General features: G+C 33.0%; 1 protein-coding gene across 1 annotated transcript; it reads right to left on the bottom strand.

The window, feature by feature from the left end:
* Window positions 1-32,741: 32,741 nt before the first annotated feature.
* Window positions 32,742-70,366, bottom strand: LOC132743721 (wings apart-like protein homolog). The gene is made up of 19 exons (XM_060732274.1): window positions 70,208-70,366; window positions 63,927-65,402; window positions 63,342-63,466; window positions 62,980-63,117; window positions 62,497-62,541; window positions 61,889-62,110; window positions 58,916-59,052; window positions 57,814-57,925; window positions 56,628-56,882; window positions 50,391-50,502; window positions 49,331-49,434; window positions 48,876-48,952; window positions 47,001-47,152; window positions 46,256-46,371; window positions 44,192-44,326; window positions 43,472-43,691; window positions 42,482-42,570; window positions 39,514-39,609; window positions 32,742-38,618 (listed from the first exon to the last, which is right to left on the bottom strand). Exons 2-19 carry the CDS (start codon window positions 65,383-65,385, stop codon window positions 38,553-38,555), a joined length of 3,660 nt encoding a protein of 1,219 aa, XP_060588257.1. The 5' UTR covers window positions 65,386-65,402; window positions 70,208-70,366; the 3' UTR covers window positions 32,742-38,552.
* Window positions 70,367-72,089: the final 1,723 nt, after the last annotated feature.

Genomic DNA, 72,089 nt, shown 5'->3' with positions numbered 1-72,089 from the left:
TACTTCAAATTTATAGCATATTGTTTTTTATATTTGAGCATAAAAAAACAATACCTCCACCGGATAAATTTCAGGACACTTGAAGCCGTCTTGGTTAAATTTATTGCAATAATACGTTGTTGTTTTTTTTAATGACAGACGTATTAAAACTTTATAAAGCATTAAATCTGCGTACAGTGTAAAAATATACTTAAATACTCATGAAAAGGAAATGATTTACTGAATAAATTGCATATAATGGGTTGCATACGAAATTCTATTTCATTTTTAGGGCGGTTTATGTCTAGTTCACATTAATTTCTCCAATTAAATGATGAAACAAATCAGTTTCATTTAAAATCTCTAAAATATCGCCGACTTTTTTTTATACAAGTATTCCATACTGGCGTCAGATGAGAAACTATTTAAGAAATTTGGTCGTGACAAAATTTCAAAATAGTTGTATTTTATTTATCTAAATTGATGTTAAGCGGATAACATCTTATCTTAAGATAAAGAATAGACTGTGCTACAGTTAAATATTGCATTGTTGTCTTTCCTTTTCCACGTGGTTTATGAATTAAGCGTGAACACGAAAACAAACGTGGGGATGACGGGAGTATTGAAGAGGAAAAAGAATATATAATTAAAACAATGCGTGATGTAGGCTTTACAACTGAGTTGAATTTTGTAAACAAAATAAAAAGAAAGAAAGAATTGACGCAGAGAAGAAAAAGCTCATTTAAGCAGACGACAGATCTGAGATAAAGGCGATACATCATCACTTGTTTATCATTTATATGCCATAATAAGTCATCAATCAAAGGCGCTGACACAATAAGAATTCGCCCGTTTATGCAATCAATTTCGAAGATAATGAAGAGAATTTGCAAGATCAAAATTCAAATCAATCATTTTCAGACATAATATTATACATAGACTAAACTCTTTGCCCTTCTGTCAATTCATAGACAGTGGTTTTTCACTAACTTAAAAGCATTTTGAAGCGTAATTACTCTAACATTCATCTTAAAGTTAAATTGATAGTGATTAATGAGCTAGTGACGTTCCGTCGTCGTCTTATCGATTCGTTATCTCCCTTTCATCTGGTACTCTTCAAAATTGAAAACCAGTATAGGACTAGATACGGTTGAGTCAAGTGTAGTATTTCAAAAATGATTTTATTCCGTGTGTGTCATCTTGTCAAGATCTATAGACAATAAATGACATTTAAATGCATGAACATCGTTCTTCATACCTTGTTTATTAAACAATGAATAATTTCATTTTGATTAACGACTAAATTAAATGACAAAAGTTATTGTTTGAACAGTTTCATCTAAAATGCTGGTAGATCTAAACATGTCAACCTTGGTGAAGGTATGTGCTAATAAATTGTTCTGTTTGAAAACTGATTAGATTTAATGCCACTACAAACAAAGTAAATGTATATAACATTTGTTAATTCAAAATAACACAATTGATAAAATATGTGTACAAAATCATGCCTTTGAACTTCTGAATTATGACGATGATGTTTAATGATGACGGAGAGTAGACTGTTATGATGATGATGATGATGTTGTTGATGATGAAGATGATGATGAAATAATGGAGTTAGTAATGATAATAAGGATGTTCCCTAACGCTAGTGTTAATGCTCATTTAGAAGAGCCCAATAATATTGTTATCGATTATGTTGAAGAGTAGAAGAAAATTGTGAATGTAGTAATGATGATGATGATGAAGTAAATAGTGATAATTAGGATGACGATAATATTGTTGCTATTGTTGATAATGATGGTGATGGTTGTGATAATGATGGTGATGAAAATGACGATGATGGCGATGAATAGGATAATGATAATTTTGTAACTGTTTTTGACGATGATAATGATGCTGAAAATTGTGATGATGGTGATGATGAAAATGTTGATGATAATAATGGTGATGGTGATAAGTAGGACGATACAAATTTTGTTGCTGAAGCTTCCGCTGATGATGTTGCTGCAGCTACTTAAAATAATGATGATGATGACAATGGTGAAAATGATGATGATGTTGATGACGATGGTGCTGAAGAAGAAGAAGAAGAAAATGATGAGATGATGATGATTATGATGATGATAATGATGATGATGAAAATTATGAAAATGATGATGATGATGAAAACAAACCCTCCCACGTTTCTCAAATATATTCAAATGCAACAGTGCGAACCTTTTTCTAAGCAACAACTTCAAAATTAATGCAATAAAAATACGCAGACTTGTCATTTGTAAACTCTATAAAAATATGTCAGTTCCTCTTATGCCTTGTTTTCTCAGAAACCTATTGAAATACGAGCAAATAAAATTGCGCTAAATTGCCTGATAAATTCAATTTGATTCAACGCGAATATTATTCATGGCAACGATGATACACATAATTGCTTGTGACACAAAGAAATCGTATAAAACATTTACTTTGACTGGCTGTCATTCTGAATTTGTCGGTTCCACTGACATTAGGCAGAACCGGATCGCAACGCCAGTTTGTGTATTGTGCCTGGGATGTTTCACGATGTAAAATGTGATAATGTTATATTCTCTTTGTATTAATAAAGCATTTGCCTTCATGATCAATTCCCTCCCCATCGCCACACAAGAGAAATGAGCTCGCAAGTACATGTATTACGATCACAGTCAATTAGCTGTAGAATACTTGTATTTCTAGCTGAATAACACTTGCTTCCACTCTCTTATGCAACAAGCATAATAAAATGAATATGTGACAAACTTTTAGAGATGTTCTTTAACACTAAAAAGGTCAGACCTTTTTGTTGTTGTCTTGCTATGAAAAGCTGCGTTTTTCTAACTTTCTTTTCATTTCTGTATACCATTTGTGATTGAAATGTTTAAATCGCTTCACACCATTACCGTTTGTGATTGTAATGTTTAAATCTCTGTAAACCATTCATGATTTCTGTAAGTCATTTGTATTTTCTAATCGCTGTAAACCATTTGTAATGTCTATGGTCTAATCGCTGTAAACCATTTGCATTTTTTATGTTCAAATGTAATTTTTATGTTAATCGCTTTACACCATTTGAGTTTCTAAACGTTTTAATCGCTTTAATCATACTAAGTGTGATGTTTTAATCTCTGTTAACCATTAGTAATTTGTATATTCTAATCGCTGCATTTGTGATTTTTTTAATCGCTGTATACCATTCAATGTATACCATTTGTGGTTTTAATGTTTTAATCCTTGTATACCATTTTTCATTTCATTTTTGTAATCGATGTATACTACTGTGATTTTAATGTTGAAATCACTGTAAATTACTTATCTCTATAAACCATTTGAAATGTTAGTGTTTCTCTTTAAACCATTTGTGATTTTAACATTTTAATCGCTGTAAAACATTTATGATTTTTATTTCTGAATACCTTTTGTGATATTAACATTTAAATCGCTGTAAACCATTTTTGATTTTTGATCTTTATTAATTATTTTTTTGCCATAATGAGTTTGTTGCTTTTCGCGTTTTACCATTTGCACTTTTGATTTTCAATAGTTTGTAATCATTTCTGACTTTGTTGCTTATAACCACTGCATACCATTTGTGCATCGCCCTGTACCATTTGTTTTTGTTCCTTTTAATCGCTATATTCCATTTTCGCTTTTTATGCTTTTAATGTTATCAATTTATCTTTGTACCGTGTGTATGTCTTGCAACTAATCGCTATACATGTATACCATTTCCACTTTTAGCTTTTTAATTGTTCTGTATCGTGTGTATGTATTGCTTTTAATGGGTTAATACCATTTCCTCTTTTGATGTTTCATTCACTCTGTACCATTTGTGTTTTATTGCTTATAATCGCTGCATATCATTTGTGCTTATATTTTAACTTGCTCTATGTTGCTTCTATTGTTGTATACCATTTGTGCTTTTGTGTTGTTGTTGTTGCTGTTGTTTGTTGTTGTGTTTTGTTTGTTTTTTGTGGTGTTGTTGGTTTTTTTTCGTTTGTTCTTTTTTAATTGAGGGCGGGGGTCTTTGCAATGACGTGTGACGTTATACCCAATAAAACAATCGGTAGCCAAGCAACGTATGTATAGTCAAATTGGCTTTACGAATGTTCCAGGATGATTTTAGTAATGATATTAATACTTTGATAAAAAAACATCTTATATTTTAAAATACAATAGTTTCCTAACATACACCTATTGAAATTATATAAGAAATGTATGGTACTAACTCTGAAAGTGTCAGAAAAGTTTATTGTGGTTTGTTAGGAAATTTCGTTTATTTGTAAACACTTTATCGTTTGTATTTGAATAATTGTAATAGACTTTAAGGTGACAACGCCAAGAGAAATGAAAGACTTTCCTAAATGGTTTATTGGTGTACCGTATACAGTATATGTAAAACGTTGATAGTAATTAATTTGTTGTTCACCACTTGCCAACCGGGCATAAATAATGTTGTAACTTGTTAGCCTTACAGTATCTGATGGGTATAAAGTTTATGCAAATTGGTTTATGAATACACTTGCCACTTGCAGCATTTCTACATGTCGTTTATCAGGAATCATCCATGCGTTCTCTCCAAGGCAAATACCAAGGGAGGCTACGGGCAAATCCAATTTCCAAGCGAACAATTCGTTCTGACAACTCACTGTCTAGATAAATGTGTATGATTTCCATACAGGACTTTGTTCAGAATAAATATAACACATACATTCTCAAAATTGCTATGGTAGACGGGATGAAATGCCGTAAACAAGATCTTTCTGACGTTTTCACATATATCTTTCGTTTTTATTGGGTACTAAAACCTATAGAAAATCTAGAGGGAAATTAACGGCGACAGATTGCTACGCTTACTTACTTTTTCTTCTAAGCATGCCCAAGGCTCTGACAGTTTGCTTAATATGTTTGTCTGAACAAAACATAAAATGATGGAAAAGAATCTCTTTATTTCTTGCCAGCTTTGCATCAATCACAATACACATATTTCATCTCATGATCCGCTAGCTAAACGCTTGTTTTAATTATGAAACTACTTATTCACTCGGTGTATGCGGCTGCTCTGGTGAGGGGTACCAGTCACTGCTCGAGATCTGGTAGTTAGACATTTTGTTAAAATTCTTGTTGATTGTTATTTATTGGACTGCTTTAATGATGAGTACCAGTCATTGATCAAATTCCAGTAGATTGACGCTTATTTTTTAATATTTTTAATTTCAACCTGCTTATTTACTCGCTGCATACAGTTGCTCTAGTAAAGGGTACCAGTGGTGTTCAACTCGTGATCCTGTAGATTAACGCTTATTTAACCGGGTACCATTATATAAAAGCAAAGTATTATTATTTGGACGAATTTAAACCTATACGCCACAACCACTGACATTACATTTCAATAATTAACCCTTATCATGCTTAAAATCTAAAATGGACTTGTCCATCATACTGGACAAAACCATTTATCAGTTTTAGGGAAAATTGTGACAACGAATCTTGGTCTGCATTGGTCAGCATCTGTTGTCACCGGAAGGCTAAGGGTGAAAGACAAATATGACACAGTAAAATTGATGTTGGCATCAGTGGCAGAATTTTTAGTCAACAAAGATGATACACCAGCCTTAGCTTGTTCTCGTATGGTGGCATAGAGGTGACATTTACAGTATTTTCTTTTTGTTATTATTGAAAGAGACTCTGATAGGCAAGAATACGGTGGCATAGAGGTGGCATTTTTAGTCTTTCTACCTCGTGGCACGACTTATTATCTTGTGGCCACGACTTATTTTCTTATTACCACAACTTATTATCTTGAGGCCTCAAGATATTATCGCCCAGGATAATAAGTCGTGGCCACAAAATAATAAATGGTGTCCACGAGATGGTAGGCCTAAGTCTTGGCCTCCAGATAATTATTCTGAGGCCACAAGATAATTGGTCGTGGCCGCAAGACGACAACAAGTCGTGACCACAAGATAATAACTGGTGTCCACGAGATGGTAAGACGTGGTCACAAGATAATTATTCTGAGGCCACACGATAATTGGTCGTGGCCGCAAGACGACAACAAGTCGTGAACACAAGATAATAAGACGTGGCCACGAGGTAGAAAGACTAAAAATGCCACCTCTATGCCACCGTATTCTTGCCTATCAGAGTCTCTTTCAATAATCTGTTCAACAATGATGCCGAATACCCTAAAGTCATACATTGAATTTTACAACTCATCGAATCAAATTTATTGACAATAGGTAACTATTTACGTAAAATTGATTGACTTTTGATAAAATTGTATAAAATATTGCACGATCTTATCGTGGGTTTTTATATGTTTTGAAGCATGACATTTTTTAAATGAATCTTACATTCGGTAACACCTGATTGGCAGCTTATCTCTTCAATCATTCATTTATTTGTATAAAATAGTGTATATACCGTGCGACATGACAGATTTGCCTTAATGGGATGATACTGATATATATCTGTCAAACAATATATAAAATCAACCTCGACCTCCCATACAGCTCTTTATCTGTTTAAGGGCTTGGGCTGTCTCCAAATATAAACCCACTGATTAACCATATGTCATAGTGTTTTGTTCTTTTTCTATTATCTGTCGATCGAGGAGGCACATTTGTAGATAAGTCATAGTATAGGTGACTGATCAAAGAGTAGGTTTTACAAAAAACAACGTTTAAAATACGTCGTAATGAAGACGTTATAAATCAAGCGCAGATTATAATGGGTGTTATTTTATAGCTTACATTACTAATGGGAAATGAGCAACTTTGGTCCAGATACCGCTAATCATGATGGACACTGATAAACGCTTGTTTTGTATCACGCGCTTGTTTCATCCAGATTTTAACGTCATTAACTGATAAAGCGCATTATATATATTTTTTATTATTTTTGTGATTGAATTTAATTGTATTTCTGCATCATGATATTTTATATTGTTTTATCGTTGAGCATAATATTTCATTGCTTTCCTACTTAACTTGTAAGATATAAGCTAATGTTTCTAACTTGATTTTTAATCAAAATAATCTACAATCTATTTGAATTTATGTTTTCATGATAACTTTATATATATCTAGAATGCACATTTTCTAAATGGTTTAAAAACTTACATGTTAAGTGTGTTATTTAAGGGTAGCCGATGCACTCTTAAAATATGGCGTTAAATTAACTCTTAAAACGGCAGCTTAACACGTTTTAGTGTAATGAAGCAGTATTCGTGATGTTTTATACGATTTAAATGTACATAAAAGCGATACAATCAAATAAATTGACTTTGAAATGCACATTAATTTCTCAATGTTAAGTTAACACGTTTGTCATAAAATTAGCGAACTATTTTTTTATTTGGTATTCGTGCGCATATATTGATTCTTTCAATTTTGGATATTTGCGTGTTTTATTGTCGATGAAAATGTACACATAATTTATCCGTGTCTTTACAGAAGTTTCTTTCATCATTCAACTTAATTTGTCGTGAAATTATCTGACAAAAAGTAGTCCGTCAAATAGTGTATGATTACATGATATGAAAGCCGTTGAAACAAAGATCTCTTTAGACCCCTGTATAAAATTCTAAATATATCACAAAATATGAATTGACAATTGACAATTTGTTGATGTAATGTTATATTGTGGACACGTTTTCCAGTTGTATGCACTGTCTCATTTAGGTAATTGAAGGATTCGTCATATTACGACACGTTCCGTGTGCTGTAAAAATCAAATAAGCACTTCGTATGACTAAGAGTAGCAAAACAATCTTGACAACTAAACGCTTGACAGATAATTATTAAATACTAATCCGAATTTAACCGAGTTTTTGATGATTGGATTTCCTAGTTGAGATTGTAAAATTATTTTAATTCTCGAGCTATGGATTAAATAATCTTTCTTTTTTTCTCTATGAATTCCTCATTTATTTTGTTTTTATTTTTTAAGAGAAAGATGTGAGACGCCTGCTGTAAGTTGTCGGATGTTATTAAGAGTATGTATTGGTGGTTATTCAATAAGAAGATATAAAGGAGTAATAATGCGAGGCATTTATTTGTGCTATCTTGTTAAAGATAATTTGAGATGTCATCGCTATTGTTTTCAAATGTCTTAAGGACGTTATATGATATTCCACATATGAATGGAACAGTAGTCGAAGCAGAAAATTTGATAACACCGGTTGACACGTTCTTTGTTGATAATTGTCCATGTTAGTTATTTGATCTGACAATCTTGATATCTCGGCAAATCAGAACATAACACTGCTATTGTACGTTGTACCCGACATAAGGTGTCTTACGAAACTTTAACTATAATGGTTAAATTGAAAACTCAAAGATAAGAGCAATAAATCAACAAGCTTTATGCGAAATGCTGACTAGAATGGGACCACGTTGTACATAATGTGCTCACTGCACGTATATTATTGTATCCTGCCATTGAAAATCACGAACAATGATACATATCTAACAGCCAAAAATATGTCTGGCATTTTTAGCAATACATTTGCTAAATTTAGAAACCTGTAGGGAAATAATATAACCATTTGTTGTACAGGTTACTGACGTGATGAAGAATTAGAAAAGAGTAAATACACATTATTTATACATTGTGTCAAAAGATGCCTTTGTGTTTACACGTTCAAGATTAATTACCGCGTATAAAGAGTAGATAGATGATGTCACTTCCGGAGAAATATAACTCCCTTTAGTATGCTTAACAAATTGAGAATTTATAAATACTAGTACACAATATAAGCGCTCAGTCGATAATTAGATGAGCTTTCGTATGATTTGGATCAACAAAAAGTCTTTATCACTAGCCGCTTTTTTATACGGAATTTGCCGAAGAATGTTGAATACGTACGATCTCATGATGCAGTTCCTTAAGTGCATTTTTGTGGCATTTTACTTCTAGGTCACACCAAAACTGTTACATGACGAGTCTTATGTTCGTGAGTCGGGATGCCCATCCATACATCAATTAACGTGCACCTTTCTTACTTCTTATGACATCATTAAGATACGTCATGAGTAGAACCACCGACCTTCCGGCGGCTTGTTGGATAGCTTCACCTAAAGTCCATGTCGGGATTTAAACCGCTAAGAAAAATGGTAAGGCGTAATATTTATCAGGGGAAAAACACATTTCTAGTCATTTTCATGTCTGTCCCGAAAAAATGATTTCCAGAATACCTTCACTTTGGCGGGCTGATCCCGGTAGAAGTATTTGTACAGTTGTTCTTTGTTATGTAATGGACAAAGCTCATAAAGAATTTCAAAGGAATATGAATCCTTTCATCATAGAGGGAAAACACGATAATGTTTGTGTAGAATATATGCTTTTTGTTTTGCAAGAACATGTTTGACTTTTAAATCTCGTGAATTTATTGTTAATAATGTGTTGCATAAACCAGATGGCGCCTTTTATAGCCTACGCTTGTCGTCAAAACTTCACGCGTTTGATAGTCAATTTACATATAATTTGTATAAATGTCAATAAGAACGGAAACTAGGCATGTTATATGGTGTTCTTGTAAAGAATCATTTATAGACTTTATGCGTGTTTACTCACAATTTTCCTTTGCCTGGCACGATGATGTAGCCGCATCATAAATATGTGATGTGACGGAGAGATGAAAGTCAAAGTTATTGCCGCGCAGTGTCAGATCAAGAGACGCTGTTGTAATATATTGCAAGCAATTAAACTTTGAACAGAAAACACTCTTAAGAAACGCGCTATATACGTCTTGATTATTGACATTTTCATGGAGTTTTCTTGAAGGACTTCCTCGCAAAGTATTAAAGTGTTCACTGTCCGTGTTATAAATCCGGAATTAAAGATATGGCAACATAATGTTTGATTAACATGGCATTAAAATAAATCATGATATAAACTTTAGATTTACTGACATTCTATTAACTACTTGCAAAAAACGATGCGGTATAATAAATATTGCTCGATTCGAACTATGCCATAAAGTGAAAAAGAGGTAATAACAGCAATGTGGGGGAGGGGGTTGGTTATAGTCAAGCGAAAACCCTTGGAGTGGGGTTTTACAGTTTGAGTGCAGGCGTTTTGTTTTTTTGCCACCAGAAAAAAATCCGTACCAGTCCACGTATCGCTCTAAACTGACCAGACCCTGGTGGTGGGGGTAAGCCACATTGAATTTACCTGATCACAGTTCAGCCGCCGCATCGTTCCTGGGCATGCTGTCAGACAGTTTACCAGTACAATAATTTCTGTACATGCCAATGCAGAGGTACAGTGCGAATGACCGTAGAAAGGTTTTCATGATCAAGCACAGCAAAAGTGACCTGCACCGTCGGAATCTAACCCTGGTCGCCCGTTTTACAATCCAACGCTTTACCTATTAAGCTAGCCGGACGGTGGCACTGATCAGCCCCTATATCGGTTGCTTTATTTACACAAACACCCCACAAAATTACAATGGGCAGGTCTGAATTCAAAGCAGGACGAGTCTTTTATACAAATATAGCAGTGTTTGTGGTCAGCACACATAGGAATGAACTTATTGTAATATTATCCAATTTTGAATAAAAAAAAAAACCTCTACAAATAAAAGATATGTACAAGAAGTAAATGTTTCATTTCTTTGCGACTGAACTTATCAACAGGAAACTAAGATTTGTTCGTAGAGAAATTTACGATTAATTTGTCGTTGATATTTGAACTAAAGTACTTATTTGACTTTAACGATTCAATTTAAGATCGTGTTTACCGATTCATTCAAATAAATAAAGAGTTTTCACTTTGATATATGATGCTTGGTGTAATAAAATATGCATTACAATTTATAATATTGACTGTCACTTCCCTATATTTAAAGTAAAAATCAATTTGCTATTAATTTAGAATGATGTGTATATTTTACGTCTGATATACATGTAATCGTATGCGTTTAACTGTCGTCTGCATGTCCTTCTTTCCGCGACCATGGATCCATGACAACAACAAAAGTCTGAAAGGTAATATCATATTTGTGTTGGACAAATGATGCGGGAGAAAAAACAAAATACAACAACAACAACAACAAAACCACCAAAAGTGAATGTAACAAAATGATAGTGTTGACAAGCAGTCGTTTCTTTGTTTATGAGGGCGTTCATATGGCGTTCCGTATGTATGCCCTTGTATGAACGCTCTGCATTATCGTCTGCTTTTCCGTATTTCCATCGGCTTTTTTATCTCCGTCTTTCCCTCAGCCTTTCTAAATATCTATCTACCTTGTAATCTATATCTGACTGTATGTTTGCTTGTTTTTATATTGGTATACCTATAATTTAGCACAACTCAGTCACATTGTCTTGAAATTCGAAAAGAATCTTGTCTGTCACAATACATGTATCTGTTAGACGAGAAAACATATATCCACATCGTTCAGCAGAGGTTGTACGAAGAGCTGAAGTGCTATTAGTAGGTAGAGAATAAAAGGTAGAAACTTTCAAAAAAGTCAATGTTTAAAGACTATTCATAGACCAAAAGTTTAGAGGAAAAACATTAAACAAAAGTTATGGCATACAAGCTGTACGGCTATTTAAATAGAGAGAAACAAAATCCTTAAAGATACCCAAAACGACAAAATTGAAAATGTTGCAGGTTCAGTTTGATTGAGTCTGTTCATTGACGGGTACTGGAAAGTGCAAGTTACCGTTCATGCCCCCCACCTGCACCGGCTCAAGCAGAACACGAAAATGGTGAAATTTTGAATTAAGAAACTATGTTTAGAGGCTTAACAAAGGATCAATTATTTAAAACCTTACAGAGATTTAAATATTGTGGAAATAAACAGAAACAAAGTAAAAAGTTTATACATAGAATTGAAATTTTGAGTAATATATTCAACGACGGTGAAGCTTTAGATCCAGTTGAAGTTTAGAGATTTATGCATACAGCATGCGATAAATTTAGAGGCAAAGTATTTAGTATTTAATATGACATACCACGCATAGAACCAAAGCTTTAGATGTTTGATTAGAGGTAATGTATACCATTAAAGTTCAGACAATGACTTTCTGTGACATTTGTATCATTTATATAGACACCAGAATGTAAAAACCATTTTCATTGCCCCCACCCACCAACACTACGTACGTTAAATATAGCGTGTCTAATTGATCACTGACCACCAACGACACTGGTCAAGTATTGTTGACTAGTACACACCATAATTAGCAACACAATCACAATGACAGAAGATATATAAACATATGACATACATCATCATAAACAACGACAGCCACTGACAAATTAACACTCACACTCATTTTATATGACATATGTTTAATTAAAAAGTGTTAAAACAATGAACGATTGGACAAACTCTGTGTGACTTCTGTCACCTCCTAAACAAATAATCATTTAAAGTGACACATTGATAAATCATGTGCCGCATACTTATATGTTACTTCAAAGTATATGGTTTTGGTGATGTAGACCTGCTGTTGGAATAATGTACCTGAAATGGTTTTAAACATGAACTATTAACCCATCAATTTAAACTGCTCAATTCATATTAAAACACATTAACCATCCATAATGTTGACATGCGTCCAGTTTTGCCCACATACGTATAACATAGAGTAATTTGTTTGTTCAGTATTTGACAAATGTATTTAACATCTTAGACATAAATAAACTGCCTTTGTGTTGTATATATGACATGGAAACTTACTCATTCAGACATTTAATACTATGCAGGCCAAAGAAAGCCATAAGTACAAAAAGCGACAATATGTTGCTGCATTACAAGGCTGGCTTCCATTTCCACAAACATATCTTGTTGTGGTTTGGGGTTAAGATGTCACTGTTTACTTAATTGTGTGAACTATAACATAATTTCAATATAAGTTTGAACTGTAATTAATTTTTAAATCTTACTTTACAATCGGAATACCTTGACTATTATTCATGTGAAGATTGACGGAAAGGGCCAAAGAATTTCTATTGCTAATTTTATCCAATCTATATGGTACTACGATTCCAAAGATTTATCTCTCATAACAGATATCATTTTCTTCTGTTGTACAACAACTATAAATGTTATAATGACAATAATAACGATTTTAGTAGGAAACATTAAAGAGCGTGTAGCAAACTTGGTAATCTTCTACAGTCCGGTTCGCATCTTGACTTCCGGTAAAGTTACGGGCTAGTTGTCATATTATCGGACACTTACCCGTCAACAGTTGAACCACGTTTACCTCTAATACTTTATGATATAAATAAAGGCAATGTATATCACATAGCATTGAGGCTTAGGTATAAAGAATTAGGGAACCTTGGCGATGACCATGTAAAGACGCCAGTGCCGTTAGTTGTAAGCGTTTTGTTAAAGGTTAAAACGGTCATACAAAAAATAAACATGTTGAAGCTGTCAAACGCCTTGTGATTTAGCTAAACGACATTGTAAACAACTTTGCTAAATGAATAATAATGGAACTATTTCCATTTCGCGTAGAGATAAACATCGGTACAATGATGAGACAGAATCCGATCAATGTGACTTGATATTAACGAGCAATTCCCAACACACCCTCCTAAATAATTATCTCTTACGGAACGTCATCCTGTCGAAATTCTTGCAAAATTATTTTGACAGGGGAGTATTTTCAGCACGCCGTTTTGACTGTGACATGACAGCATAAATTATACATGATATGGAATTAAGATTCTCCGACAAGTATGTCGCCTTTGGGAGTTGTAGACGACTGATTCCATGAAACTTGATTGACATTTTGATATGCCCTATTATTATTTTTTTTCATCTCTGGTTTCTATAAAGCATAGCGTACAACGACAAGTGACGTCACAGTTAACACGATTTATGAACAGTCTTGCAACCGTAATAAATATCTAACATTTCCGCGCTGTCAAACTGATATTCTGGGTTCATTTAGGATTTACATAATTGTTGCTTCCAATAGATTAATCCATCTCTATTGATATAAACTTAGAAATCGTTTAAACAGAATGTACCATCAGAGACTATGTCGTGCAACGATTTCAAATTATGCTATGCCAAAGCTACAAAAAAAACTAAACCGGAAACGGAAATAGTTGGTTGTAATGTACAAATGAAATTTTAATTTTATTTAAATGATTGTCTCCATTGAAGTGACATATTGACACTGTACACATACAGACGATAGACTAAGTAATTAGAACTCAAAATAGTCTATACATATTCTTGCAGATCAAATAAATATCTTCATAACTCTGTCATTGTGTAATAATACGTATTATGCATGTATACTTGTTAAATTATTTTGAAAAAAAAATTAATTTGTATTATCTAAAAGAAGCGTTTGTAAAAACAACCACTCCTGTTTGTTACATGACCAAAAATGAATTGACACAATGGAATACATTTAATTGTTATTCTTTGATGATTTTTTGTATGTGTGTTCCTGTGGCCACATTTAAAATCAAGATATGTTATTTGTTTTTACGATTGTATATCTTCATGTATTACATTTATTACCTTCTTTAAATAAAGATATTATTATTATTATTATTATTATTATTATTATTATTATTATTATTATTATTAATAACATTATTATTATTATTATTATTATTATTGTTATTATTATTACCGCCTCTGTGGTCGAGGGGTTGGAGTCGATGACTTCTCTAATCCAGTTACCTCTCTGGCGTGGATTCGATCTCCGGGAGATGCTTTGGTAGTTCAGCACGGAGGAAGGTAGTCTAGTACTGGTGTAACTCTCCAGGAACGATGGTTAGGAAACTACCCTCCTATATGACTGAAATACTGTTGGGAAAAGGCGTAAAATGAAACAAACAAACAAAATTATTTTTATTATTATTGGATGTACTACGAAGCACTTGTTGAGAACATCTTACGGAAAATCTTACAAGATACAACGTGCGTTGTCATTGAAAATGTCATCCAAATGTTGATGTGATTATTTGAATTGCACTGAAAAAAAGTCCACTAATTTTGTTTACATATCGTTAGCGTCAATATAAGTTAGACCGCAGACGAACATGTTACATACTCATAAAGTAATGAAAACTGACCTTCTTTATTCATAGACGGTCTGATTTTATAATGAAGTATGAAATGTAGACTGCTACAATAGCATGACAAACAAAAGAAAAAAATAGCGCTATTGTAAAACCAGTTTCGTCAATGTCTAACCTTTGCGCTTCTGAGAAATTGTCCCCATCTCCACCATGTCTGTCATTTTGAATCGCAGTGTCATTTACCTTAGTAGTTTCAAGTTAAAATTGTGTAAGTTTATCTCGAGTTCTTCGTCAATATATATGTAGCAGAGAGTCTTACTTTCATACATTTGTATATACATGTAATACTTGCCCGAAAAGCATTGAATAACGGTATAAATTGTACTGATTAATACTTTACAACTGCCATTCTTATATCAGTATTTACTTTTAATATCAGCTAAGGGCTTTTGAAAGATTATTTTCCTTATTTCACCACATAGAATAATGGGGGTCATACGATGCGCGCAACCTCAAATTTCTTTGCAAAAGAACATTAAATTCAAATCTATTCTGGATTTTTACAGGACTTATTTTTGTTCATTAAGTGTTCGCGGGTATCAGAATTTTTGATGATGCGTGCGCATCGTATCATCCCCCCCCCCACCCGAATGCTGTTTAGTTATAAAGAATTAGAAATAGCAAGGAATCAGTTTTGTTGATGCTCTTGTTGTTGTTGTTGTTGTTGTTGTAGTACTGCCACATTTTGGCATCATAACACAATGTAAACGATAAAAGTGCCATACAAGAACGGTTGTACGGTATTCCTGGCGGACCATTTATAATTTTAAATTTAGTTTTAGCTGACCGTTAATATGACAGTAGTTCTATCCATGACAGACGCTCACGCATTTTAACTTTATTGCTTAGACAGCCAATATTAGTTTGTCGGAAATTAGCCCCTCAATGGTAATTATGCTGTCGGAAACTGACGGCCCGTCTCCCGGGTAACAGAAACAAGACATTCGTTTACAAATATATAATTCAATGAAAACAAATAATTTCAGATCTATCAAATTATTGCTTGAGAGATATCGAAGTTTTTGGGGAAATTCTACAAGGAAAAGGACTGTCTGTCTAATTGTGATGCCAAAATATCTTTTCTATCATTATTTTACTGCAATAAAGTATATAATTTTCAGAGACAATTTTATTTATATCTTTCATATTAAACAATTAAATGGAACGCATCTTATTATGGTTTATGGTTTTATAAATTTTGTACAGCCAAGTATAAATTTGCAGCGGATTGCTGGCGTATAGATCTATTCATTATCTGAAACTTTAAAAGAAACGTAAAATACCGCGGGCAGCGGTTTCACAATTACTTGTATTACTCCCCGGAATAAACAAAAATCTAAAAAAAAAATTGGAATACATGTAATAGAAATTCAGAAATGACTCAGCATTAGGAACACAGCGGTAGAAGTGCCACGTAAAGCAGCATGCTTCCAGATTCATGCCAATTGTCATGAACATTTTGAAAATTGGTATTACTATTGAGAAATGAACAAAAAAGTATTTTAGCATTGCAATGACACATACCAGTCAAAACTATTTATGCAAAAAACTTATAAGAACTCTAAACAAACCAACAAAAACAACAAAATTAAACTACCAAAAACAAGACCGAGAAAGAAAAAAGCAAAGACAAAAAAAAACAAAATTACCCAAAACCTCCTTTTTTCACAATTAAACTATAAAATTCTTTTTAACCCTTAAAGATCAGAAAAATACTTAAACAAGAAAAACAAGAAAAGATACTCTCTATAAAAAACGAACAAAAAAAACAAGAAATAAATAAATCGTTTAAAAAAAAGACGTCAACAGACACAAAAAAATCAGATTTCAAAAAAAAAGCAATAAGATAACAAATTATGTGTGTTAGTTCACGCATTAAAAAAATGGATTAAATAAATACAGAAAAATCAGTCATAAATCGGCGGCAAGTAGCTTTAACGCTGTAAAAGAACACGCAGTACTGGTAACAAACTTTGAGGTATAATTCAAAATAGGGGTATGCGCAATAACTGGTATGAACATGCTAATAAACCAAAATTTTTAGAGTTTCATAGCGCTGATACCAACGTCATAAATTTAATAAAGTGGCTGTGCAGTAAAATATCATAAATCTTTTGAAGAATCGGTAATAAATAGTCAAGCCAATAAAGACAACAACGGTATGAAAGAAGAATCTATTTCAGCAGAAGATAAACTAATGTGCAAAGCGATACTAGAACTAACAGCAGTTGCAACTGTAATGAAAGCAGCGGAAGTAGTTGGTATGAAAAATAGCAGCACCATTAGTCACCTAGGTAACAGCAATAGAAGTGAGGGGAAAGTATAGATATGCATTAAAACTGAGACAATACTGGACATTGCAGCAACAGCAGCAGCCTATGAAGAGATACTGACGAAAGAAGTGTACAATATAGATTGTAATATAATTAAAACAATTATAGAATTAATAGCAACAGTAACAGCAGTAGAATTTATTGCAACAGCAGTAGAATTTACTGCAACAGAAGTGGAGTTTACTGCAACAGCTAAGGTATTTATTGCAACGGCAGTGGAATTTACTGCAACAGCAGCAGTAGCATTTATTGCAATAGCAGAAACTTCATTGTGCCATTAGTAGACGATGAAATAAAGACGCCAGAAAACGCACTAACAGTAAAGATGGCAATAAAACTAGAAAAACTGTGGCATGCCACATAAACTTGGCAGATGTAGCAATGGAAACGGTTACATGGGTGACAATGTTTGACTTTTTTTCGTTTGGTCCTCACAATTGTATATCGGCATTATAATACTGTATATAATGTAGTCGCAAAATATTTATGAAAATTTGAAACAAAGAAAAATAAAAAGTATAGTGCTATAAGAAGCGTTTACTACTTATGTCATTTCAATGCTATAAATGTCATGTAAAGTTTTAATTTTATTTAAAGATTTTCTTTGTTTCAAAACATGTCATATTAAAATGTTAAGACGCCACATTACTGAAGCCCTGTCAATGCTAACTGGTCATTTATAGCTAAAGTATCTTTCTCTAGCAATAATTTATGACTCAATTTGAAAAGAAATGAACGTTGTATAAAAAGTTCTATCGTGATAAATTTGGCCTTATAAGGGTTCCCTAACCAACGACACACAGTTTTATTTCCAACATAAATTGTCTCTATGGCGAAATTAATCATAAATCGTCAAGTTTAAAGCTAATAAATTTGTCAAATTATGACTTGAAGAATATTCATGACCGGCTCAAGAAGCCATTTTAATCTTAACAATGGTTTCATATTAAATATAATGGCTCGTAAACATCTGACAAGACAAAGACAGTGCGATTTATTAGACTTGTTTTACAATGGAAACAGGACAGATTTTTACATTAATTCAGGAAAAAAACACATAAAGATAATTCAAACTAAAAACAAAAAACAGAATGAAAAATATAATAAAATGATAAATAAAAAAATACAAAAAACGACTCTTGCATGGAAGCTATCAAACATAGACCACCTGACGTTTAATTAATTAGCATTTTATGATGAATTTCAAAACTTGATTACATTTTAGATAAGTTTAATAAAAACCCAGCGTTGCCTTTTCATATCTTTTCGTCTATTTACTTTACTTTCCGCAAAAAAGCGCAATTTATGCATGTTCGCAATAAGTCGGTTCACATAATTGCATCCAAATGTTCAATCAATGCCCTTTTAGTTTGCATAATTTAAGAATAATCGCACAAATATTGAAGACGGCGTAGCTATTCATGCCAATAAATTACCGTAAACGGACCATTCCTAGTCACATGCTAGCTTTTACATTTGGGTGTCCTTTTCTAAATCCATTACCCATAGCCTGTTATTAGCATAATAAATGACAAAACTGTACAAGTCCTATTAACATTTTATCGATATTTGCTTAATTTATGACGTGTATAAAACCACCAATACAAAGCCGCGACACATAAAACTGTCACGAAATTAGAGTATGCAGTAAATCACAGGGTGCGCTTGAAAAACTCAATTATTTGCACCTATATAAAACTTCTACCTCCCACTTGCAGCTGGGGACACGATTTACGGGCACTTATCATGAACCCAATTCAAAATTGATTTAAGATCCCGTTTCAATTTCTTTTCTTTTCTTGTTGTAAGCTTTGATTTATTGTTTTTCCCCACCATAAGCGGCATGGCTCGAGAGGTTGGGCGGCCATATTGATGTGACCTAGTACAACCTCACTTGGTTACAAATCAACGTTCTGAGCACAGTAAATAGATGGGAAAAGTCAAATGCGGAAAGATTTACACGCTCAACCTTTAATTATGAAGACATAAATATCAACAAAATAGAGCTGCCTGTCAAATGTGAGATGTAAATTTTGTAAATGTGTCTCCAGAACCACATGAATCATTCGATTCAATCTGAGATCTGTTTGTACTGAAAGGACAGGTGGGATGTTAAACAAAACCTTAAATGGTATAAAATATCCTTGCTTGCTTGTAACTTGGCATTTTATAATGGTTGCTCATAAATTATTGTGTCTTTATTGATAGCGAAAAGTTTGGTCTTCATTTCGACCACATAAAGCGATAGTATTTAATACAGTTTGAAATGCATGAGAATATAATAAAACAGATATCTTACCTACAAGATAAAAAAAGGTCTCCTGCTTTGAAGTTTGTGTTCTAATCAAACTATTTTCTACTCTCTGTAGTACATCAAATAAGTGTGTATATAAATTAAAAATTAATACAATCAATAAATTGGTTATCGCATTCAAACCAATATGATACGCTTAAAAATGGCAAAAAACCCCAACTGAAATTACATAAATTTATTCATAATGAACCAAAAACTGTTTGTCCATGTTTTTTTGTTGCTTTTTGTTGCTGCTCTTTTTTGAAATTCGGATGCCATAATATTTTGTTTTTACTTACTAAACAGCAATTAATATTAGAAGCAAAAAAGGGGAAATTAAAGTGTCACTGACATGTCTACGGTCAAAATGTACTATCAACCATTCATTGTGTTTTTATTTAAGTTAAAAAAAACGTTTGCAAGCGCTTAAAGTTATTTTGAAATTTGTTGAAAATGGTTTCCTGTTTAACTTGAATTGATGTAGCGAATAACCTAATAGAATTGAGATTATAAACATGGTTTCCATGGATGCATGGTACTTGTTTGATCCTCGGGTACGGCTACTACATGAAAGCCAGGTCTTTGGGTTTGCTCATTCGACAATTGGATCGTCCTGGGCTATCATTCATAATACCCAATCGCAACTTTTCGGTCCTTTCCGTCAGTCTTCGGATAAGGTTATTATAGATAATAGCCGAGGCAGTTCCGAATGTCATAATACCATATCCGCATTCGGAACTGCCTCGGCTATTATCTACAATATTAACCTCGGAAACAATACGGATTGAAAGTAGTTCTACCACGTGGTTTACTGATGTAAACAGAAACAGAGATAATGTAAAACGAATGTATATATTTGACATCTAATGTCTGTTCCGGTACTCTTATGCTTGAAAATATGTCCGACAACAATTCGTTATTTAAATATGCCCTCTGATGTTCAATTTTAAATAAATCCGACCAAATGTCAACAGGTTGGTTTTTTGTACTTTCGATTTCACAGCCATATTAGTAAATATATGAATAATGTATTGTTTGCTTTTGTACCTATAAATTCACTTATTTCAGGTGGACTTTTACTACATATATTGGAAATAAACGTGTCAACAACTCCCAGCATTAAATTACTATTTGTTTACATGTTTAGTTTCTTAGCGTAGGTTAGACCGGAATACCGCATCCGTTCTGTGTATTCATACTATTGTGTTCGAGGTCCTTATCCGAAGACTGACGGAAAGGGCCGAGTAGTTGCGATTGACCATATCCGAAGACTGACGGAAAGGGCCGAAATGTTGCGATTGGCTCATTCGAATCTAGTTATCTTTCCTTGAAAGTCTTAAACAGGTCGCCAGGGGAGGTAACTAGGGTCACATTTTGAGCAATGTTGGTATAACAAAAACGGATATAGACCTCTGCTTATTTCCCTTTTATCAAACAATTGCTGAAATAAAACCTGTCATCTAAAAACATATAACACTTCTCACGTCCCCTCGGTGCGTGCACGTCGCTGAAAAGACACAGGGCATCGGCAGAATAATTGCAGCTTGGTGGATTGTAAATTTATAAATTACCTTGCCCGTTTTCGGGACTGCTACTTCGTCAACAACTGTGGACCAGCTGCCGATGTCCTGACTAAAGTCGAGAGGAGTGGCCCTACGATGTAGGCAGAGACGACGAGGATGGTTTAATATTGTGCGTGAGCCCCTAGCACAGATAGACGGCTTGTAAGGCAGGCCCTTTGCTTGGTACCAACAGCCCTTTTAAGGGCTACCTCCTTTCATTATTGTATCAGTTTACTATACATTTAGGTTCTCATTTGCTGCCGTACAGTAACCGTCTTTTGGTTCAAAATTCATATATTTGGCTAATACTCCGTGGAAATTACATGGAGATAAATTATCAACACTTTGGGCTTCAAAATTCAGTCTTTAAAGGCATGACTGGCGACATGTCCGACGTCGTACTCGACAGTGAAAGCTGCTTTTTGTGCCTTAACGGACGGATGGACCCCCATTTAACATAGACTACGTACATACATACAAACCAAACATACAAACGGAAAGATTCAACTAAACGTAAACAAACAAAAAAAAGCATGTTAGCGAATGTTTTCGGTGTCACGGCATATAAAGCAAAAATAAAATAATAATAAGAAAAATCAAGCTTGTTACAAAAAGCTCTAATCATAAGAGTGTGTTATATACAAACATTAAACCTCGTTTCATTTCACAACAAGAAAAGCATTGATGCAAAGCATCAAAGGGCGTCCAAGCAAGAAATGCAGCAAGTGAAGATGAACTAGTACACATATGATGACAAGATATTCTTATAAACTACCAGAAATGTATACCACTTATGAATGAGCGGACGAAAGACATTGTTCATTATGAACTTTGATTAGCATGCTAGAGATTAGAATATTATACAAATATGGACTTTTTAGCTGTTGAATATGATGTGATATGTACTGAAAAAATTAATATTGACCGAGGCGATTGTTATTTCTTTATGATCGTGGTTATTAATAGCAACGGATATACATGTATGCAATCATTTATAATCCATATGTGTAACGCATGATCAACACGTTTAAGTTAGTAAAAATATGACACTGGTTATATTACCATGTTGATCATGTTGAGCATAATTGTTTATTATACAATAATTGTAATATCTATTAATTTTAATTAAAAAAAAATACAAATTTTATGAATATTGTTTTCTTTTATTCTTTTTTGTGTTTTATGTGCTATTTTAATACTGAGTTTTTACTACTCTTTTTTATTAAAATTGTAAAATAAATTTTAAGAATTCAATTGTCATATTGACCGACGATTATAAGTCAAAGCTTAACTGGAAAAAGTCAGTAAATTATGGTTTATCTTTCAATATATAATATTGTTTATTCTTAAACCATGTACATGTACATTGTATTTTTCTTTATCATTTTTTAAATTATCGATCAATTGAATAATTCATAAAATCTAATTTGTAACTTTGAATAATTCCTCGGCATCTTTACTAAACACGGATAACAAATTGAATAATTAAATAAAATGTTTCAAAGTTGATAATGTCATTTTAATACCATAAAAAATGTACCTTTTTCTCAATTATTGTACATATCACGAATTTATATTACATATAAATCCGTGTACATATTTATTGTTTTTATCTCATATAGATAAAATGAAACATGCTATTGTTGTTTTTTTCTAATTGTAACGATATCAAACATCTACTCCAAAACCGGGAGAGACCGGACAATAAACGTATGGTACTATTCGCCGGTCACTAGTAAATCCTGGTCAAAATAGACCGGGAGAGACCGGCATTTACCGATAGGAGTGATAAATAGATATATCTATAAATAGGTTTTTGGAATATTTAGGTCATCAACTGATCATTCTGGGATACATGTACAACAATAACATACCATGACATGATAACCGACTGTGTACTACAAAATGAGAAATAAAAAACCCCGAAGAGCGCGATTTATTGACGGATAAGGTTATTTCATTTGTAAATGTTTGCATTGCGAAAATTCATTGTAACATATCGCGACATTTCATTCTTATTTAATAATCAAGCACCCTCATACCGATCGGAATTTTCGGCTTTTATTATGACCGACTAAAAGGCTCGAGAAGTTGCTGTCGCCCTTTCACAAAATCTGATCTCATTCCATAAGAGCGCCGCGCTTCGGCGCGGACGCCAATAACGTGGATATTTTATTTCAGTTGATGATTTATTGACAATCTTAAGTGTACTTTATGCTTGAAATTGGATAATATATAACATTACAAACAGGTGATGTTGAAAAATGTAATTGATCAATGTAGGCGGCTTACTGCAATACACTCATATAAAATATGCACGAGTTGTATACTAAATCTATCTATGCATGTTTTGTCTGTTTGCTATGCTGGTTTAAGCACCAAATAACACTTAGTTTGCCGTATACCGGCGGGCGTTTTTTTTACAAGCTTTCTGTATCTGACTTTACCTGAGTTTTCCGGAAGAATGAAATTTGACATAGTGTCGTCAACTTAATAGTATCAAACGTACGTATACAAAGTCAGTACTCCAAACAATCGTTAAGGTCCAAAAGCTTAAGCATGTTGTAAATATGTTGAAGACCAAAGAGCAACTGTCGAAGACTTCCTCGGAAGTAATGGAACAAAAATGACAAACGAACACTGACTGAGGTCGAATACGTTATTGTCACATCAACTCTGTTAAGATATTATAAATTATATTGCAACATTTTGGGTTGACTTGTGGCAGAGAACCCTAGGTGTTATCCTTTGCAGAAAATTTCAGAAAGATCTCTGTAATAAAACTCAGTGATAAAAAGTGTTGTTTTTTCTCTTTCCCTTCTGTTGATATTTGTTGTGTCTTACGGGAACTAAGTGCAATGATTGGATTCAAAAGGCAAGGCAATAAACTTTAGATACCATAAATAAGTTTTAAAAATAACTGATAATGATACACTATTAACCCCAACACACCCAAAGAAGCCAAAGTAACGACGAATTAGCCTAAAGCGTTTAGTAAAGATTAGTATCTCTCTACTTTTAAACAAGAACTTTAAAAATTAACTAGTCTCTAAGGAAATTTAAAATTTGTATCAAACAAAGTAAAACTTAATTTCTAACGAAATATGCAATTTCCCCTTTTCTCTGTTCTTCAGAAAAAAACAGTTATGTTGCCTCATTAAATGACAAGACATTCTCGGATGAGTCGTATAATAGACTTAAGACTATGTTTTAGCGATTGATTAAATGATTGCTGCTATATATATATATCATCATCTGACATTTGACTGACGCTTTTACTTTGAACAAATGATCAGCAATTGACAAAAATAAAGTATCTAAAAATAAAGTATAAAGTATGTATCAAAGAACCTGGTACTTTCAACTGATTGATCAGGAAACTCATCCAATACCTTTACATCTTGCTGAAGCCTTAGGCCTTGAACCTTTTTTTCAGAGGAGCATACAAGAAGTAAAACGATTATACATGTAAAACGTATATACAATGATATATGCTTCTCATGGGGTCTGTTGCCATGTATGTGTCATTATTGGCGTTAAATGTTGATGCACAACACTTCGTCAATATACAGTTGGTCGATAAGTCTTTTTGACGACAAATGTTTGTCGAAGAAAGACCAAAAGAAAACCTCGTCCAATAGAAAATGTAATGGTCATGTAAGAGAGTTGCCAACTTGTTAATGAAATACAGATAGTAGGTTATGTATACGTTTGTGGACGCAGGACAACCTGTTTTGTGAGAGAGGAAGTTCGGCTGTGGCAGTTCCATAACCATTGTAATAAAGCATATTTTTCTATCATGGGTACACTCTTTACAAGCTTTTTACAGTAATGAATCTTTTATTCGTTTTCATGAATATCAAATATGCTTTTTCTTAATCCATGAATGTTATGGTTAATTCTTCTTTTTCTTTTCCTTTTACATATAAATACAATGAGCATACAAATTTTCAGACGTTAAGTTAGACTGGTACATAAATAATTCCAATTTAATGCTACTTTTCTAGAACTCGTCTAAAAGGTTATGGCTCAAGGGTCCAAAGATGAACTATTTCTTGTAATAAACGCGTAAATAATAGCTAAATTCATATCTGCTCAATACATTTGTTTCTTTTCATAAAGTAGACAAGCTGCTATAAAAAGCCGACAGTAAAGCGAAGCCGTTTTATCGTGATAACTATCTCGCTAACACGATCTGACAGGTGCTAAGAATATATACCAATATACCTGACACTGTATGACAGGACCCATCTCTCTTCTTGTAACGTCTGACAGGCAGTGGTAATAAACTTGACGTATTTAACACCAGCCCCCCATCTCGGGACTATCATTTACATCTACTTAAGTATATTCTATAAATAAAGTGTAAATGTAGACAGGCCGGAGTGGCGCTTTTATTCATTAGTTTTAATTAGTGATGATACGATATGTTGTTGCCAGTACAATGGTGGTAAAGTCGCTAAATGGTAAGAATAAATGAAGTGTATTTACATACTTAAATATCATGATGTCTTGAAGACGCCCACAGCCCAAAAGAATAAAAAGAAATACGTTATTCGTCGGAGGAACAAAAAGAATTGTTCAAAACATAGCACTTTCAATATTTTTATGTTTAAATTTAAATTAATGCTTAAGTTGAATTCTTTTTGTGAAAAGACTGATTATCAAGCAATCAGAAAAAAACTTTCTCTTCACGCAGTGATCTCCCCTTAATTTTTCGGCGTTACTGTTCTTATAAAGGGAAGGGAAGTAACCGCTTCGAGGAATGACGGACTTCTTGCAGATTTTACAAATAAGCATATCAGGGTCTGAAATTTCGCTGGTCTGACGACCCAAACAAATTAAAAACCAAAAACAAACAAACAACAACAACATTAACAAAAACTGCCGATTCCTTTGAGCATGTTGTTGATTCTGATTTTTGGCATAAACAATGAAATTTTCATCAACCATGTGTTAATTTATAATGTTTTATGATATATCAGTTGTCAAGAAATTCTGGAAATACAGTGCATAAATGAACAAGAATTTGAGAAATTGCATCCAAATACCGAATGCGTACAAACATCTCAGTTTTATGACATTGTCTAGTGTTACCTTAAAAACTAAGAACCTAAAAGCAACAATGAATGCGTCAAAAACACCATTTAAGGGAGTAAGAACATACAAAGCTCTCAACTAATGAAATTTTAAGAGGTTTTTAACTGTTGCGTATCACCTTACTTCGTGTCACTTTTCAACTAAATACATCCGCGTTTCATCTTGCATAGGGGACCATAAACTTTTAAAAATAAGCAGTACATCTTTGCTAGGTATAAAAGTCTCTTGCAGACGACATTTTAAATAACCTTATAAAGTACGCTGTCACGTATAAAACACTTGCAGTAAGCAGTCATAGCATTTATTCAATCTGGTAAACGGTCATTCCCACCTCGTCTGTTTTGGAAGGGCGATCAGTTGCCCAACCCCCACCCTCATCTTATTAATTTAAATATGCCGTAAATTAAAACATTAAGTAACGATACATTTGTAAAATAGAATGAATTTACTTCCTAATTCCCCATATAATTTTTAACGTGAGGTTGAAACAAAGCAAATAAGAACTTCTAATTGTCCATTATCGCTGGAAATAATTGGTACTGAATAAAAATTTTGAAAGTAAAGAAACATTTTCAAGTATGTGACAGTACTAGAATTATGATGAATAGAATATGAATATTAAAATCATTCAACCGATAATACAAATATATTCAATTAAACTTGAAATAAGAGAAAGAAACAAAAATATGATTGGTGGAGGGCAAATATTCACAATTAAAAATTTGTATTTAGGCAAATTTCCTCTCCAGCAAAATTGACGAGGATTGCCATGGCAAAAAGTAGGGAAAATGTCCGACGGCAAATATCTGTAGAATCTTCTCATCCACACCAGAGAAAATAGCCTTACACTGAATGGCGATAATTAAATGTAAAAATCTTTTAAAAGGCTATTTCAAAATCTTTATTTTAGGCTCTAAGTTGGTCTTATTTTAAATCTATATTTCTTATCAGCAGTTTGAATTAAACATCTTAAAAATTGAGGCCCAGTGCTGAAGATTTAAAACAGGGAACATGTTTTTGCCTCCCAGTAAGTTCCTTTCAGGAATCTTTTATTAAACTATGTTATTAAATCTACTTGTGTATTTAGTATAAATAATGCTAGTTTATGGCATTTTAAATAAATGCCCGATTTTCATTCAAATCATGTGTTGTTTTCCCTTTGTTCCCTAACGAGTTCGACCTATCCTGCGATTTCAACTCTGATCTACAAGCTTCTTGTGTATACACGAAGAATGAAACTAAAGCAGAATGAGTGAAATTTCTCCTATCGTGGAATACACACAACAGGTCTAGTGAGATTTAGATGTGCTTTAGCAGTCAAACGGGGAAGTGACTGAGCCCCGAGTATATTAAACATTCATGGAAGGATATGCTACAAAATAAGATATCGTACACCATCAGCAAGGGAGTAGTACCTTACAGACGTAAGCAATTTCAGAAAAAAAGTAGAGAGAATCGAACCTGCAAACTCTGAGCAAACAAACAGTGGCCATATCGTTAAACATGGGATATTTCCGTTACATCAATAATCGGGTTTGAATTATACCAAAATGGCGTTATTTCTTTAAAAAACTCCTTTAACCGCATTTTTTGAGAAATTTTAATTTCATTTGCACAATTTACACAGAATGTTCTCCTAGTTTTAGTGCAAATATGAATTATTCCATTAGTCAACGGGTTTCAAACTAAGTATCTTGAGAAAGACTAAAGTAACAGTACCTCGAAAATGCCATGCCCTTATAATTATAATAAACCTGTTGCTCAAATGAAGTATTATTAAAATTAAATGTTGCAGAAACCATGCAGTCACATATAACCATTTTTTGAATAAAATATCACTAGAAATATGTTATATAGATAAATGTTTTTGCCTGTTTTGCAAAAAAATATATATATTTTTTAAATCTAGAATCAAAATTGCGTTACATTAAACATTTTGCTCGCTCATATATAAATCTTTCCAGTGGGGAAGAGAAACCCAAGCATAAACAAATTTTTAAAAAATAAACAGTTTTGTATGCTCATAAATATATTTTTGTTGCAAGGAATCCTTACATATACTTTTTATCTGCCGTGGTAATTGTAAGAGAACGGTAAAGGTGACAGGTAAAATCAACATATTCAAGGTCATATTTTTCTATGAGTGGTTTCTGACTTCCATGTGATGTCTGCTCGTTAATCACGGACGGGTTATCATCACATACACGGTGCTTGTGAGAAGAAACACATGTGAAAATAGCTTATTGCGTCAGTTATAGATCTAGTTTGTTCTACAAATGCATGAAATATGAAAGTCTGTGACTAGTAGATATAATGTGTTATATTTAAGGCACAACTTTTCAAAAGACTTCAAATTTCAGGCTTTACTTTATTTTTTGTAAATATAAATAACAACCACTTTGTGTGTCTTGCTATATGATTTCCATTATGACATGGGGCATAAACTCGGGAACGTGGTGCGTTTTATTTCATACCTTATAAATATAACAAATGCACTTTCAGCATTAACATCACATGGTGTTCCAATAGAAATCATTATTGGATCCAATCTTATCAATTTAGCCTCGTTTTCATTTTCAGAGTCCAAAACGTCCATATCAAATCCGTAATACACCAAATCTGGTCTCTTTTTCATTTTTGATTGTCCAAAACCATATTGAATCCTTAAAATTGTAATTTGAAGAAACAAAGTTTTGTCAAAATGTCAAGAAAATGTTGGTGTGAAAAAAGAGGTCATTAAACATGGTTGAGAACAAAACTGATTCTATTGGACTCGTAACCTATATCAGACTCGTCTAGCGCCTCGTCCAATATAGTTTGAACAGCTGTGTACCAGTCCAGTAGAATTCAGTATTGTATTCAACAATGTATTATCACCTGATAATCACTATAGACTAATAATCATATCTTAATATATGGTATGGTTACCATACTTTTTTCCTTTCAAGAAAACACTTGAAAGAAATTTTCTCTGATAGGGCCATTAAGAATTGTATATACTTCTTTAATCTTATTCATTTCCTGAGTAATCACTTGTTTGAAATCGGAACAATGGGTATACATTCAGGCCTTAATAATCCATAACGAATGGTCCAAACATAAAATACTGCTGAGTAATGAAAAGCCCGTATACCACGTTAAGTGTGCTTCAATTACGCCATTTGTTGATGGAAAATTCAGATAATTGGCCGTGGTATATAAACCAAATAAAAGCTAATTGCCATTAAGTTCATTACCAAGAAAGATCTCATGGATTCCGCGCACTTTTACACGGTGTCAGTTAGTATTGCATGTAAAAGCCACGTAAATTATCATTATCAGTGTATCTTGTCAGAGTGGCATTAACATATCCCCTTTGGTTTGCTGGATTGTCGGATAAAATATTAATACTCTCCCTGTCTGCGGCTGATGTACAGCTCGCCCGGAATATTCTCGCTATCTTCATATCACCCTAACTCATACACAGCACAACATAAAAAGTCCACAAAATACGCTTTGTTTAAATGTCTCAATTTTTGTAAGAAAACAAAATATCTAAAATTAAGAAAGTGGCAAATTGTAATGTTATATCCATTTAATATGAAAAAAAGAAGTATAGAATGATATTCTGCCATCGCATACCAATGCACAGCATTGTTGTATTCTAGATACGTAATACAGATATATGCCACTCGTTCTGCTCTCTTAGTAGAAAACATGGAAACACCACGCCCTTTGAAATATTGCGTTTTAGCTGACTCTTAAAACATACATCTGTAAAATTATTAAATAGTAAGTACAAGAAAAGATTCAATACTCGGGACAGATTCAAAAATTTGATCACTACAACTTTAAGTTCGAATCTCATGATGGATAACAATTGTTTTAGAGACCTAAGAAATGCTATCATTTTTATTTATCAAAAACTTTTTTAGATATCTTGATAACTGTTTCCAAAGAAATACTCATCATTTGCCATATATACAAAAACTATCTTTAGCTGATTTTGTTATGTTGGCAATTGGTGTTATTATATATAGTGGATTAGTATTCGTATGGAAGACAAAATACTAATTTGTATACATTGTGCTACTACAGCATTATAAGTGCATATTCAATGCTACTTTCTTCTCTTGTTAAAAGTCTAACATGCACTAAATCCATTATTATTATTTCTAAAGAATTGAAAAAACATGGATTTCTGAGGTATAATGTGCCTTTAAGAATGATGTTGGTTAAACCACGGTGCTCTCCCTTGTTCCTAAAATAATACACATCACATTAGATGTTGCGATGGATGTTTCTCATGACAAATCATATTTTTAAGGGTATGTATGTATGTATGTACGTATTCTAGGCTCAATGAGGGTCCATCTTTCAGGAACTGAGAGAACGGACCCGGGATATGTCACCATTCATGTCTTTAAATGTTATTATCAACCAAAAGGTGATCTATAAATTTTGAATTCAGTATTTTACTGAATGATACTAAATATGTATGCAAGTCGATTTTTGTGGTGATACTATTTTGATGCATGGGAGGCCAATGAGATCATGGAGAAAAATAAATCGGATGAGCTTGACTGACTGATTAGATTATGCAACTCGGACTTTTTAGTGGGAATTGCAAACGTTCCTTTAATACGTATAACCAAATTTAAACAAAAAAGGATTGGTGATAATAAAACGAAACGTAAACTCGCTTCTTTAATTTAATGCTCTCTGTGCCCTTAAAATAAAACAGGGTAATTGGAGTCATGATTATATTTCATGTTTGATTCAAGTTTGAGTTTTTCTTCTAGTTGGGCTGATCTGGAGGCAGGCAGCTTTAAATTTTGGTGATGATCCATACAAAAATGTACATAAGTTTAGGAGATGGGTGCTTGAATTTTTTTAGCTTTAAACGTAAAGAATGAGGCAGACCAACTTAATAGAAAACTAGAACTGTGTCCAAAGGACACGGATGCCCCCACTGTGCAGATGTGCACCGGTTTAAGAGGAGTTGCGTTCACATAATTTCTATATTGTATATAGTGAAAAAATCAACAAAGGGCCATAATTCTGTTAAATTTGGTCGCAGCAAAAATTCCTTCCTTTACTTCCATCTACACATTAAGGTTGTTCATCCCTGGAAGTTTAAGCAAAATCTGCCATCCGGTTTAAGAGGAGTTGCGTTCAGAAAATTTCTATATGGTATATAGTGAAAAAATCAACAAAGGGCCATAATTCTGTTAAATTTGGTAGCAGCAAAATTCCTTCCTTTACAACCATCTACACATTAGGGTTGTTCATTCCTGGAAGTTTAAGCAAAATCTGCCATCCGGTTTAAGAGGAGTTGCGTTCACAAAATTTCTACATAGTATATAGTGAAAAAATCAACAAAGGGCCATAATTCTGTTAAATTTGGTCGCAGCAAAAATTCCTTCCTTTACTTCCATCTACACATTAAGGTTGTTCATCCCTGGAAGTTTAAGCAAAATCTGCCATCCGGTTTAAGAGGAGTTGCGTTCAGAAAATTTCTATATGGTATATAGTGAAAAAATCAACAAAGGGCCATAATTCTGTTAAATTTGGTCGCAGCAAAAATTCCTTCCTTTACAACCATCTACACATTAGGGTTGTTCATCCCTGGAAGTTTAAGCAAAATCTGCCATCCGGTTTAAGACGAGTTGTGTTCACAAGATTTCGGGACGTACGGACGGACAAGTGCAACGCTTTGTGGGGGCATAACAATCTAAAGACAATATTACAGATCAAGTCTGGTAATGGTCATAAAACATTTGTTCATTAGAAAGTCTTGAAAGGCATAATTGTATGTTCAGCTGTAAACAAACTCAAGTTACAGCCTGAAGTTGATAGACGAGTATTTAAGGATGCTACAAACTTAAGTAAAGCGATCAAGCCATGGGTTTGAAAGAAGTCATTTATAGGTTTTTTCTGTTTCAAGCTCACTGATATAATTTATTACTGACACCAAAATTTAATATTAAGCAGAAGTCTTCTCCACTCCTTGAAATAAATAAATCACTTAACAATGACTCCCTGCATTCATTGTACATCTTGAATATCAGAATCTGCAGAACTCCTCAAGTATTTTAAAAAAAAAACAAGAGCGCCAACGAGATGTTAACGCTAGTCCGTTTAAAATTTTAAGTTTAAAGGGGGCATAACTCCAACATATATTACTTTCAGAATTATGCCATTTGTCTAACAACGTATTAAGTCTCTTCCAAGTGTCATGTTGATATCTTTCAAAATGTTTGAATAATGGGCTACATTAAAGTTTTTGCACAACAACAACGACAGCGTGACAATCATAAAAGCTCTGCTTTTTCTTCGAAACAGACTGGCTAAAAATACCACAGATAAATGGAATGGATGAAAAGAAAGAAAACAACACTACAATTATTTGCAGAAAAAATGTTTAATGAGTGATTAATTTACAAAATGTTTGTATGATTATAAATGTTATACACAGAATTCATGGAATAATGAAGATAAAACAGTTCAACTTACTGCCATCTATCTAAACAACAAGGTTCAAGGTTCATATCAAATATTTCTATAATCAAATTGCATTCATTTATTAACATTTACATGTAGACTAAAAATTTCAACACATTATCAAAATCAATTTCCTTCATAGTCAAAATTGCATTCACTTAATAACATTTAGACTAAAAATTTCAACACATTATCAAAATCTATTTCCTTAATAGTCAAAATTGCATTCATTTAATAATATTTAGACTAAAAATTTCAACACATTATCAACTTCTATATTCAAATAGTCAAAACTGCATTCATTTATTAACACATGCAATAAATTGTTAACAAACAAGCGATTCAATCAGAATTTCATATTCAAATCACATTTATTCATTAAACATTTAGACCAAATTGTTCATAAACCATCATTATTCTATATTTATATTACATTTATTTATGAACATTTCACTTTAAAAATTTTCAACACACCACCAAATAAAAATTCTAGATTCAAATTGCATTTGTTCATCATTATTTTCCACAAATTGTTTCACAAGCATGCACACACATACATTTGACCTCATTTCAAATTTGTATGATTTTTTTTTACCTTGAAACCTTTATATTTACATTGCTGAATGTTCAGTTTTGTTGTTTTAAATCAGGAGTACGAAAATATCTCAAAGAACTACATATAAATGAAACAAAATTAAGGGCTTTTTATGAAATAGATGTCTTTAATACAACCCATTATATGCAAATTAAATTATTTGATCTAAAACATACCCTAGATAATTATACATAATGTGTGCTCTATTATATATTAAAACTGTATTAATACACTAGAGTTGTCTATTTGTTATGGTAATATGCTAGTTATATGCACAAGAAAGAATCTTAAAATAACCTTTACCTTGCTTATTACTAGTATCTTAATTGGACTTTTTTATAAATTAATCTAGACAAAACCAATCCATATTTTAAGGAACTATCAATTTTCAAAACATGTACTGAATAGTGCACAATGAGGCCATGACCAGACAACGGGGATGTGCTAAATGAGGTTGGTCTACACTGGTAGCATTAGTAGAAACTGTTATGTCGCTAGCAGATTAAGGGTTAACAAGCACTGGTTGCATAGGTAGACAATCAGCTGCCCCTAGCAGACTAAGGATCACCATAGTAGCCCCTAGTACAGTCATGATGAGCTGGTTGGCTAGGCTCTATATATGATTGATAACATGTAGCAGACATTTTTGTACCTAGTGTTCAAACAGTTCCTACAAACAGCTGTAATCTGTTACATGTATTATATATAACATCTCCTGTACCACTGTATCTCTCAGAAATCCAATCAATCTTTTACAGCATGTGTACTTTATCACACCTATTATTTCAACATATCATACATTAACGTATCTTCTTCAACCTACCCTCCAACCTTGTACAAAATTTGACACACTTGTCAAGTCATTTTTCTTCTTGCAAATAAGTAATAAACCAAAAAAAAAGTCTCTGGCATGAATAAATGTTTAACATCTCCTTACAAGTATCTGATCTTGTCTGTACAAAAAAAAATTAATCATTAAATTAAATATAAGAAACAAAATAAATGTACATTTGGTATATACAAATTAAATACTTTACTTGGTTGGGATTTAAGCCACATGAACACTGTGAAGGTTCATTTACAGACTTAACAAGTTTACTATGGTGTTAGACACCTTGTGCCAATCTGTGCATTATTTCGGACATGAGCCGATACCCAAAATAAAACCAATAATCTTCCATAAATTAAAAGAACAAAAACATAATTCATTAAGGTAATGCATTCAACATAAGCTCAATAAAATTCCTCATACTTCAACACCTGTTAATTTTGAAATAAATATCTAATAAGCTCCCAAATGACCAAGATGAACAAAAAAAATCTCGTTAGCCAAGAGCTTTCAAATAAATTGTTAATATAAAGACAGTGGCAAAGTGAGCTGAACTTGCAAAAAACAATCAATTGACGTAATACTTCAAAAATACCATTTCATGTGAAATCTCCATTTGAGCAACAACTAAACAAAGTCTTCAGGGCAATTTAATAGCAAATGAATAATTGTGACTAAGTCAAACAGAATAATTATGCAGAGAAAGGTTACAACTTGCATGTGAATCACAAGATCACAGTCTTACAGACAGACTATTTCGTCATCCACTTCCATGATCTTGGTTCAAAATTCTTGTGATCTCTGTGTCAACAAAATCTAGAATGATCAAAATGTCCAGAAAATAAAAAGACTAAAATTTTTTATGCCAAAGTTAAGAGCGACCAATAAAAAGTTGTTTATTGCTTTCATAAACCATAAATAAAATTGGACTAATGAAAAAACATTATACAGGTCAACTTCATTCAATTTCAAAATAAACAAATTCTCATTCATTTATGCAAAAAGAAAATATATTTCGTTCAAACTGATGATAGTATAGTCCTACAAAATCTGATAGAGGATATTGAATGAGTGTAGGTTCAATACTAAATTCATTGAACAAATTGAATATTATATTAGTATCATATTATGCAAGCCTCTGGCAAGTGTATACTCTTTCATTAAATGACTTCAATAAATTTAGTATTGAACCTTCAAGAATATAATATTCTATTTATCACATACCCAAAATAAGAATGGTTGAAAGTAAAATAGTCTTTCTTTCATTGACGCGCCTATAGTGAAACATAAACATTAGTGTGCTTTTTTACTATGTTTGAATAACGCAAATGATGTCATGTTTATGTGATAAAGATAATATTATTATCATCATAGTATTTAAATAAATCATAGAGAATACAAACAAAATGACAGAGAAATCTACGTTATAAAACATTTGTCGTTTCTCAAATCTCAGGATTTCCATTGGTCAGTATACGGTCACTGCTGGTTTTTGACCAATCAGGTACCCCAAGATCAAAATCTGAGACTTAAAAATTTCTTTTATAACCTGGGGCCCTCATGTATGAAAAAAGTTTTGTCTTTTAAACTATTAAAGTAAAACAAGTGTCAAATATAATGTATTGGCATATCAATAACAAATATCATTTCATTAAAAATCTTATATATAAACAATAAGAAAATTGACAATGTTTTTATCATAGATTATGCATAACAAGGGAATGTAATGCTTTTTACGGGTTTGTCAACACAATCATCTAAAATAAATATGTTTGTTTCAAAAATGTTCCTCCTCAAAGAATATTGATTATTTATTGAGTTCTTTCAAGCCATGGTACAAATTAATTTTCTTCAGTCAAATCACTTTATTTATCAATCATAAAAATACTAACAAATTTCTGTAAAGGATTACTCATCCCTTGAATTTGAAGTTACTTTCTTTTGTCATATGTAAAAAGTAGTTAATATTAATATTATTGCTAATTTGTCCCTGCATTACAGAATTTGCGACTCAATCATCCCCTTTGAAAGGAACAAAGAACCATCGCCCCTACCCCCTCCGCACAGGTCAAAAAAATGTATGTACTATCTTGATAAAACTTTCTATGCAAACATACAGTCTAAACGTTTAATATCTACTAGAATTCTATAATACTATAAATAAACATAATACACAACAACAGCTGTGGTCTATATTATTATAAATTATATTCTTACTGATAATTTAGTAAAAATTTCTCTGTGAGAAAAAAAAAGTTTTGGGTGCATAAAAAATACTTGGATTTATATAGTGAAAGATAAATAAATTTAAAATATACAAAATAAATCATAATAAATTCTAAAACCTCTCTAAGAATTTAGTGCCTTATCATGTTTATCAAAAAATTCTTGGAAATTTTATGCTGTAAATTCTTAAAAACTTCAAAATTTACATGAATTCCTACCATTAAATAAAACAGAAGAAAATAAGCTTATACAAATAGAATCTATCTACAATAATAGAAACAAATATGCAAGAGAATCGAAATCTTCCATACAGGAAATGTGGACAGCAATACATTTTTACTAAAAAAAACACAAAAAAAAATAAATCAATTTTATTCCACAAAATGCTTGACATGTTAATCTTGAAATAACTGATTAATTTCAACACTGACTATTGTTAATATGGATAAAAATTTCATATTTATCATGGACATGTTTAAGTTTGTTCAAATTACTCTTCCAAACTTCAACCCATATATTATCAACTAATACACCATGAAAATCCATAGTTTATTTCATAAATAAGCCAAATATATCTACAAACTATTACTTGTGTACAACAAGAGAAAAAGATCATTTCAAATCCTTTACAATATTCTATTCCACCATGAAAAAGTGCTTTTAACTCAATGTTTACAAATCAGGCAATATAGCCAGAAGAATTACCTCCCTTGAAAGAGAAAATATATCACCAATAATCATTCAATGTTTGCATAATGTCAAGATAAAATACAAAACCATTTCAAATGGTTCAAATAAATATGCAATAATTTTATAACATGCTAATTTGTTAACAAAGGGAACGGAACTGTGACATGTGTTTGGCAGGTGTATGGGGGTGGCGTGGCAAAGATGACTTCTGACCTGCAGATTTGTCTTTCCTGTCATCTATATTTATTTACTGCTCTAGAAATTCAGGAAATACAATTCCCCAGCCCCTCAAGTCTTTGGCTAATTAGGTCTGAATATAACATCGTCATCATCTGAACACAATTATGTTTCCTACATTTATATCTCATTAAAACAAAACATGTAGGAGCTTATTGAATTATAAACATGATTAAGTCTTGTAACACTACCAGCAACTTGCTTGCATACCGTACTCCATAAATTCATCTCAGCAAAAAATATTGTTAATGATATACTATGCTCAAATTTGATTACAGAAAATATTGATAATTGCCACACAGTATCTTTTTTAAATATAAAATAAATATGTCTTGACTTCACACAAAGAAGATATGTTATGTTTAAAATTCTACACATGTAAGGTGGTCACAATATGAATAAATAGTGTCATTAAGAAAGGACCAACTTTACTTGACCTGTGATAAGGAATGCAGCTTCCCATATATAGTTTATACATTCTTTTATTTAAATTAGACATATTTGGTAAAAATTTCATAGATTTCAACATATTTCTGTGATTAAAATATTTTACTCAAGAATGAGCATAGTTTATCTTAAATATAATAGAATAAATATACAAAATAGGAAAAAAACCATACCTTAAAAACCAGTATTTAACCAGTAAAGTAAAGAAGTTACATAATAAGAGTTTGAGATCCATACACTCTTTCAGGGACACTCCCTAACATTTCCCGCACCAATTAACACAAAAAATATACTTCAAAATCAATCAACATAAAACATATCACAATAAAACCCTATTTGAACACCTAGATTTTATCAAATAACAACAGTTCCTTCTTTCACTGTTTCTTTCATATTTCAATGTGTTTACATAGATCTAAACACAGTGTTCATGAATTTATCTTGGAATTTTTACAGCCATGTTCTGACCTATGACCTTGACACATGACACTTATATGTGTGGTCTTTTAAATTCACTGGAGCGTAACAGTGCGAGTGCCTGTATAATGTGTAGGAACATTTTATTTGTTCCACACATATGTAGCTTTGCTACACTCTCTGCTGTCAAATTGGCATATAAATATGTGTGTATGTGTACATCAGTACAATTATGCCAGCATATATATGTCTGTGTGTAAACTGGAGGATTTCAGCATTTTTCCAACACATCTATCACTCTCTCTATAGACTTGCCCCCGGCTGACCCAGATCCACTCTGAAAAGAAAAATAATAATTACATGACTCTTCTTTTATCTTACAATTTTTAAGTAATGAATATGTTCTTTTATCTTACAATTTTTAAGTAATGAATATGACCTACTTTTAGTTGCCAAACTTTGAATTTGCTCAGGTCCGCAGGAAGTTTTCAACACTAATTCAATAAACAAGAGCACTGGACCCGGTTCTAACAATTGTTTGGTAAAAAAGGGGCATAACCCTTAGAAAATTGCTTTCACAATAATGTCCCTTGTTAACCAACTGCATCTTGTAATGATAAACAAGAATTCAAAGTTTCATGTTGAAACCTTTTCAAATCCTTTTGCAAAAAGATGCCACAGCAGTCAAATTTAGTTTTAATTTTTCTCCAAAACAGACTAGCTAACTTGAAACAACAGCATAGAGTTTTGTCAGACTGCATGGAAATGCAGACTTGTTATAGATCTTTATTGGTTGTTTATCAAAGCTAGTGCCCAAAAGGTTAACTAAAAGAATAACTGTGAGCATTACACTGACTTCCTGTATACTGTAGCTAATAATAGTTGTTTTTACTCAACTATCCACCTTATAATCATTAAAGTTCTTTTCATAATAAGGGATAAAAGTATAAACTCTTTTATTCCAGTATAAACAAATTAACCCTTCTTGTCCATGAACTTTTATCATTTGACCTAAACCTTTAAAGTCTGGCCTGGCTCCATACCTTTGGCCTAGACTCTGGTGACTGGCCTGGCCTTGGCCTAGTCTCCATGCCGGCAAGATCAGCTCTATACTGATACCTAAACTACATGCAGTATAGCCTGGCTCTATACTGTTGGCCTAGATAATTCATTATCATTATTTTCATTTAATGGATTAAATTTCAAGTATGACAAAATCATGATATACTTACTGTAAGATTCATAAAACCCAGGAATTTTTTCAACATATATATCATACCATCAAAGTTCTGCTGTGGTAAACTTTCTTTTACACCATCTGAACACTCCTGTAAACATTGAGACCATAAAAAAGTTAATATGTCATAGAATCATGAGTCCTCTTATTATCATCTAAGCATGATTTTTTTTAATTTCATTTCCAGCCTGTCCTTTGTTGTACGAATAGATCAAACACATTTTTTTTGGGGTTCGGTTTAACATTGCAGGTCTTATGGCGACTTTCCAGCTTTACTGGAGGAGGAAGACCTCAGGTGCTCTTCTGTGCATTATTTCAGGCACAAATGGGCAACTGATTAGAACCACCAACATTCCGTAAGCTGGTTGGATAGCTTCCTCATATGAAAGAATCTAAGGTCCCTGGCAAGTTTAGAACCCATAGAGGTGAGGGGCAAGTGGTTTGAAGTCAATGACCATAACTACTCTGCCAGACACCCCAAATCTAACACTTGTACTCTAACCAAATTTGTGTGTGTGTGTTCAATGTCACATCAACACTGTTATGATTTGTATGACTTTCTAGGCCCTCATGATAAAAGTAGTTGCCTTTCAGGCATTGTAAAAAAGGGCACCAAGTAGAACCACTGACCAATTATCCCTTCTGGGATTTAAACCTATAGCAGTGAAGAGACGTGAATACAATGGAAACTTAAGGTGGACATGTATGTTATTTTATAAATATACCATTTTTCATTACTATTGTCAAAGGACACTTATTTCATACATCTAAATAGTATGATCTTGCAATTTAACAACTTCACTTTGAGTGCAATATCTTTTGTGTACAAGAATGCCTAATATTTTTTTTTTTTTAATCAATGATATTGCCAAAGATGTGTCAAGAACAAAACTAAAATTTCAACATAACATTTCCTTGTCAACAGCAGAAGTTTAAAAAAAAAGATTTCTCTAAAGTGATATTCTATAAATATTCATGCAACTGAAATCTAAAAAGTTTAAGGGTATATGAAAGCGCACATTAAAACAAATGCTTCCAATATATGACCCGCGCCACAACAAAACCAACATAGTGGGTTTGCGACCAGCATGGATCTAGACCAGCCTGTGTATCCGCACAGTCTGATCAGGATCCATGCTGGTCGCTTACCAACTCTATTACAAGTGGAGAAACTGACAGCGAACAGCATGGATCCTGATCAGACTGCGCAGGCTGGTCTAGATCAATGCTGCTCGCAAACGCACTATATTGCTTTGTCGTGACGCAGCTCATTATTACTTCCTACTTGTGAAAGTTACTTGTAACACATGGAAAATTAACTAAGAGAAAGAAATCTCGAATTTTTCATTCATTAACTACATTTCTTTACCATCATTGTTAAATAATATGATATAATTATAGAAACAGCCTGCAAGTGTATCAAATTAGTACTTGTCTAATAGTTTCAAGAATTGTATTGTATAAATGGGCTTTTCTTTCTTTCTTTTTTTTTTTGGTGGTTGTTTTTTGGTTTTGTTTTTTTTGTTTTTTGCTCTTTTTTTTTGCTTATGGATTTTTGTTTTTGGTTTGTTTGTTTTTTTTTTTGTTTTTTTTTTTTGTTTTGTTGTTTTTTTTCTTTTTTGTTGTTGTTGTTTTCCTTTTTTTCTTTTCTTTTTTTGATGTTGTTCTTTGCTTTTAATATTTACAACACTCACTTCATGCATTTTATCTATCTCTGTAATCAAAGTATTTATACACTCCTGGTGTTAAACAAACAGCTGTCGAGTACAAGTGTGTTGAGCTATTATCTGTATTTACTCAAATATGAATTACTTTCATTCAGATCAAATATCATACAATTATTCCCTCCATTACATGAGCTGTTGATTTAACATACTTTCAAATGTCAGCATACTGTGTGGAAATAGTTAAACTGAAAACTTTTGAACTGAAATTTTATTATAGCATCAAAATTATATTACATAAAGCATATACATGTACTTTCATACATCATAACATGTTTCAACCTTTGCATCACTGAATTTGAATATAATGAACCTGTCCTGCTTTGAAATGGAACAACCCATTATCTATTTAAAGGGATTTCAATATCATTTAAATCATAAAATTAAACTGTCAACAGTACAGACCATGCCCAGACTGCAAAATGTGTTGTCTGGCCAGAACCTATTTACTGGAAGCTTTGGCAAACGGGAAGTCTAGCACATCATGTTACTTTGTACATGGTAACGAGAAGTCTAGCACATCATGTTACTCTGTACATGGTAACGAGAAGTCTAGCACATCATGTTACTCTGTACATGGTAACGAGAAGTCTAGCACATCATGTTACTCTGTATATGGTAACGAGAAGTCTAGCACATCATGTTACTCTGTACATGGTAACGAGTCTAGCACATCATGTTACTCTGTACATGATAACGAGTAGTCTAGCACATCATGTTACTCTGTACATGGTAACGAGAAGTCTAGCACATCATGTTACTCTGTACATGGTAACGAGAAGTCTAGCACATCATGTTACTCTGTACATGGTAACGAGAAGTCTAGCACATCATGTTACTCTGTACATGGTAACGAGAAGTCTAGCACATCATGTTACTCTGTACATGGTAACGAGAAGTCTAGCATATCATGTTACTCTGTACATGATAACAAGACGTCTAACATATCTTTTAAACATGGTATAAAATTAAAAGAAAATTACCAAATTTGTAACCTCATAAAAGACAATGTGTAGACAACTGATGAGGTTTATTCAACACATATAATATATATGCAGAATAGAGAACAAAATCACAGAACTCAAGACGTTGAACTTATGGTCCAGATGTACCTATGAAAACAACAGATTTGGCCAAGGGGGATATTTTAATCTACAGGATGATTTTAACAGCATTTCAAGCAATAATATGAATAGCCAATATGTTAATAATGAAAACCTTGTAGTCAATAATACTAACCTTGTTACCCTGTATTAGACAGCCAACAAGTAGAGCCACATATGCAGCTACAATACTGTTTTCCATATGCTTCCCAGCCTTGGATAATGCTATGAACATATAATCAATAAAACATGTAAAAATTGTGTAGTAAATATCTTAACAAATGTTCAAAGAAATCAATTTTTTACCTATAAATTAAAAAGCTCATGATCTTAAAATGCATTTTCACAACAGTAAACTGTTTCATTTTAATTGAAGCAGGGGCCTTAATAGACCCACCGACATTCCGGATGCTAGCTGGATAGCTTTCTTGTATGAAAGAATCCAAAGTCCCTGGCAGGATTCGAACCCATAGCAATGACGAGCAAGAGACCATAACAACTTGGCCAGTATAACATCTATTTCTTTTTACTTAACTGTTTCTCACATGATGGATAAGACAAACATTATATATTCTTGTGTACTATTAAGCCTCACTGTGATTAATTTTGTAAAGTCAACAAGCCCTGCTTTGAATTCGGAACTGTCCATTGTTTGTTGAAAGGGTTTTAGCATTTAAACAGTAGAATTAAGTAATTAATCGCATTTTATAGTCTAATTTTCATGCTTACGCACGTTCACCGACTTTACAGCTATTACCCCTGGTCATCGGGCTACTGGTATCTATCTATCAATCTCCCTGGGGAGTCTTTTAACTCCGCTTAGTGCAGCCGACACTTTGGCGCAACAGATTTATACCACCCTCAGGTGTCCCATTTACACCTGGGTGAAGTGAAGCAATCGCAGGTAAATTTCTTGCTCAATGAAATTAGCAGTGCCCCTAGTGGGGTTCGAACCCGGGACCTCTCGATCCCTAAGCGCGCGTCCTACCACTGGACTACTGCTCCTACTAAATACTATAAGAATTAAAGAGCAGACAGAAGAGCCTAGTCAGAAGGCTTGCCTAGTTCTATACTATTGGCATAGACAAATAATTAATGCTACGAGCATTGTAGAGCATTCACTGACCTTTAGTAAACGTTTCCTCATCATCGAGATCTTTGTCCTCGTCACCAGGTTTGGATTTCTTTTTTACCGTTGATTTGTCTTTCTTGGCTGAGTCTATAATCCACTCCATGCCGGAGTCGGATTCTCGCCATTCACCACTCTTGTTTGGCGACTTTTCTGGTGTCTTTGGTTCATCAGCTTCCTCTAGCTGTTGGGCGGACTGCTCTCGTCTTGAGAATACCTGAACATAACACATCAAAACATGTCAAAACATAACTAATTTTAAATAAACAATTGCAAGAATCTGACTGATTTAAATGAACTGGATATTTTACACTAAATGTATCTTATACATATGATAGAATACATATACATAGGAAAGCCAATGTAGATGGTTCATACATTAATTACTACAGTGCAGATATCATTCAGAATCACAGAATTCAAAAAGAAAGTTTTAATCTAACCAACTTTCTTCTTCTTTTCAATCTATCTTTACTTGACACTTTCATCCATAAACAAATCAAATCTACAAGAACTTGGCTTTGTGGTTAAGGGTTTTGCTGCTTAAATCTAGGGAATGTGGGTTCAAGTTCAAGCCCTACTAGGGCCATCATCACTTTTCATCATATAACACCAGTAATGGTCAGTCAGGGAGCTTTTTGAGGTTGACTTTTATCACATTACAATTTATAGAGAGAAATATCCTTATATAATTTAAAACTAAATACAATACTATACCTCAACAAGTGAGAGATAAGCCAACATGTTGGTATTTTGATCTGCACATTCAAACATTGGTCGTGTTTTCATCTCTAACAGTTTTTGTCTGTTCTCATCACTATGCTCAACCAGGTTTATCAACAGCCCAAGGCTCTGAAATAATATAAATAAAACATCTCACTGCATAAAACAACTAAAATTAAATACTTCACTGAAGTGTTGGTGTGTTGGTAGTTTAACCTCAAGAACACACTGAATTTACCAGAGCACAGTTCAGTTATCGTTCCTGGGCTCATGGTTAAGCGGTTTACCAGTAATAAATACCTTCTTTTTTGCAAGTAACTGATATCTTCTGTATACGCCACAGCAGAGGTACAGTGCAAATGATCAAATAAAGTTTTCATGATCAACCACAACGAAAGTTACCTGCATCGTCAGGGAATCGAACCCGGTCACCTGATTCACAGTCCAACCCTCTATTGAGCTAACTGAACAGTTTTATTTCATTGAAGCTTAACATTTTTATCCTATAAACCATCAGTTTACTGTTCTAACCCTTACCATGCTGAATAGACATGCCCTGCTTTAAATTCGCAACTGTTAATTTGTAATTTTAAAGGAATACACACATTAGGCAGCAAAAAATTTATATAGCCTGGTCTGCCAGAACCCAAGAAAGGCTGGCCTGATTCTAGACTGTAAATGTTCACATGTCTGAAGATGATCACATGTCTGTAGGCTGGTCTACAATTAGTTTTATTTTGTAGAACCTACTAAAACTATTGAAACTAGTAGGACACGGGTGCCCCCACCGCGCCACTGTTCAGTCAATCTTTTCACTAAGTCAAGGGAAATAACTCTACAAATACTTGATAAATTCACAAGCAAAACCCCAGGTGCAAATCTAAATATAATGAGCAACCTGCCCATAAGGTTTAATGACTATGTCAAATCCTTTTTGAGTAACTTGCGACACAAGTTGAAAATTGCAAAAAATTTCTAAGTGAAGGGCAATAACTCTAAAAATACTAAATAAATCCAGACGAAAATACCTGGTGCACAATTGCACATGCTGATCAATATTCCTGTAAAGTAACATGACTCTAGGTCAAATACTTTTTTAGTTACGTGTGACACATGTTGAAAATTGCAAAATTTTACTAAGTCAAGGGCAATAACTCTAAAAATACAAAAAATTTCCACACGAAAATACCCAGGTGAACAACTTTACATGCTGATCAACATTCCTAGAAAGTTTCATGACTCTAGGTCAAATACTTTTTGAGTTACATGCGACACAAGTTGAAAATTGCAAAATTTTACTAAGTCAAGGGCAATAACTCTGAAAATACTAAAAATATCCACACGAAAATACCCAGGTGCACAACTACACATGCTGATCAACATTCCTGTAAAGTTTCATGACTCTAGGTCAAATGCTTTTTGAGTAACATGCGACACAAGTTGAAAATTGCAAAATTTTACTAAGTCAAGGGCAATAACTCTGAAAATACTAAAAATATCCACACGAAAATACCCAGGTGCACAACTACACATGCTGATCAACATTCCTGTAAAGTTTCATGACTCTAGGTCAAATACTTTTTGAGTTACATGCGACACAAGTTGAAAATTGCAAAATTTTACTAAGTCAAGGGCAATAACTCTGAAAATACTAAAAATATCCAGACGAAAATACCCAGGTGCACAACTACACATGCTGATCAACATTCCTGTAAAGTTTCATGAATCTAGGTCAAATACTTTTTGAGTTACGTGCGACACAAAAGTGAACGGACGGACGGACGGAAGGACGGACGGACAAGGGTAAATCTAAATGCCCGCCACTAACGTGGGGGCACAAAAATGGGCAGCTTGACAGGCAGGACAGCTCTCTACTAATGGCATATACAACCAGTCATAGGTTTTTCAGGTTCAACAATAAGAAATGAAGAAAGATTTAGTCAAATGTTATTTTATTTCATTTTTTTCCCCTGTATTAACGAAGAGTGAACAGGAATACTTTTATCTGTTTATGGTAACGACTTCCCAACATGTATGCAAATAAGATAAATAACTTACTAGTACATAAAGGTCAAATCTGAGATCAACTGTGACATATTGTGGTGACTGAAGTATACATAGTAAGACGGTCTCAATGACTGGACCCTGCTCCCCTATCTTTTTACAACCTGTATCTGAAAGTACATAACATCATATATCATTCTTCACTGCAAGGTGAACATAGTGAAAAGTTACTAAGCAATTTTGAATTTGCTTGACTGGTTTGATACTTAAGTAACAATGACAGTATGAAAGTCATAAGGCAACCATTTTACTCAAATAATCCTTTCTTTTCAAATATTGTAGAAGAACCAGCAACTTTTCATACACTGGCTGATATCTTTTTTAAATCAAGAATCAATTGTCCAATGTCCATAGCAGTATTTAATCCAAAGCAAATGTTGTTGTTGGGTTTTAATGTCACACCAACACAGTAAAGGTCATATGGCGACTTTCCAGCTTTACTGGTGGAGGAAGACCTCTGTACAATATTTCAGGCACAAACAGGCACCAGAGTAGAACCACCAACTTTCTATGAGCTAGCTGAATAGCTATTCTCACATGAATAATTTGAAGACCCTGGTATGCCGCTTGAACCTACAGCAGTGTAAGGCAAGTGTGTTTTCAAGTCAATAACCTTAACCAGATGGCAAGAGATGCTTATAAAGGCAAAATAATAGGATGTCAGTGTCTTTACTCACTCTGCACTGGTGGCACCTAAATAGGACAACTTACTGTAAGAGATAAGCTATAAATAACTTACCATTATCATGCGTTAGATTGAGCAGCACCCGTAATATTGCAAGTATACAACTATAAACAACCCAGCCAAAAGATTCCTTATCCACCTTCCCTGTTGAAACATTGTCTTTCAGTGGATATATCGATAAACAGTCCTCACATGTTCTTAATGCTCTGAAAATAAAAAAACAAGGTCATTAGATTATAATGTCATTCAAGGTCATTTAGACTCAAGGTCATTTAAGGTCATATAGATAAGGTCATTCAAGGTCATTTAGATAATGTCATTCAAGGTCATTTAGAATAGATTGTCATTCAAGGTCATTTAGATTTTAACCTCACTCAAGATCATTTTGACTATAAGGTCATTCAAAGTTCTATAGATGATGATGTCATTCAAGGTCATTTAGACTGTAACATCATACAAGGAAGGTCATTTAATGTTATTCAAGGTCATTTTGATGTTTATGTTATTCAAGATCATTTTAATTAGCTCATTCAAGATCATTGGACTATAATGTCATTCAAAGTGAGTCAGGCTATGTTGGCCAATTTAATTAAGATATTGATATATTTCAAGGTATTTATAATGTCAATCAAGGTCATTACACTATAATGTCAATTAAGGTCATATAGTATATAAGCTAATCCAAGGTCAAAGATAATGCGTCTTTCAAGGTCAAACAGATTACAATATCATTAAAGGTTACATAGATTATAATCAAATTTAAGTTGCCTTTACTCTACCTTAACAGTAAAATGTTAAATGTTTCATGATTTTCACTCACATTTCACTTACAAACCTATACCAATGTTCAATACTCAAATGTGATGTAGTCTGTATGATCTGTTACAGGGAATGTATAAATAAATAATAGTAACCACTAACATGTTGAGAAAACAAGAAACAAGTCTTGTTTTAATCATTCAACCAAAACCAGTGTTGTATATCCATAATGAGTCATCCTCATTAATTTTTTAAGTCCTCTTTCCTGCATTTGTTGTTGTGAGAAAACCAAAGAAATATCCACTCTGTCAATTAAGTAATAATGTTGAAATTTTTTCAAACCACCAAAATTTTCAGCAGAAAGAAGTGGATGAAATGCCAGAGACCAAATAAGATAGAACTCCTGAACTTTTCACAAGAAAAATTCCTGTTATCGAAAAGTGTATTAAACCAGTCATGAGAAAATTTATAAATGTTAATATCTCAAGAGATAATTTAAGTTTAACCATTTAACTATATTTACTGTTCTACTATGCACCTCTTTAATGTAAAATACAAATGAAAAAATCTCACTGCGTTTTAATAAGTGAATCAAGGGCAATAACTCAAAAACCAAACAAAATGTTAAAATTCATCAAATTACCCTTACCCTGCCAATTTGTACAGTATGTCTTACATTGAAGGTTTACTATCAAATACCTTCAATATATATGACCAGTTACTTTAAAAGCCTTTCGGTAATATTTTGTTCATTAAGTTTGGGTTTTTACAGCACACCAACACAACTTAGGTTATATGCTACCAAAACAGGAAAGATGATTTGGGCTAACATCCGGTGTTTCAAACTTAAAGCAACATCAGGGGTTAAAACCAGCTCACCTGCTGAAACTAAGAGCTGCATAGAATCCAGTAATTCAAACCCATTTAGTTACCTGTTAAGGTCCTGCAGGGATAATAATGTCTGAAATTGGTCCAGAGTTTCAGGATTTTCATTTGTCAGAATAAATTCTGTGCCAGTTTTTGACCAATCAAACATTTCAGGTCAAATCTAAGCAGACAAAATTGCTTTATAACCTGAGACAATGTCTTAATAACCTCAGAACGGTCTTGTGATATGTTACATCATTGTATGTTTAAATAATTATCTTTTAAAACCTGACGTACACTTACCTACTTAAAGATGGTATTAAACAAGAGTCTTTATATGATATCAAATAATTCTGGTTATCAGCATTTAAATATGTTACCTGAAAATATATAATATAACTAATTTATAGAAGACAATCATTCCAAACAAATAACAATACATTCAGTATCAGTGAAATGTTACAAATCTTATCATAAACATGGCAAAAAAAAATTTTTCTTTGAAAAAACAACAACGAACATTTTATTGTTAACTGTTCAAGCAATGTCACATCATGATGCAAGAATGGTTCTTATTGAACAGACCTTTATTATGTTTAATACATATTTTAAAACCATGAGGCAACTTGCACAAAATGGCAAACAGTAATGTTACGTTTATAAAATTATCAATTTACAAATAGCTAAATTCATGAGGCAACTGGCACAAAATGTCAAATAGAAAGGTGACTCTTACAAAATGATCAATTTATACATACATTTTCTAAAACCCTGAGACATCTATCAACTTTCTTGAGATTTTCTATATTGCTGTTAGTCAACACGCTTGTGTTATCACCTACTGCCTCTATACATGAACAAACTGAAACAAAAAACAAGCATGGCTTCATATATATCACAAATGAAATCAGTCAACAAATAAAGTTATGGTAAAATTTCCTGAATTTTGAGGTATGAGGGGCAAGTGGTTTGAAGTCAATGACCTTAACCCCTTGGCCACAGATTCCCAAAACTGCATATTCAAACGCGTAAAGATTTTTGAAAGGAGAATTTTCATGCACTAGTACGAAGAATTTTTTAAAAGAGAATCATTTATTAAAAATACTTTAAAGGCTGCTTTAAATAGTAGTCTTAAGTTTCTAGTGTGTTTTGAAATCTTAACATTATACAAAAAAAAAAAAAAAAGGTAGTATTTCCTTCTTTATTGATAAACAATCTGTAGAGATTACTTGAGAACTGATAAACAATCAGTAAATGTAAATTGAGACTACATAAATTATCTGAAGAGATATCATGATATTAGATAAACAAACTGTGAAGGCAACTTGACAACTGATAAACATTCAGTATATCATATAAACTGAGATTTAATAATCAGCAGCTGTAAATTTTCAAACCTTTTTTTCACAGATAGGGGACGGTACCCTTTCCTTAAATTTTGGGGAAAATAACACAGCATTTATTGTATTTTTGAAAATTTGAAAAGAAAAATTTTGATTTAAATTGAAAACGGGCTTCATGGTCAAAACTTCAAACCAGTGTTAAATAGCCGATAAATACAGTAACACTGAGACTGATATTATTTCTTAGTCAACAATCTGTAGTCTGATAACAATTATTAAATGTAAATAGAGACTTCACAATTTGCAGAGGAAATGTGAGCGACCTGTAAAGAGGCCTGATAATTGATGTCAGGAGACCTAAATTTGAAGTTAAGGGAACTTATAATTTAATCAACACTCCGTATATGTGAAAAGAGATTTCACAAATAATATGTGTTTCATAAACAATTAGTAATAAATATAAAAACAATCATACCAGTATCTACAATATGATCTAAAGCACCAAGTGACCTTAATTCTTCTTTGAACCATTCACCTGCCCGTCTTGATGTTAAACTCAACAATGACTCCATGGCAAGGTTACCAGTCTGAAATTGTAAACAATAATGAATCCTATAAATAATATATTTTTATATTTAATATTATGTGACTACATTATGATTTATCTTATTGTGTTTACTGTCAGCTGACCAACACTCAAGTCACATACAGCAGGCACTAAACTATTTTATCATGCAACTGCTATGGTAACTGCCCGATAACACTTGCCTGATAATTATTTTTGATATCAGGTCAGTAACCTGATATCAAAAATAAGCCCCGCCCATTTTAACGGACTTTTTTCAATTGCTTATATTCTTTTTTTCACCAGCATGTGAATTCTACAATGTACATGCAATCTCATACCCTTACAAGTCTTGAATCAAGATGCGATATTTATTTATTTATTATTTCGATTTCAATTACGAATAAATTAGATAGCGAATAGTTTTAGCACCAACTAAATGAAGTGACGTCATAATTTATATTGCAAATGACATCATCGATGTTCACGTCATACTATACATGTAATCATAACAAACAGGCTGGACGATTTTCTTTGAGAACTTGTAACTGTTTACTTAATTTCGCCTGATTATTATTTAATAAGTGAACAAATTGTTTTGTTTAAAAAATAAGACGCATGTTTGTGTACAGTAGCTTGTGTTTGATTGCCGATTTGACTTTTCTATGATGAACTTTTGAATTTGACAATTCAAGACAAATATTGCAGTAAAGTTTAGTTTATGTGATTCTAAGTGGATTTTTGGATCAATGTTTAAATTAAAGGTAAGAATTTTATCGTATTAGGCCTACATTCTTTTGCATCTTTTATCCGAGTCGAAAGAGAAAATGGCGGCCATTCACTGAAAATTCTATGTTTCAGGGGCGGAGGAATTTGCTTTCAAGAATTATTTCTTTGAACAAAAATCCCCCTTTTTAAAGAAATTCGCTATTTAAAAGTAGATAATTTTGTTATTTTGACAGTTATTATGTAATACATGATAAATAGAAAAACATGCTACTGTCTTTTGATATCAATTTTATCAGGCTCGGCTGATATGGGCAGAAAGGGCTCGGCAAGCCTCGCCCTTTCTAGCCCATATCAGCCTCGCCTGATAAAATTGATATCAAAAGACAGTAGCATGTTATTCTCTATATACTCCCAACTTCTCAACTTAATTCTCCAACTCATCCACTGGATACTTCACCTTTTTGACTTAATACTACCAACTTCTTCACTGAATACTACAACTTCTCCACTTACAACTACACCTTTTCCCACTCAATACTACCGAATTCTTCAATAAATACTACAGCTTCTCAACTTTACACTAAAACTTCTCTACTTAACACTCCCAACTTCTCCACCTAATTCTACACTGAATAATACACTTTTTTCACTGAATACTACAATCTTCCTAGATCAATACCACAACTTCTCTACTTAATACTACAAACTGTTCCACTTAACACTCCCTACCTCTCCACTTAATTCTCCAACTTCTCCACTTACTACTTCACGTTTTAGACTTACTGCTACTAACTTCTTCAATATATACTTAAACTTCTCCACTTAATACTAAAACTTTACAACTTAATACCCCCAACTTCTCCACTTAATATCCCAACTTCTCCACTTAATGCTTCACCTTTTTTACTTAATACTACCAACTTCTTCAATAAATACTACACCTTTTTCCAATTAATATTCCAACCTTTTCCACTTAATACTAAAACTTATCCACTTAATACTACATCTTTTTGACTTACAACTCCCAACTTCTCTTAACTCTCCACTTATTACTTCACATTTTTTACTTAATACTACCAACTTCTTCAATAAATACTGCAACTGCTCCACCTAATACTCCAACTTCTTCACTTAATACTCAAACTTCTTCAATGAATACTTCAACTTCTCAACTAAATACTTAAACTGCTCCACCTAATAGTCCAACTTCCCCACTTAATACCAGGGCTCATCCTGGGGGGAAATTTTAGGGAGAAGTGACTTCCTCGCGAAAAAATAGGGAGAAGGGAAACAGCCCAATGTGTATGCATTAACATGCATGGCTATACATCCTTAACTATAATATAAACACAAACTATTTATTTGCTATTTATAAGCTTTCTCTACATATTTGTTTATATATTTTCATGAAGATTTATTGATAATATTGTGTAAGAAAAAATTTGATGAATAAATTAATTTCATATTTTTACTTTCCTCACTTTTAATAGAAGATAGAGTTTCAAACAAAATCTGCCTATACTGTTCCATCGTCGGATACCCATGGCCGAACCATTAACATTTATTGATTGCATGTTATGTGACATGGGTATCTGACTATGATACTGTCCTGATTACAGAAAATTCTTATATTATCTTGCATGTTGTAATGTCATATTTATGTGCATATAGTTATGCTTATAAAACAATTTTCAAACATCAAAGAATATGTAAAATATGTACTGCAAACATTTGTGCACATTATATTTGACCACTAAAATTATATACATTCATTTCTTATTGAAAAATTTGACTGAGAAATTATAGAAAATAAATTTCTAATTACCTCCCTTTATTTTCATGAAATGTTAAACTCGTAATATCTTTATAAATAATGCTTTTTGAAATTTACAATATTGATAAATCTTAATCTGATCGTCATATTTATGACATTAAAACAGATATATATATATATATATCTATTGAAACAATAAGAACACTTCTTTCCTGACAAATTTTGTTGTTGTATACATGTACACATGATATACGACCGATATGTAGCATACCGATCATGACCACGTGCGTAAGCTGTGCCAAATTTGGCATTTCTATAAAGATAACGATGCCAAACACTCTCACTGTCTGCAACATACCAATCGTAAGATTGCGAATTGGCTTTCTTAAATTTTTGGGTAGAATTTTTTACTTTCTTTTACTTCTAGGTTTGGGCATTTCGCCCTGCAGCCATGACGTTCATCTTCGAGCGACATGACAATTTTTTAACTCATGTTAACGGACTGAAACCATTCAAAACTACGATTAAGTTTTTAATCCGGCCGCTGATCATTAATGAAATTGATTATTTTTAATTGACTAACAGTTTTGTGATAGCCGTGAAAACCCCATTGCAGATCACCTTTACTCGGGTTAAACACCGCGTGTATATCAATTTGGGAAGATTTGCACGTGTTAAGATGATCGGGAAAAAACAATCTATAATTATCGCCAAATCCCGCATTAAAACTGTCACACAGTTATATCCGTTTCGGGCCGATGCTCTCATTATTTACTGTTTAGAGTAGGCGGTCTATCGCTAAGCAGACATGTAGAAGGGTAGTATAAAGCGACGCTCTGATTGGATAATGATAATTAGCAGTCGTCATATGGGCGTATACAATCTCTACTCTTTACATCGCCAAGTAATTACTCTTTGGGAATTAAGATTTTATCGGCGATGTTGACTTCTCTTTGATCAATTGTGAGAGCTAAATGGAAATATACACGGCGAAGTTTTCGCCTGAATCGCCCTTCCGGATGAGCCCTGAATACTACCTACTTCTCTAAAGAATACTACAACTTCTCCACTTAATACTAAACCTTCATCTAATTAATACTCCCAACTTCTCCACTTAATACTTCACACATTTTTGACCACATACTACCGACTTCTCCACTGAATACTACAACTTCTCCACTTAATACTACCAACCTCTCCTCTTAACAATACCAACTTCTTAAATAAATACTACAACTTCTCCACTACATACTACAACTTCTCCACTTAACACTACCAATTTCACTTAACTGCAAACACTGATGGAGAATGTTATTAGAATGGCATTATACCAGATTCAAACTAATAAATCTCAGATCAAAAGACCTTACATTCCTCTTACAAAGACTGACTCTTCAAATATGTACTCTAAAAGTCTCTAATCATAATCTGAAAAAAAGTAATATTTATCACCATGTAGATACTGGAAAATAACTGATTAAAAATATTCTGATTAATTACAGCTACCAGCATGAAGGTCTCATCTCCAAACAATTTTTAAAACATATTTTCCTTAAATAGCTTACTAAATCAATAAACCTTCTAGTTGTGAAGTAAACAAAAATTCATGACAGTGCATTTTGCAACTTTACATCAACAAATAGACTTAGATGTTTCGATTTGACCCTTGGCAAGTCAGTGTGTCTGTAACTAGTATTGTAAATTCTGTTTAAAATATACAGATATACTATGAATAGGATATCAAATACATTGTATAAATAAATCAAGTATAAAATAGATTCATAACATGTAAGGATGATTGTCACTGGCACATCATATTCCTAATTTATTATTTGACAATAAAATATTAAACGGCATATTTCAAACTGATGTAAAAGTCAACAAGTCATGAAGAATAAACTATAATTTAAACATAAATGGGAAGAGTTTATTAGTTCAACATGAAATATATGAACAAATTATCAATATTAAAAGCGTAGACCTGAAACTATTTTCAAAATTAAATAATGCATTGATCTCTATTTTTAGAACTTTTCTACCCTGATTGGTGCATTTCTATAAATAACTCCACTTCACTATTTTTAAAATTGCATGCTTGCAGATGAAACAAAAAATTTCAAGAGATAAATGTACTAAGATATAGAAAAATACAAAATTCAAGAAATAATTTACATGTACTGTGCACTTATTGACTGATTTGGCAGTACTTATCACTATATTTCTACTCAGTAACTAAAACAGTAAGGGCTATTTTTGCATATTTTGACCTCTTTTTGGTATTTTACAAGGATTTTAAGTGCCATTTGCAATTTGAATATTATTTTTTTTGTTTACTTCACAATATTTTACTTTTACATTTTCAAAATTTTCATGAAAATTAGCATGGATCTGGAGGCATGCTGCTTTAAAGGTAAGTACAACTTACTTAGAGCAAAAGCACTATTACTATTATGTTGATGTTATTAGCCTCATAACACAAACACTGTTCAGGATTCAGAAAATCAATTAAGAAATACATTGTAATCTTGTCATTTTGTTTTTAATTTTATATATAAAATTCATACCAATGTAGCTATGTGAAGCATAGCATTTCTCAACAATGGTGTTATGTCAATATGTTTTAATTCTGAACATTTACTACTGTTATTATCTTATTTCATCAATATGGGGTTAACATCGCCCCAACACAGTATAGGTCATATTTATGGCGACTTTCAAGCTTTATTGGCAGAGGAAATTATCAGGTGCCCCTCTGTGCATTATTTCTGGCACAAACTGGCACATGAGTAGAACCACTGATCTTCTGTAAGCTAGCAGGATAGCTTTCTCACATGAAAGAATTTGAAGACACCTGCACAGTTCAGACCTAGAGCTGTTAGAGGCAAATGATTTGAAGTCAACAACCTTAAGCACCTGGTCATTAATGCCCAAATAAAATTTTTACAGATACAAAGTTAAACCATACCTAGAAGCATTAGGATATTCAAAACAAAAACAGAAATTGAATTTGCATTGCCCTGTGTGCAATCTGCTGTTTATAAAAAATATATATCACATTAAAAAAATTAATGTGTAAGATTTTATGTATAGACACATCTGTGACTTAGGTAGAACATTAAGTTTGTCGCCTATCAATGAAGTCCTCACACTTCAACAGATGTTTAGGGACAAAAACTAGCACTATGACAGTAACAGTTTGAAACAGAAACGCAAGTCAATTATGAGATGATAATCAGATTGATGTTGTGGTGGTTATTGACTCTTGATTCTTAAATATAATCAATAGTTAGAAGTTGAAAACTAAAACAAGGAGTATTTTTTCAAATTTGCAACAACAATTTTGTTTTTGCTTTGTTTGGTTTAAGGCCAAGGCCATAAAGCTAAACAGAGCTTTTATTTGAAGAAATGCCTCTGGTGTATTAATGTGCAAGTCCAAGCACACACCTGTTCAGACACTTGACCCAAAGATAGATAACAAAATCGTTCCCTAACAGAAAATTATTCCACTTCACTGGCAGCACATATTAACACAGCAGCTTGTTCAATGTCAGTGGCCGTAACCAATTGAGCAAAGAAAACTGTGACAACAAACTAGCAGTACCAACATGGAAAATATGTGTTTTTTCATTTTTCAAATTACTTACTGACAAACATTCTGTATCAATAGAATCTTGTTTGGTCCCAGATTGTTGAAGAAATTCTTTATATATTTCCAGCACCCTATCCTTGTTGCGTTTGAGAGCCCGCTCGGCCGTCGGACTCAACGTTGTGACCATGTCCTCCTGCTGGTCCACCCCTAGAAGTCTCAACATAAGATTTAAACTTTCTTGATCCAGATCCATGTTAAGACGGTCTCTACTCAACATAAACATGAGAGCTGATGTACACAATGCTAAACTCTGGAATATAAACAAACCGAAAATACACTTACCCAAAAATAGATTTTATCATTATTAAATATATACCATAAATAAACTATGCAATTGATTTTTCTCAATATTTTGCAGTGAAATAAGAATAGGTCTTTGAAATTTTTGAAAGTAACAAAATGGACTAATCCTGTCAAATCCATGACAGAGTTATGCACTCTTGCTAAGAAAAAAGGGGTGAAGGTCATACAAATAAATATTTCATGTTTTAAAGCAATACCACAATGGATTCTGTGAAAAAGTAAAGTGGCAAGAAAACTTTGATTTAAATGTGATGCTGACATGAAAACTCGAGAAGAACAGCTCTGCCCAAGAATAACCACAAATACATTTAAAGACAAAAACATATCCAATTTACCAAGGTTTTTCATTTGACTTACAGTTAAAAATTTGTTTTTCATATTCAGTTACAGATAAAATCGATCAATTGTTTTATTATTGAAATCATAGTGCTAAACTTTACCATAACTTTTTCCAGACCAAATTAACCCTGTGAGATAATATAGAATAATTGACCACTGAATCCTATAAATGAGAGAATGTCATTTAGCAATTTGAAAATGAAGTCTGGCCTTTTATTCCTTTTAAAGCAGAAAAAACTCTCTAAAATCACTGTTTTCCTCTAAAATTCATTTCACATCACATGTTTTCCTCTTCTACAAAAATACTGTTATCACCCCATCCCCTCAAAGTTAAAAGAGTAGGGCCTATTCTGTCACCTATGAAAAATTGTCTCAGTGTTCAGCTAGTTATCACTTTAACTGTTTTCAGTCTCCTTCCAAAGACTTACCAATGCACAACCCTTTTAATATAAAGGTTAGTTCTTTAAGTCATCAACCTTAATCACTAGACCACAAACTCTGAAATAACATCAAATTTAAAGGGTATAAGTATATCTTACAGGGTCGCCAGCAGCATCCTGTAAACACTGAAATATTTTTGTAACTGTGCCATGTGCTCGTAGATGCATCCTGAAGGCTGGTATTGTACATTTCTGTGCTAACCCAACACAACTGAAAAACACAGAAAAACACTGTTCTCATTGTCTTGTCTTTAAAATTGTTGAATTGTTAAAACATATTGATGGGAAACTCTCTCTTTTGTGGAGCCTTTGACAATTTATTTTGTATAATCTAAAACACATGCAGCCACCTAGGTCAAGAGTCATTTAATCCCAATTCACCCATGACCTACAATCTGAAAATGACTTTCATTTCACATTGTGAAAATAGTTTCAACACTTTTAAAACCTGCTAAGTTTGCGAAATGGATTCAATCAGCTAGGAATGTCAGTTTAAAGAATTTCAATACTAAAATGACAGAAATTATTCAGCAAACATTATAGACGTCATTAGACTTCACAGATATGCAGGCTGGATTGTCTCAAATTTTTATGACAAAGGCATATTATTTTTGCACTAGCATATTAAGGGTCACGTTTTCAAGCAAGTGCGAGGTAGAAACATAGATTTTCAATATGTGAGCTGGATAGATTTCAAACATAAAATTCAAGTTAAATAAATCTAACAGGAATTGATCCTATATCTTCCAACAGCAAGAACAACTGACTCTACATCAGTAAGTTTTACCCTCACCTTGCTAAATATCTAAAATAGACTTGTCCATTATTCAATCAAGATAAAATCATTGATCATTTTTCAGGAAATTTTCATAATTAGTAGAGATGGCAAACAGTGCAAATCATGATCAGACAGCAAGAGCTGGCTCATCTTGGTCTACACTGGTTGCATGGGTACACTCTGTTGCCAGTACCAAGATAAGGGTTTTTTTAATTTGCTGCTCACACCTATTTTGTGTAATCCACAAATGATATTAACAATCTAAGGAAATCAATGACAATTCAATAAGAATAGGTCCCAGTATCAAATGGAACTATGGAATGTTACCAGGAAAGAAATATTATTATCTAAACGTTTGAAAATTTACATTTCAGACAATATTACAATATAAAATTGAATATGAAAATATAGAAGGTACATTACCTAAGGCACCTTGTGGACATAGGTTCTATTGACTCAATACCTGCTAGCAGATATTCAATATCGTCATCAAACTCCTGGGTTTCACCATGCTCCTGACATTCATGAGCTTCTTTTACATTTTTAACAACCGTGAACAACTGAAATATAAAAACAGTCTTCACTACAGTGAATATTTGACACGATGATGTTTTTTCATTTACACAGACTCCACTACAGTTAATATTTGGCATGACTAAATCTTTGTACTAATACAGAATTCACTACAGTGAATATCTGACATGATAAAGTCTTTACTAATATAGAATTCACAGTGAATATTGGATATAATGTCTTAACTTATACAGACTTCACTACAGTTAAAACAAAATACATTTAAGCCTTCATTTAAATTACAATAAACGGTTTCATATTTCTTGAAGTAATATGAATTTAACTACTAAAAGTCCTCAATTAAACACTGTACTGAACTAGAAATGTGTCATCATGCCACGGATGCCCCCGCATGCAGCCAAAATTTCAAATGTTATAATATTTAGTTCCAAATTTGTTTGCACAAATTATTTTTTTCATTCTATGTTCAAAGCCCTTAAAACCTTTCAATGTTAACACAAACCATTTTTATACAATGTTCAAGGCACTGAAATTATTCAGTCTTAACCTATTGAAAATAGCATATTGCATATTTGTAGCCAAAATAATGGCTATATACATTTCCACAAAAGTATGAGTGCTGAAACTGAAAGTTCAACATTTTTTCAACATTCAGGAAAGATAAGTTTGTCCAAAATCATAGAACAACGACCAAATTCCAACTTAAACTGCTTATTCCTAAGATGTATTTATATTATTTTCAAAGTGAAAGGGACATAACTCTGCCAAAAAATCATCGAACCATGACCAAATTCCAACTTGACCTGCGCATTCCTTTGACATATCCATATGTCAATTTTGGGGTTGAATATGTAACACTGTTGGGTTGATAATGAACAGAAACTGTAAATTTCATATCATTTTCAAAGTGAAAGGGGCATTACTCTGCCAAAAATCGTTGAACCATGACCAAATTCAAACTCGGCCTGCGCATTCCAAAAATATATCTATATGTCAAATTTGAGTTGAATGTGTAATACTGTTGGGGAGATAATAAACGGAAACTGAAAATTTCATATTATTTTTAAAGTGAAAGGGGCATAACTCTGCCAAAAATCATCGAACCATGACCAAATTCGACCTTGACCTGTATTTTCTCATGACATATCCATATGTCAAGTTTGAGTTGAATGTGTTGTACCATTGGGGAGATAATGAACGGAAACTGAAAATTTCATATTATTTTTAAAGTGAAAGGGGCATAACTCTGCCAAAAACCATCGAACCATGACCAAATTTGAACTTGACCTGCGCATTCCTTTGATATATCCATATGTCAAATTTGAATTGAATGTGTAATACTGTTGGGGAGATAATAAACGGAAACTGAAAATTTCATATTATTTATAAAGTGAAAGGGGCATAACTCTGCCAAAAATCATTGAACCATGACCAAATTTGAACTTGACCTGCGCATTCCTTTGACATATCCATATGTCAAATTTGAGTTGAATGTGTAATACTGTTGGGGAGATAATAAACGGAAACTGAAAATTTCATATTATTTTCAAAGTAAAAGGGGCATAATTCTGCCAAAAATCATCAAACTATGACCAAATTCGACCTTGACCTGTATTTTCTCATGACATATCCATATGTCAAGTTTGAGTTGAATGTGTTGTACCATTGGGGAGATAATGAACGGAAACTGAAAATTTCATATTATTTTCAAAGTGAAAGGGGCATAACTATGCAAAAAATCATCAAACCATGACCAAATTTGAACTTGACCTGCGCATTTCTTTGACGTATCCATATGTCAAGTTTGAGTTGAATGTGTTGTACCATTGGGGAGTAAATGAACGGAAACTGAAATTTTCATATTATTTTCAAAGTAAAAGGGGCATAACTCTGCCAAAAATCATCGAACCATGACCAAATTTGAACTTGACCTGTATTTTCTCATGACATATCCATATGTCAAGTTTGAGTTGAATGTGTTGTACCGTTGGGGAGATAATGAACGGAAACTGAAAATTTCATATTATTTTCAAAGTAAAAGGGGCATAACTCTGCCAAAAATCATCGAACCATGACCAATTTCGAACTTGACCTGTATTTTCTCATGACATATCTATATGTCAAATTTGAGTTCAATATGTGCAACGGTTATTAAGATAATGAACGGAAACTGATGATGACGGAAGGACGGAATGACGGAATTACGGAATGACGGAATGACGGAACAGGGTAACACTATATGCCCTTGCCATTATATGGCGGGGGCATAAAAATTAACAAGCAGTGTTATTACATTCTCTACATAAAAAAATATACACAAGAACATTTGAAGATTTACCTTATACATATTGCAAAGAAGACTTACAAGTAGAAATAAGAACATTTTATATGTTTTCTTTAATAGTTTTATCGTGATTCACAACTGGCAGATATATAAAGGAATGATGATTCTTGCGATTAGTTTAAAGCAGCATGCCTCCAGATTAATACTTATTTTCATGAAAATGTTTTTTTAAGTAAATGACTGTCAAAGGAACAAAGAAAGAAATAAACATATTGCAAACAGCACTTACAATCCATGTAAATTACCAAAAAGAGATCAAAATATGCGAAAATAGTCCTTACTGCTTTGACAAATACTGCAAGCATTAAGCTCACATAATACGTCAATTATTTCTTTAATCTTGAATCTTTTTACTTTCCTTAAAAGATTTAAACATTTTTCTCAAGTTTAATTTACTATAAATGTTTTGGCTCATCTGGAGGCATGCAGCTTTAAACTGTGACAATTTTTTTACTGTATATTGCACAGTCGTTTATCCCTGCATTTTTAATAAAGTACTAACAAGGGCTTCAACTTACATCTTTATGTTCTTTACTAACATGTACAGATGTATAAGCATCATCATCTTGATGACGTTGCCAGTGAACCGCCCGCGTAAGCCTCGGCATCTCCGTCTGGCCAGGTTTCCCCGCACTTCCAGAGGCAGGTCTCCTCATCATTGGCTTTAGTTTGGGAGGCTGAGGTAGCGCAGGTGGTGACATTTCACCATCTTTAGGAGCTGCAGGCGCAAGACTTCCCATCTACAACACATAAATAAATAATCAAGTATTGGATCTAATTATGTAAATACTGAGCACTTTCAGATCACCAGCATTATGACATTGACATGGGTGCAAGTTGAAAATGTCAGAAAATCTGAAAACCCTTAATTTAGCATTATTTTCATTGCTTTTATATAGAAAAAGAGTTCTTTAAGGAGTATAAAAAACCTGAAATTAGGCAAATGCCAGAAAACTTGTATCCATGCATGGGACAATCATCAATTCTGAAAGCAGCCTTATACCTCTCTCACTCAGAAAACAATGTCTTCCTCAGCTGGACAGGTATAAAAGTACATGCTCAATGCTTGTTAAATCTTTCATTAAACTTTTCATAATCAGGAAACACAATCAAGAAACAAACATACCTCTTCTTCAGCCTGCCATGACCTCACATTGTATACTGCAGCTGCCTACAAATATTAAGAAAAAATATTAATATTTGATATTAAATATATCTCAGATTAGACTGTAAATTAAATGTATGTCATGGTAAGTTTCATACATCTATACTATTAAACAAACTTGCTCAATCACCAACACTCTTTAAATCGAATAGGTAGCAGTATTCAACATTTAACCCATCCAGGAAAATTAGTGCCCCATGAATAAACATAATTTTACAGTAACTCAATTTGAAAGTTTAGTCCTAAATGTTGTTGTTTCCAAGTATTATCTAAAAACGACCATGCTTCTTTTCAAATATAATGACATTCCTGTATGTATGACATTAAATATTCTGTGAGAAATTGAAACCTTCAGAGGTCAAGGTAAAATATAGTACTTTAGAAAGTTTACTATAAAGTTAAATAACCTTATTCTTAAGAAACATAAACATTAAGAAATTTTACCTTTTTCGGACTTGAAAATATTTTCTTCTGGGCTCCATTTCCTACTGATGCTTTGGAACCTCTTGCTCTAAATATTTTTCTCTCAGCAGGTGGAGGTTTCACCATCTTTGGCTTTTTGGGCTGTGGCTCCAGTAATTCCTTTAAAGAAAAACAATAGGACAATAAAAACTTTATCTGAATCCATGGCATGTTAGAATTTAGAACTGTCAGCTGATATTTCAGAAACTTTAGTTTACTATAAAAACATTCAAAATCATATAATCCATGAAACCTTACAGTCAATGGAATAAAGCCATTATTCCACAAGATTTTTAACAAATAAATATAACATGGATTTTTCTACAATAAATAAATGAACTGACCTGAGAAGAGCTTTCATTGTCAGCCCCTTGACTGTCAGACATTGTAGACGGTTGGGAACTGTCTATGTCACTGTCAGTATTTTCTTCATTGACATTTATCAACAATGGAAGCTTTAAACTCTCTCCTGAAATCATGTTACACTGTGAAAACATTTGGCAATCTCAAGATTAAAAAAAAAAACACAAAAAAACATTTGACATTCTCAAGTATTTTAGTAAGTACAAGAAATTCTAAGGCTGGATTTAAACATATTTCGAAGGCACCAAATGATTTTTTTCATTGTTATTGAATCAATGTACTTTTCTTTCAACAGCTGCCATAACTATTTAACATACGGAGGATGTTTTCATGTAACTTCTTTTGGTTCCCTATATGCATAAATCTATCAAATAGGGGAATGGTTAACTGAAAATGGTAATATTGGTTGTTTCTTTGCACTACTGGTCCAACCCTACATCAAATGATAAAAAATAAATCTCAAAAAAGAAAAAAAAGAAATAAATTTCCATTCAAATCATTTAAAAAAACCTCAATGGAGTCTCTTTAAAATGCTGTAGAGTAAATTAGTATCACAATTATTTTACCTTGTTCACTCTCCTGTGTTTCCATTACTTCTTCACTAGTTCCCCCATTTTCCTGACTTTCCTCTATGGTCTCTTGACTCTCTTTTACACTAGGACTGTCAGTTTTAGCTTCATCTTTTACTTCTACAGCCTCAGCAGCCTCCTGAGCTTCTTGTGCTTCCATATAACCTTTGTTCCTTGACCGAAATATACGATGATATTTCCTTGGTGGAGCTGCCTTTACTTGTTTGACAACTTCATCAACATTCACTCTTTGAGGAGGTTCTTCTACAGTTTCAGTAACAGGTGTTTCCTCTTCAGGCTCTGGTACCACAGCCTCACTTGCTTCACTTGATGAAATAACTATGGGAGATTCTTCTTCAGTTTCGTCAATATCACCGGGTTCGGGATCATCTTCCATTTCATAAGGATCTACTTCAACCTTTTTCTGTTTAGCTTTCCTTGAGCGTGTGAGTCTTTCAACAGGCTTGTTTTTGGCTTTCACAATGTCTCTAATATTATCTTTGAAATACTTTGTTTGTGTGTTTGTTTGTTTAAGATCTGCATCACCAACTTTTGGAGAACAGACAACGATTAACGTTGTGCCTGAATCATGCTTTAGAACATTTTTATGTACAACTTTACTATTGGACAGAGCCCCAACAGGGTCTTTGGGCTTCACATTTTCTGTGAATTTTGAATACACATCAGGGTTGAGGTACTGACTACGGAATTTTACAGTAATTTCTTCCCCTTCACTATTCATAACTGAGTGATGCGGGTCACGTTTTGGCCTCTTGAAAATGTTTTCCTCTTCTTCAACAGGCTGAGAGAAGATTTCTTCCTGTGTGGTTTCATGTGATAACCCATCATCATTCTCAATGTAAAGATCATCATCAAGATCATCACTGGTCTCAGCAGTATCAAGTGTATCTGAACTGCTTGTAGGTGTTCCGTGAGAGGAATCTGTTGAATGCATGGACCTCTGTTTCCTGACGTCAGTTTTTACAAACTTGTCCAAAGTTGGCTGACTTGTCTCCTGTTCCTCTTTTATTTTACGTCCAGCTCTTTTTGTGTAAGTTCGCACATTTCCTTTTCTTACAATTAAGTCATCCCCAGGGGCATCATCATCTAAAGCTGATTGTGACCTAGGATTTGTGGCTGATTTACTAGCTGATGCAATTCTTACCGCTGGCTGCATCACCACTGTTCGCGGCTGCAACTTTGGTTTCTTCTTCGGAGATTTATCGGAATCAAACTCGAAACTGAAAGGATCGCTCACCTCTTCAAGGTCTGCTTTTTGTTTCTTTCCATTTGTTTCGTCCTCATTCCTTGGTTTAGCATATGAAGCATTTCCCCATTTTAAGTTGGTAGCTTTTGGTTTAGCAAATATATCATCAAAGGCTTTACTAGCAGCAGACTCCTGCTGTTGTTGATTTTTACTGTAAGATCTACCACCGTATCTCTTCACTTCAGCCATTCTCTATACTTGTGTAGCTGAAAATGTAACATACATAGATTTATTAGACAGGTACAGGGATCTACAAATCCCATAGTGTGACATCTGGGACAACTCTCAAACCATTTTGACAATAAACAGAAAGTAAGTCCCGGACATGTCTAACTTTGTTAGATTCTTATCTTGGATAATTGTCCACATATACAGTACAGCTCGCGCGGAATGTACATTTTTTATGCTTCCTCCGCGATCGACGTTTAAGCAAACTCCTTAATCCACCGCGTTTTTCTGAGCGTAATCGCGGAGAAACAACCTGGACCACAATCGCGGAGTTTTAGAGAGTGTAAAGGTCATTTACCGCGGAGATTCTCCAAGAAATTCACGATTTATAAGTTTATATTATATTTTTTTAAAATTATCCCTTTTCATTAAAGTAATTTTCATTTTTCATTAAGGAAACTCATTTGTAAATTATCTTAATTGTTATTTATTTTTGTTTTGAAATTTGTAGGTCCACTTGATTAATCGATCGTTAGTATTTCTTGTGAACAATCTTCTTGAACACCGTACCGCTGAATCATGTCTACCTCGTATTTTGTTTTTATACTTTATTTGGCATTTTTTTTTTGCTGTTTTTAGGACAAGGATACTGTAGGTGTATATAAGTTTTTTATGTTTTGAAGCGCATTGGAAATGTTGGATATGTTGGAAATAGGCCTCGGAGCTAGATATACATGTACTGTAGATATATCCGTTATTTCAATCACCCGTAAATGCAGAGATTTTTATTACAGATAGCTCTGTGGTAATGTGTCAAAATGAAAAACTATAACAACCCTATTTATATTTTGTAAAGAAATAAGATCAACAGTTTTTAAAATTTGACGTGTACATGTAATACTACACCTATATTATTTTATATTTTACATGCAGGTTTTTTAAAAATACGTCGGGGTCTCCATGCTTGCTCATGACTTCACATATTTAATTTGGTCAACAACATGAATTATAAAGTTTCTTTTTCTTTAAGATTTTAAAGTTTATAAGACATTGGTTACCTGTTTATATACATTAGTTCTTGACCTATACGTTTCCCAACGCGTACACGATGTCTATCTCAAATGTCCACAATTTGTACAACAAAACTAGTACGTCCTCACTGATAATTTTATGTGTCAACAGCGAAAATTATAATGTCTTCACCTTTTTTACAATTCTTCTATAATAATTTACGATAAAATATATCTGTGTTTTATACAGTTTCTCTTCTCAATATAAATGTATACACACTGGTGAAAAACTATACCGACTTCATTTTCAATAAATAAGATTGAACGTTCTTTTTTTTTCATTTAGTGTATGATATTGGTTTCAAAATACTTTTTATTCTATCAATCATTTATAATCATTAACGTTTTTTTTCCAGCAAGATGACCATGCATGGAAGATTTCAAGAGTTTCCAGAGACGATGTGCCTTATCTAAATAACTTCTTACTTGAAGTATAACTAATACTAATAATATTTGTTCTACAAAGTTTGACAAATAAAAGAAGTGAACAAAGAATATTATGAATGTTATACTGTGTATCATTGTTCTTTGCCTCCCCCCCCCCTTTTTTTTAAAGCCGGCAAACATACATGTACATGGATATGACGCTTTACAGAAGGTGGGTATGTAATCACATACGGAGACAACAGTAAGTCTTCTCATGGTAGAGGAACATATTTATTCAATATTCAACATTTGTCAACGCCAATGACTGAGCGCCGTTTGCAATGACTGAGCGCCGTTTGCACATACTTATCTTTTTGCTCAGATGTGCACATGCTTGTCAAAAGTTGTTTGTTATAATTCTTTTATTTGTAATGATGATACATTGTGCCTTTTCATAAGGACCATCCGACAAATCCTAAGTTTTATCATTCAGAAAGTCTGTCTTGACGTCTTCAAAGCTTACAGTACATATCTTTCGAAGATCGACGCAGCCTTAATCCGTGAAATTTTTCCACCGAACTTCATATAATTAATATGTAAATAATCTCAATCCAAAAGTACAAGATTAAGGAAAAGAAAAGGGAAGAGAATGTGAAGTTGAACTCTTAAGGAGAATACAATTCGCTTCTTTTTCTGAACTATTAAAACTGCTAAGGTCCTGAAATGAAAACAAATATAGAAATTATTATTCTTACAAACACGAGTGTACAATCTATTTTCAAAGATGACTCGTTAGAAATAAAATGATGGGAAGAGACGATGGATCTAAAGATAAACATGTATATAAATGTATTGAATTTGATGATACACCAAAAACAATTAGCCTAACATTAAAAACCGTACACAGTTACTACACAAGAACAACAACAACAATCACTTTTACAAAAGTTTAGATCTTCTGTTAACATGAATTGTTTGAAAATAAATTCGTTGAAAGACAACGCATAATAGGTGTCTCATAAAATTTATGAACAAGTCTGCATTCATCAAGTTTAAAATAATATACATATGCATATGATATAATATACGCTCATCTCTATTATTATGTCATAAGTATAAATATAAACACGTGTGCAATGGTCCGGAATACCGGCCAGGTAACAGATAATATCCTTGCTGAAATCGAAAGTAGATCTACAACATACATTTACAAGAAACAATTTCTTTTATTTTGATCATTTTTATGAATTTTATTTGCACCAATTGAAAGAAAAGTCACGGAGAAACGCGGAGGACTGAAATACACCGTTTTTTAAGTAAAATACCGCCGCTTTCGGCGAATTTCTGTCTCCGCGACACCTCCGAAAATTGCGGAGTTTTATGGAGTTTCTCGGCGATTTTCCTCCCAAGTTCCGCGGAGGGAAAAGGAAAAAAGTACATTCCGCGCGAGCTGTACTGTACACTAAATAATACAGACACCATTTTTACTCTTTATAAAGGAAGAAATAAGGTTCCAACCCAAAAATTTAAGGCAAGATTTTATGGTATGCACTGAAACAGTAAACAAATACCCATGTGTTAAAGACCAAAACAAAAGTTGTAAGAATGAAAGGGTGCTGGACTATTTACTGAGCTTGGTAGTAAAACAAGAGCCTCTGGATATTGCAGACATCTTTTTTTAAAGATCAGTAATGCAATAATTCAGTTAAAAACAATAATAACGTGATTACACATTGTAACTTAGCCATGTTTGATTTTCACTATGTTTGTATTGTTTCATTTGGTTTTACAGCACACCAACAAAGGTAACATGTCAGACACCAAACCAGGGAAGATGATTGTGGATAAGCTTAGGTGTTACAAACTTAAAGCAACACTAGGGGTCAACACCACCTCCCCTGCTGGAGCTAAGTGATGTATAGACTAGTAATTAAAGCCTATTTAGTTGCCTCTTATGATCACACAGGGATAAACTGTGTTTGCAATTCTTAACATACAAAAGACCTTTCTTGGCCTTCAGAAATTCAGCACATTCAAGGTATATATTCTTTTTTTTTCTACACATGCATTATGTGTATTAGTGCTTATTAAATAGTCTTTGAAGTGTTTTTGTAAATTGTTTATGATCTTACATTCTGAGCTTTGTCTTTATACGAGGCCTGCTTTCACTTTGGATCCTCTTAGAGAAAAATCAAACATTGCTTACAACTTAAATACAAGTCGAAATCACCTTACAGTTTTAGGTCTTGGGCAGTGACAACCAAAAGACATACATCTAAGAAGTCTCAAGTTTAATGAATTTGCTCAGTGGAATTTTCTATGCTCATCTAAATATTTCAAAGGGGAGTAATGCACTAAAACCCAATTTGAGAGTCATAGGAGTTGATCAGTGACCTACAGTTATGTGCAGACCATACTTGCATGCAAATATTGTAACCAGGCATTTTTAGAGTTCAAAAGGGATATAACTTAGTAGCTGACAATCCAACGTTTGTTTATTTAATAAAATGCACACAGTGATTTGAGTAAAAAGGCTAGATGTATTTTGAGTTGTTTTTCTTTATAAAAACAAGTACACAGATAATACAGGCTTTCAGACTGATAGAACTTTCAATGCCAAAGATGGATAGTTGGATCTTGATGCACAATTGACAATCTAATGAAGCTATTCACAGTGAAGTTACACACCTGTTAAGGAACAGGTATTGTGTTTACATTGTTGATTGAAATGGTAAACCACACAAGGTACTTTGTTTACATAAATTTGCTAAGTAAATAAATCATATCATAAGCTTCATAAAATTCAAGGTAGAATTATCAATATTTACCAAAAGAGATTCCATTTACATTTATGTTTTATTGTCAAATCAGTAATAATGTCAAAATAAAAATGGGGAGGAATTGTCTGTTTATTTGCAAATATGCAGACAGTTCTCCCCCAAAATAGGGAGAGAACTGTCAGGGGAGGAACTGGTAAGGGAGAGAATAGTCTAACTACCTGATTTTAACATATTTTTAATCTTTTGGGTTGAAAAATCTTCTTTGCATCTCATTTGTTAATTAAGACATTGTATCACAAATGAGAAGAAAGACTTATCCATACCTGTTGGTATACCTCTTCTAGACCAACATGGCCATAATTTGACTCGGGCGATCAACAAAAGTGACGTTTTAAAATAAAATTAATTTCATAGTTCAGACCTTATGACATTCTAGCATCTTGTATATTATGGACTAATCAAATATTGATGATCATGTACTACAGTCACGCTATTAAGGGTCAGATGCACTAACCGCTTGCCACAGTTTTAACTTTGTTTACAGTTTTAGCAGATATAATTTCAACTAATCTCATTGAATGAGTAAAGTTATTACAGATCTGACTAAAGAATAAATTCTATACATACTTCTTGATATGCTGAGTGTATCTGCTAAATTTAGAAAGTTGTCTTCCTCAACTTTTTGTATGAAAGCAATTCAATTATTCGATAGTCAATCTTTTGTCGCTTTCGGCGCCATATTGAAAGATAGTGAAAATGGGTAGAGCGCATGCGCACAAGTAAATTTTAAGTAGAATTGACCGTATATTCAAAGACTTAGTTTCGAATTTGGCAAGGGAATTAACTATTTCGAGAATAATTTATTTTATAAAGGAATTGTCTCATCTTTGACCATACTACAACTTACAAACGTGTGGCACCGAAGTGATGTTCATTTGCTTCTGTGGAAACATCTTTGTGAAAGGGATGAAAGGAACATCATATATCTAAGAAAAATTGACGTAAAGGTTCACACACTGCTGTAATTATTTTTCAGGCAGTCAAATTTTCATTACTGTACAATTCAATTTTAGTTTTATATATTATTAAAATTTATTAAATTAAATAAAATGATCATTTCAAAAATATAATTGTGGTATAAATTAACCGTTCTGTTAAGTGTCTGAGGCTTAAAGTGTCTGTTTATCGTTTCTTTAAGCCAAAAAATGAAACATCACATTCATTTCCCACGGATTTATATTACATATAGGCCTAAATCCGTGCTATAACGTTATCTTAAAACCTGTGCATGATTGTGTCTGCAATGTAAGTTTACTTCACAATCTATAATAATTTTCTGTACAAACTAAAAATGAACAACCAATAGTGAAATGCTTGATTTGCGAGTGTCACTAGTTTTAGAAAAGTTATTTCTTATGTTATATATGTTTTGTACGATGCTAGGTCTATATCTACATATGTTACCTTCTATTGTATAAGCTAGTGACATATGGATATCATCTTCGCCGCATCATCGTCGCCACAACATCATGGACGCATTATTAATGCCGCAAGCATTCAGCTATATAATTTATCAGTTTGAAACAATAATATCTGAAAATAATATTTAGGAACGCAAGATGTTTCGCACCTGCATCCCGTGTACTGTACCTTATAATGAAATAATGTGTCCATGCCAAAGATTGCGTTTCATAAACAAATATTGTATAATTAATAAATAAGGACATTAAATACCGCCTTGCTGGATTCCATCAGAAGTCTGATTTGAATCCCAATGTTAGAAAGATTGGGAAGGGCCAACTCTCTTATATTGTTAAAACTTGTGGTTTTATGCTTATGCTTTTTAATTATAAATAACTACAGCATCCATGTAAAAACTGTAAATTTATTCGTTACTGTTTTGTCTTATGTTTTCATATGACATTGTATCTGTTTTGTATAGAAAGAAAAAAAAGGCAATAAAATATGATTAAACTAAGTTTAAAAAGATTTGTACAACCTTTAGAAGCGGATTTGTTTGCATGAAATTTCATTTACCGTGTTTCACATTTTTGTGGTCGGTGGTTTCAAATGTGGTTCTTGTAAATGTAATAACAAAACTAATTAACCATACTTGTTAACCAAATCTGTGGTTAATTAATTAAACGTGTATGTAAAAAATATATGTTCATCTAGATAGCTGAACAATCGGCCTCAGAAGATTAAAATAATTAGACATATATATAGTAGTGTTAAACTATTTATCTGCTGGCCCCGTGTTCACAAAGAAAAGATCAGGATCAGATGATCCTGATTTTATTTTCATTGAGTTTTTAAATTTGATCGATCTTTAAATCTTTGTGAACACGGGGCCTGGAACCAAACGATTTTAGCCTTTGCCACTGGTACTGAGCCAGGAGCCAGGCCATCTTGTATGTTGGTGCAGTCTGACTTGGCTCTACACTGTTGGTAGCTCCATCATTTTCTTATATTGAAATCCTTTGAATTTCCAATGAACTGTTCCTTCTTC

This window comes from Ruditapes philippinarum, unplaced genomic scaffold, assembly GCF_026571515.1.
Source record: "Ruditapes philippinarum isolate M1 unplaced genomic scaffold, ASM2657151v2 ctg373_1_1_1_1, whole genome shotgun sequence".
In the NCBI taxonomy this organism is placed as follows: Eukaryota; Metazoa; Mollusca; class Bivalvia; order Venerida; family Veneridae; genus Ruditapes; species Ruditapes philippinarum.
The sequence above is the reverse complement of the archived record's forward strand: the minus strand, read 5'-3'. Positions and strand labels throughout refer to the sequence as shown.

Bases quoted from the DNA above. Each gene is read 5' to 3' on its own strand.
- LOC132743721 (XM_060732274.1), bottom strand. From the start codon at position 65,385: ATGGCTGAAGTGAAGAGATACGGTGGTAGATCTTACAGTAAAAATCAA. The intron at 47,153-48,875 runs GTAAGTGTACGT...TTTTATTTTCAG, and splicing joins TTAATACCATCTTTAAGTAG to AGCATTAAGAACATGTGAGG. The intron at 42,571-43,471 runs GTCAGTGAATGC...ATATGTTCATAG, and splicing joins TGAGGAAACGTTTACTAAAG to CATTATCCAAGGCTGGGAAG.